Source organism: Schistocerca cancellata, chromosome 7, assembly GCF_023864275.1.
Source record: "Schistocerca cancellata isolate TAMUIC-IGC-003103 chromosome 7, iqSchCanc2.1, whole genome shotgun sequence".
Classification (NCBI taxonomy): domain Eukaryota; kingdom Metazoa; phylum Arthropoda; class Insecta; order Orthoptera; family Acrididae; genus Schistocerca; species Schistocerca cancellata.
Genome location: NC_064632.1, coordinates 145,500,400 through 145,572,488, shown reverse-complemented (window position 1 = coordinate 145,572,488; position 72,089 = coordinate 145,500,400).

Sequence of the window (72,089 nt, the reverse complement as noted above, 5' to 3'; positions counted from 1 at the left end):
ACGCATTACTCAAAATTCTACTTCTATCCACTACTAGTTAATCCAACAAGCTACTTCAATGCTACTTCAACAAAGTGTTTACACCACTACAACATTGTTCTAATTCGTCCTCTTCCTGACGCTCGCCGCATATGTCTTGTCACATGATAAATGTGGAGAAACGTTCCTTAAACATACACAGTAAAAAGAACAATGGCTATTTACACGTCAAAACATTTATACCAGTTGACACACCTGATAAGAGACTCGCAATTATACATTTATCATACTCATATATTCACACATAAACCAGTAAGACAATTTCATCTAAAATTACGTTATCACAAGAGTTAATCACGCAGATGACTCAGAGAAGGTTATTTTTTTTTTTACAGTTTATATTACATTTTCTTACCCATTTTTCTGCGATTTTGTTCATTCTTTAAGTTACCTTTCGCTTCCAAATCAGTTATTTCGCCTGCGGTGGTTATTCTTGATTCATTTCTCATGAATGACAAAATTGTGGTCTCCTCTATTCTGTAAAACAGTTTCATCTTAACATATTGCACTTACAACAGACACAAAAGATCCGAATACTCCTGTAGTTTAAATGACAAATGTTTTGCTTCATCCTTATTACCTTAAACCAAGCTTTCCTTCGGTCCCATAATCAAAATTATTTAATCTTCCTCTACCTTCAAGAGGGAAATTTTGCTCAGTACAAATCATATCGGCTGCAGGGCATCCCGCACCAGCGAAAACAGTAAGCTGTAATGCTCACAGCATCAGCAAAACACATAAACGTCGCTTTTCTAGGACAAGTATTAACGCAGAATAATTTATCAGGCTTTGGCTCAACATCAATCAAGACTACAGAAAGGATCCATATTTCTGTTCCATTCTCCATAAGCTGAAAAACTGCTCATATTTGACTACCACAATAATATTTCAGGGCCACGTAAATTACACAAGCCACACTTCTCCTTTCACCTTGAAGGGAATCAATATACTGACGAAATCCACAGACAGCACTTTACCTACTCAGCTATAAAGAACAAAAAAAAAGAACATATATCATCAATATTAACATATCAGCGTATATTAGGAAGCCATTGGTTGAACAATCGCATTATCGTATCCTGTTTTCAAGATTCCAAACTTACTCATTCCTTTCTCAGAGTTCTCCTATCTTAAAATATTTATACAACACGCATACTATAGTAAGAGATCCTCATTTATACTGACAGATATAGAATAGTAATAGATAGATAGTAGCACTGAAAGCAGAAAATCGGAAACAAGGCTACTAACAGCTGGGAACCTGGGGTTGCCAGACCCATAATACCCACAGATCGGATATTCCACTGAGTTTTGCATTAATTCAACACATATCTTGCTTCTCTCAGGAGTGACTCTTTTCAATTTACACAAAAAAAACGTAAACAGCACAACACTCGTTCACAAAGAAACCTTTTATCTTCACATTTGAACCAACCTAAATCCTAATTGCACAAGGAAAGAAAAAAAATAAAAACATCACTTCAATCAATCACATAGAAACATCTTTATCATTATTTTTACCAACATATTATTCAAAATACATACGTCAGAAATTTAAACTAATCAATTCTTTCTCCTCACCGTCCTCTCTACTTCTCACTGTCCTTTCTACTCATTTGCCATGTCGCTCATTTGTTCCGATTGGGCACCTTCTGCGCTGATCGTTTGTCATTGCCGGTTTTGTTCATTCCCATTTGCTGGATTATGTCTAGGGTTAGCTGGCCGAATTTCAACATCATGAGGTGCTCCGCCTATAGTCCTATTCCCACCGTGTTCACCGTAGTATCGATTCTGGTTGCCGTAACTGTTCCGTTCACGATTCTGTCCACGTCCTCGATCATTTCCGTTGTTCCACCTGTGTTCGCGACTGTTACCCCAGTTTCTATACGGCCGGTCGCGATTATTGTTCCGTTCGCGTCGCGAGGACCAGTCACGCCGTTGATTAGTACTACGGCCACGACTGCGATCGCGCTACTGTGCCCCGTAATAACTTTGTGCCTGATGAGGCGGGCATTCTGCTGTATTATATTCCAACTCTTGGAGAAGTGTTTTAAACGTTTCCACGTCCTCTTTGCATCGTCCCGCAAGAATGACGTGGCGCAAGTGCATCGGCAATTTGGTGATGCATATCCTAATTAGTTCCACAGGCCCGCATGGGTCGTACAGAAATTGATTTGCCTGCAGCATGTGGTCGAATAGGCATGCTGGACTGCCGAAACCAGACTGGTTCAAATTTGGCAGCATAATTATGCCATGTTTGACCCTGTCTTGTGCCGCTTCCGACCAATAGGCGGACAGAAAGGCTGCCGACCTCATGCGAATCGCCATTTCGCCTTCCAAATAGCCACACATATATTCTATCTTATGTGAACTTGCCCAGTCGGGGGAAGACAAAACTCAAATTGCTCGAGCCATGCACGTGGATGTATTCCTTTTTGCGAATTTCGGAATATCTCAAACTTTCTCACCGTAAGGAAATGTTTGAAATCAAATCCCCACATTTACTCCTGGCGAGGCCCTTGTATGTTTCTATTCATCTCATGTCTGCCCCTCGAAATACATTCTTCCCTGTCATCAAAATCTCCCTCGTGGCCGGAGTCCCTCTCTGCACTGTTCGTACGGCTATTTTTAGTGCTATTGGCGAGTTCGGAATCACACGCCATGCAGTTTTCCAGATGTGCCACGCGTTCTTGTAATTCGCCTGTTACAGCTTTGTGCTGCCTGTTCACTTCGAACTGTCCCTTCTGAAATCTAAGAAGCGAACGCACTTCTTCAGTCTCTGCGGCCGCTACCGGTGTAGTATTGTTCTCGCTTTCCGTCAGTTTCATCGTGCCTACAATGTCCACTAATGTCGCAATCTTATCATGTATTTGTCTCTTGTCCTCCACCCCAGTCTGCTTCAATTGTTCTACTTGCTGTTCCAGCGCGTGAATCGCTAGACTGTTGTCCGCTATTGTGTTGCTAACGGACGTGGGACAATGCGTTTCCGCCTCTTGGACCCTCGAGAGTACCTGCTGGTGTTCCCTTTGGCATTCTTCTCTCAGCGCTTGGAAATTCCTAAGTAGCTGTTCTTCGCTCTCTTTAGATTCGGCATCGCCACTCCGCTTGCCCTGTTCTAAGGCTTGCAGACAGTCATCGATTTGTTCAAATGTACGGCCTAATTCTTTCATAATATCACTTTTTATTTCACTTGCCAGATTGTTTATTCTTTGTGAGATATCATCGGACACTCTCTGCATCGACTTGTCGACTTTATTTGTCTTCTGGATAAGTTTTTTGTCTATTTGTTCGCCTAGCTCTCGGATCGATTTTTCTGATTTATGCGTCATTTGTCCGCCTAGCTCGCAGATCAATTTTCTGGATGATTCTTTTTGTTCTCGGAACGATTTTTCTGATTTCTGCGTCATTTGTTCACCTAGCTTGCGGATCGATTTTTCAGATTTCTGCATCATTTGTTCGCCTAGCTCGCAGATCGTTTTTCAGATTTCTCTGCGTTTTCTTTATTTTGTTGCAATAAGGCTTTCATGAGTTCTGCCAAATCAATTTGGTTAGTAGGAGGCAAATTTATTTCTGGCTCTGCTGTGAGCCCGTTCGTCCTGTTTTGCATTTCGTCTGAAGTATTTCCCATTGTATTTTCGTAACAGTCCGACGCATTAACATTCGAAATCAAATTATCCCCTTGGTCCATGTTGCTTAAGTTGTCGGACCGCTTACTTTTAGCTTGGTTACGTGACTGCATTAGTGCAATTTATACCAGGTACGTGACACACTAATCAAAATAAATGTGTCCCCCAAAAATTACGACAGTTACACGAAAGATACCCAACCTAGTACGCACTTTTTCACACGCAAAACTAATTTTTATCTTTGATCGAAACAGTGGAATTTACAAGCGAGAAAAAAAAACACACACACATATAAAACACACAAATATAGAAAACAAAACAAGACAAACAACACAACACTGATCAACAATGCCGTGAATCTTTTGAAAGTCTGCTCAGAACAACGCAGAAGTTGTTTGAGCGCGGCAGGGAAAAAAATTAAGATTATACAACAATTTAACGTTTCAGAGATTCCAGACTCTAACGGAATCACAGAACAGGGTCGCCATGTGTAATATTGTAACTTTATTTTTCTATGAAAGCGGTACTGCTCGGACAATAAAAGCGGGTTAAAAGCTGTGAGCTGTCTGGGGAAGTTAACCTTGCATTACTGCGCAACTGTTTCACCAGGTATCCAGCCTAGCTTACCAAATTCCCAACCGGACTAACATTAATTATAATCTTTTAATAGTCATATGACAACCGGTGATATATATATATAAAAGTGAATTTAAATAAAAAGAAATAAATCAGTTTATATTTGGAAATTTATTTTAACATTGATCATTGAAATTTCAGCATATTAAACGTGAGTTATAACTGAGCTGGTGCCTTATTTAGGACTGTGAAAATGTGGGTTTGCAATCTTACAGAACACATCAAATATGGAGGCAAGATCGGGAGACTGCATACAACACTGCATTCATAAAACAACACACAAAGAACGTTGAAACGTATGCAAGAGAAAGTTAACCACTACCAACAGGTTCAAATTTTCACCCAAAGAAGATACGTTCGTAGTACAATCCTGTCCGTCATGTAATTACCACACACTGGTATACTAAATTCATATTAACTCTGTGAAATCTTCGCGAAAAGGATAGCTGAGGGCTACTTTGATGATCACACCACTTGCTTCACGTGGTCAACTTGGTTTACACAAAGAGTGTAACTCCACAATAATTTTGATAATTAAAATAAATTAGATCAAAAAGCAATTTACAAAAGAAAAACCTCGAACTGGTTACTAACGTCTTACTGTTAACCTGACGGGTCAAACAGTTATATAAGCACGTGGTACTGGTCTCGCAAAGTACACCCCACGTGGGTTGAACATAAAGAAAAGTTGCTATATTGAAAAATATTGTCAAGACGAGACGTTATAATCACACAAACATTCGCATTTAAGATTGATCTTAGCTAGAGTTACTGATCAACACGTGGTTCCACTGTACCCACAAAGTAGTGACAAAGCAACTACCGGAAAATAATCTGAACTTCACACGAGAATTACACTGCGCTGCAATTTAAGATAACATTAGATATTTTAGAGCTAAACCTGAAATAAAGGTGATTAAATTTTCAGTTAGGCTGAATTTAAGAAATCCATTGTCCTACCGACTTAGCAGACACGCTATTAGCCGGAGATCTTACCACTTCAGACGCTCGCCACGGACCGACTGACCTGCGCTCCTACCGAGCGTGCTTCCCAAATACAAACTGAAGTGACCAGAGGGGCAGCTTCCTATACCAACATGACAACGGACGGACAGAACCATACTAAGGATGGATACCTCTTTGCTTTTAGAAAGCATAGCTACCTGTTCCGACGTTGGTCCTACTGTTCTCTAGCAGACAGCCTTGTCTGCTACCCTCAAGCATGCAACTAGAAATTCATTTGCTCATTCATCCTCTCACACAGAAGGGAAGGGGGATGACAGTATCTTATAATATACAGTATATAAAAGAAAGCGGATGTAGGTTCCGTATGAGACTGTGTGACATGAATTACATATAAACTGTGTTTTAAAGTGTAGTAGTGTGAGAGATCGTTCTTGTTTATGTGTAAAAGTAACACGTTCCACTACTCAGTCTCCTCCCAGATAGTCAGAAACGCCACAGTAAATTTAGAAGAGGAATTTATGCCGTAAGTGACAACAGATTTAAGAAATTAAACATGAAAGGAATCCAACAGAGACCTTTCAGTGAATACAATTTTACTTTTACCTTAGTTAGTGAGAGTGTTGCATGCATATGATTTGATTGCCCCTTTTTGTATTATTTCAGCGTGCCGGGAAAGACAGTGTCGAGAGAATAGCCACAACAGTCAGAACTATTGTGCCGAATACGACCAGTGTGGACTGTGAAAGCCGTTTTGCACCTTTACGGTCGCACTGTTCAGAAATACCTTCCCCTATTATGTGTAACGTGGGCGAATCCCGTCATGTACGATCGGCGAAGCAAATCCATCCTGACGCAGTTCCTAAATTCCTGTGGATCTTCGTGCCTTAACTCCTTCATTAACAGGGAGTATATGTTCTCACTTTCACATTTTCCTTCCAGTCAGGGTCCAACAGAATTCCTTCCCCCGCCATTACAGCGTCGTTCTGTCCTTTCCCTAGCGACTGAGGCGGACATAGTAACGGCAAATACTGCATTGATAATATCGTCCTCCATGTCTAAAATTTTGTGGAACGTAAAAAAAGAAAATAATTTACTTGTTCCAGCAAGAACATAAAAGGAACACTTTAGTCAGTAGTGCTCCATAATCAAAACGTAAGTTTATTCTAGCCGCATAAGACAAAAATAATTGCTTAATAAATACATAGGGTGATTTAAGAAGATATGCAAATATTTTAATATGTTATTCTAGAAGTAAAACATTTCATAAAACGTTGGGTCGCAAGTGTTCAGTTACGGAGTAACGGCTAATATAAGATTTTGCCTGAAATTTAGCAACTTCGGTAATAGGGAGCCATCGCAAAACTGTAAGATGTTAAACTAAAGCACGATTTCCATTTTTTCGTTGCTATTGATGTGGTGAATCTAATAAAACATGTCCCGGACGTTTATCTGCAGTAAATGGATATCCTGCTTTACTTTAACTCGTACAGTTTTGCGATGGCTTCATATTAGCGAAGTTTCTAAATTACAGGCAAAATCTTTTATTAGTTGTAACTCCGTAACTAAACATTAGCGGACCTATATGAACTTTTTCAACTTTTTTTTAGTTTACTTTTAGAATAACATATTAAAATATTTGCATACCCTCGTGAATCACCCTGTATAACGAGACCTGTTAGATGTTTCCATATGAGTAAATAGCAGTTTTACAAAACTATTAGATTTCACATTCAACGCAGATGAAGTAAACAAGCCCGCAGTTCCAAATATGTACGCACCTGGTGCGCTGTTACAGATTACGAGGCGTGTCTTATAAGTAAGTACCGTTTTGAAATCTAAAAAAAGATGTGCTAAGATATCTCAATAAGTTTATTTTTTCATGAAAGCCTGTAGCTTAATCTACTTTTCTACATAATTTCCGTCAATATTGAGGCACTTTTCATAACGCTGTACCAGTTTTTGAATACTCTCCTCATAGAAGTCTGCCGCCTGACTTGTTAACCACTGCATCACCAATGTTTTGACATTGTCATCGTCTTGAAGACGCTGACCGCCCAGGAGTTTCTTCAAGTGCAGGAACAGATGGTAGTCACTGGGAGCAAGATCGGGGCTGATCTACAGTTTCCCATCGAAAAGATGTGATGAGATCTTTGGTCTGATGCGCCACATGCGGCCGGCCATTGTCTTGCAGCAAAACGATGCCTTTGCTGAACTTCCATGGACTGTTGCTTTGATTCCTGGTGTGACGTAGGCGACCCATGTTTCATCGCCCTTAACAATTTGCCTTAAGAAATCATCACCGTCGTTGTGGTACTGCTCGAGTAAAGTCAATGCACTGTCTAAACGTTTGGTTTTGTCCACATCCGTCAACATTTTCGGTACCCAACATGCGCACAATTTTCGGTAACTCAAGTGCTCCGTCACAATGCCATACAAAACACTACGAGAACCATCAGGAAAGTCATCCTACAAGGATGAAATCGTAAAGCGCCTGTTTTCTCTCACCTTATTGTCCACTTCCTGCACCCTGCAGCAAACTTTCCCTAACGACGGAAGGACGCCCACTCCGTTGTTCATCATGCACATTTGTGCGGCCATCTTTAAACGCTCTCACCCACTTTCTTACCATTCCACTACTCATAATGTTTTCTCCGTAAACTGGACAGATCTAACGATGAATATCGAGCGCTTTTAGACCTTTAGCACTAAGAAATCTTATAACAGCCATTACTTCACAGTCGGCGGGACTCACGATTATCGGAGACATCTTACACACTTAGTTCACAATGTAAACAAGGAAGAATCAGACTGTAATGGCGTCAGTGCGTAGATTAAGCTACAGTCTTTTATGTACAAATAAAATTATTGAGATATCGTAGCACGTCTTCTTTTTTAATTTCAAAACGGTACTTACTTTAAAAAGATGTACATACATGTTATCTATGACATGTAATAGGGCTGGGTAAAACGTTGGCAGTTCCAGGCTTGTGTAAGTGGGGCGCTGGTGCAGACTTGATTACGATAGGCGTGTCGTATAAAACCGGCATAAAACTACAACCAACTGCATCCTCTGATTGCATTCGGCTGCTTCCATAGACTAGTTTCACTCAAGAGACTCAATCGATGCGTAAAACTAAGTACACCGAATGAGTCGATTGTTTCCCAACAAACGGGTAGCTCGGTTGTTTTCATTCAGCTGTCCCCATCACTACATGTATGGTTTGCCACAATGCACTGAAAAAAGAATATGTGAACCATTGGAAACAATGGTAATGAATGCCTAACGCCTTGAGGGTGGCCAACGGCCAGGCAGTAGCCGTTACCAGCCCGGGCAGCGCGGTAGAGCGGCGGCGCACCGCCTGCAATCTGGGCGAAGGCGTGGGGATCACGCGCGGGCAGTAAACAGCGCGCCGCCGCCGCGGCAGGCATTGTGCGCCCCGCTTAACGAGGCCCGGCGCCAGCCCCTGGGGGCGTGCGGGGGCGTGGGGGCGGGGGCGGGGGCGTGGGGGCGGGAGCTGCCGGCCGCGGCGGTCGTGTTCTGCGGCCTGCCGGCACCCAGCCGCCCAATCCCACTGTGCCTGCCTGCCGGAGCACCGTACTTACGGCTAAACCAGTGCGCCAGTAACTGCAGTTTGCGCAGCTAGCGCACGGCTCAAATCGGGCAGCAGCCGCATATGATATAGGAGGGGCACACTGCAGCAGCTACGAGGCAAGTTCCGAGAGTGACTGGAAAACTGTCATTTTCAGATTGCACTGAAAGGCGGTATTTAGCGACTTCAAAACCATACAGGAGCTGTATTTATCCATTCCGAGATGCATGGAAGCAGTTTTGAATGTAATGTGGTGCTGTGCTTTTGGCATTCCGTATTTTTGTCCACCCCCTGTGCATGCACATGGCCTCCGAACATGACTGTATCGGTGATACGTGCAGCTGTCGGTAGCCGATGTTTTCTGTCGGTTGCTGATACGATGAAAATACGTCGTGACAATCTCCCTGCGAGTCCCTAGTAGTTTCGCGTGGCTATTGATGGACAGCCAACAGCTTTTACCTCAGTGTACCACGGCTTTAGCAAGTGGGGAGAGATGCTAAGAGGAGCTAAATTTTTCTCCTGTTCCTCACTTCCTGGCTAAGCACCCCCAGGTAAAGTTGCTAAAATTGCTAAAATTGCTTCCCAAGTGACTGAAGCAGGTTTATTGTTCTCACTGAGGTGGTCACTCGCCGGCTCCTAGTACACATGGGTGGAATATGTTGACTGCAGAAGTTATGTTCAAATGTGTGTGAAATCTTCTGGGACTTAACTGCCAAGGTCATCAGTCCGTAAGCTTACACACTACTTAACCTAAATTATCACTAGGATAAACACACACACCCATGCCTGAAGGAGGTCTCTAACCTCCGCCGGGACCAGCCGCACAGGCCATGACTGCAGCGCCTGAGACCGCTCGGTTAAGGCCTGTCCAGACAGAAACCGGCCTGCCGCTGCGACGGACGGCGCAGCGGCGGGCCGGGCTCGTCAGCGGCCGGGGACGCCACACAGGCAACGCCGCAGCAACTCTTGATGCGTCAGCTGTGTTACACTGTGGAAGGGGCCGAACCCCATTATTAAGCTTGCATGCGTAGCGCGATTGTCTTGGCGTTAAACGATTTCAGTGCGGGACGCGTTGTCTTTGTGCGAGTTCGTTTATTTATGTATTTATTTATTTAATTGCAGAAATGAGTAACTCGCACTGGCGATACGAAATGGCACCAAAAAGAGGAGATGTAGGGTGCACGACATGATAGCAAGAGAGAAAGCTTAGGAGAATACCATCGTCTGTGTACTGATCTAAGAGTCTGACGAAGATAGGTTCCTCAAATATTTTCGTATGTCGCGAGACTGTTTCGAGGAAATGCATCGCCTGATAAAAAGGTAGCACTGAGAAGTACACAACGAACTGGAGAAAGCCAGTTGATACAAGGCACAGGCTAGCCATTTGTTTGAGGTACGTTTTACCGTTTGTGGCCTCTTTGTGCTTCAAACAGAAGTCATACAAATTATTCCATTTCAGTTTCGCTGTGTCATATGAAAGGTTCGGCGGAAGAAAGTTCTATCTCACAACGTAGTTACGAGTGGAGTGTTAAATTTATTTGCAGTATTTACGAATACAGCAAACGATAGTAACATCTAGTTCCGTATGTCCCGCTAGAGAGAACTTTCTACTTAATAGATTGTTTTGTTTCATTGTATTCATACAATTGTCATTGAATTTAAAGAAACATATCTTTGGTCGTTAACTTATCCATTCGTTCTATCGGCATAACAGATTTTAATCTTTTCCAGATACTTGTCTACAGGCGACAGTCACCAGACCATAGCTTTTTCTTTTCGGTTAGGACGTTCAACAGTCTCAGACATTGTGAAATAAGTGTGCCAGGCAATATTGACTGTTCTACAGCCCAAGTATTTATTTATATACTCCTACAACAGAGATGTGGAAGAAATCTGAAGAAGGATTTCTAGAACTTTGGGGGTTTCACCAGGTCACCAGCATTGTGAAGCCTAATGCAGGATTGGCTCAGGTGACTGTTAACATAGGAGGGGGGGGGGGGGTTATGTAGGGATTTTACTAAAGAGGATCAGGTAGTGATTGAGGGTGGGGCTGGTAATAGTATTGATAGGGATGGGGAGTATAACATAGATGGTGACCTGGAAAAGATAGCCACTCAGACTGGCAACACGAATGTGCATTTCGTGGAACTGTTTCAGCGCCACGATCGGCCTCATCTTAATACAGCCGTCAGGCGTAATACCATGAGACTTGGGGGTGCGCTGATGACAGAAAGCATGGGTCACATTTCAGTGGTGTCGGTGGAGTCTATCAGCAGGACGGGTTTCACTAGACATGGCCTACACCTCAACAGGTATGGGAGGTGGAGGTTGGTAAAGCTTATAGGTGACAGCATAGGTGGGGTTGGTGGGATGACTCATGGGAAAATTCCTGCAGTAGTGGGTGTTAGAGCTGCACCTTTTTTAGACTGAAGTCAGCTGATAGGTATTCCTGCTTAAGGGAAGTCTCTCTAACTAAGGAACCACTTTTGACAAAGCTTAGGTATCCGAGTAATGAGGGAATTAGTATATTTCATCAAAATGTACAAGGTATTAGAGATAAAGTTAGTGAACTGCTTATAGATGTTGACTCTGAAATTATTGGTATATCTGAACACTTCTTAAATAAGGAGATAATTCAGAGGCTTCCTTTCCCAGGATACAGGTTGTCTGGCAGCTTTTCGAAAAGCTCTTTGCGGTGTGGGGGAGTAGGCATGTATGTGAAAAACGGCATCCCATTTGAGTCAATTAATGTTTCAAAGTACTGCACTGAAAAGGTGTTTGAATGTTGTGCAGGTGTGGTTAAATTTAACGGAGCTAAACCTCTAACTGTTGTTATTTATAGATCCCCAGACTCCGATTTCACAACATTTTTGCTAAGGTTAGAGGAGGTTCTTGGTTCACTTTATAGGAAACACGAAGTATTAGTTATATGTGGTGACTTCAATATTAATTGTATAAGTGATTGTGCAAGGAAGAGGATGCTGGCAGACCTCCTTAATTGGCTCTGAGCACTATGGGACTTAACAGCTATGGTCATCAGTCCCCTAGAACTTAGAACTACGTAAACCTAACTAACCTAAGGACAGCACACAACACCCAGTCATCACGAGACAGAGAAAGACCTCCTTAATTCATATAATCTTATGTGAACCGTATTCTTTCCAACGAGAGTGCAAGGAAACAGTAGAACAACCATAGACAACATTTTTGTTCATTCCTCATTACTAGAAGGGCATTCTGCTGGCAAAAAGGTGAATGGCATTTCAGATCATGATGCACAAATTTTTACTCTAAAATATTTTTTTTCTGCAACACGTGTTAAATATAGTCATCAGCTGTTTAGGAAAGCTGATCCAGTTGCTGTGCAGACCTTTGTAAACCTTATCAAGGAACAAGAGTGGCAAGATGTTTATAGCGCTGATACAGTAGACGATAAATGTAATGCTATTCTCAAGACTTTTCTAGTGCTCTTTGAAAGTTGCTTTCCGTTAGAACGTTCAGAACTGGGTACTAGCACAAACAGGTAGCATGGGTGGCTGACTAGAGGGATAAGAATACCTTGTAGAACAAAATGGCAATTATATCAAAACGTTAGAAACAGTCAAAATCGAAATGCAGCAGCCCATTACAAACAGTAAGGTGCTTAAAAATGTTATTAGGAAGGCAAAAAATATGTGGTATGCAGATGGAATAGCTAAGTCTCAGAATAAAATTAAAACCATATGGTCAGTCGTAAAGGAAGTGGCTGGTCTGCAGAGACAGGTCGAGTATATAGAATCAGTGCGTAGTGGGAATGTCCGTGTTATTGATAAGTCGCATATATGTACAGTATTTAATAATCACTTTCTGAATATATCAGGTGAGCTAAATAGAAACCTAGTCCCAACAGGGAATCATATAGCGCCCTTAGAAAAAAGTGTTCCGAGACTGTTACCTGAAATGCTCCTCCATGATACTGACAAGAGGGAGATTGAGTTAATAATTAAATCACTAAAGACCAAGAACTCTCATGGATATGACGAGGTATCTAGCAGAATACTGAAGTACTGTTCTGTGTATGTTAGCCCAGTACTTAGCCATGTCTGTAACTTTTCCTTTAGGAGTGGTCGGTTTCCTGACCGATTAAAGTACTCGGTAGTGAACCCACTTTATAAAAAGGGAGACAGGGATAATGTTGACAATTATAGACCTATTTCTATGCCATCGGTGTTTGCTGAAGTTATCGAGAAGGTTGTATATACAAGGTTACTGGAGCATTTAAATTTACATAATTTGCTGTCAAATGTTCAGTTTGGTTTTAGAAATGGTTTAACAACTGAAAATGCTATATTCTCTTTTCTCTGCGAGGTTTCGGTCGGATTAAATATAAAGTTGCGAACGCTAGGTGTTGTAAGAGGTCCAAGCAGATGTAATTTCGCTGCCGGCGATATGCAAGGTATAAGAGAATCGCTGACCAGAGAGCAGTGTTGACTGCAGTACGAACTGTGTAGCGGTAGCAGTAAGTTGTGGCCAGTCTGCGCTAGTCTGGAGTCTCCTCTGGTCTGGTCTGGTGTAGCGTGTTGGGTGGCCGGTCGCGGTGCAGCGATGCCGAAGCCTGAGTATTATTGTATAAGGTAAAAAGCAGCCTCGCGCATATGTAGTAATATTATCTCAAGTCCCATGTAAATTTTTTAAAACTCTCGTAATAATAATCTTCCTCATAAAAAGTAACTTTTACCATCCATTCATTTCAATTTAAAGAATTTACTAATTTCTCCCATCCATGATCATCCCGATTATTGCAATAGAAAAATCAGTTGCTCCCTTTCATAAATGACTGATAGGTCGGCCAGCATTGCACAGAGCTGTGCAAAAAAATTTATTGTAACACCAGATATATCCGGCGACTTCATTGAGGTAAGAATTTTTCCTTTTTTTATTCGGAATGATCTTTCAGGGCCATGACGCAGCACTGCTGTCGTCCAAAATTTACCAGGTTAGATCTTTCAGGGCCATGATGCAGCACTGCTGTCGTCCAAAATTTACCTGGTTAAATTCACAGTGAATTATTAAACAGTCATAAGCGAGCGACAATTTAAATGAGAGGTTTGTTACATTGTTTTATTACCAGGTTACTGATTTTTTATATTGGGATGTTATTCTGAATGTGAACGACGGGATTATAATTTTTACTGTTGAGGGGTTTAGGAATTTTCCGTTTTGAGGTTACGCTAAATGTGAATGAATTTTGAGCTTAGATTAAATGAAAAAGAATTTTGTAGGGAGGTAACAAATCAGGAAGAATTTTGTGTTGAGGTTAATGTGAAAAGAATTTTGTAGGGAGGTTGCAAATGAGAAAGAATTTTGTTTTGAGGTTACACTAAAATTAAATTCTTATCCATAATATTTATTTTTATTTGGTGGGGAGGTTACACTATATTATTTATTTTTATTTTGTGGGGTGGTTACACTTGGCGACAACCGGCCAGGATCGTATTTCTTTGTGAATCTCTGAGAAGTAGTCATATATCTACTCTTATTTACTTAATGTTGTCTGCATCTGGCGCAACGCATTTACTAATTTGTCACGCTTTCTTTCACAGATCATCGGCAATTTATTGCTCTTTGTTGTAATTGTATTTGTTCCATTTTTTCTTTGACTTTGTTTCATTTTGTGCTTAATTTTGATTTGCGAAAAATGCCGCGAAAAACCGTTAACAGTACATCGCGATGTGCAAAGAGTGAAATAGCCGACTCGAATAATTTGACCGATGAAACTTGCGACACTCAGTGTAATATTGATAATCCTCCATTTACACATAATCAGTGCCTACCGACACTAGTAATGGTTTTGATCCTAATGATGAACAAACAAATTCAATTAAGTCCGGAGTAACTGTTACAATTGATGACGCGGCACGTTCCAATACTTTGAAAGTTGCCCAGTTAGACACACCCGGTTTGCAAAATTTGAATTGTGAACAGATAATTTTTTCTCAAAGAAGATGAGCAATGTAGTCAATATACGTCAGATTTATTTGATTCCGAGGTAGTGACCAACAGCGCACATCCAATTGGCGAACCTTTTCAAGAATCAGAAAATGACCAAATGGTTACACAAACCGTGACAATTGCAGGTACGCCATTAAACAGCACAGAGAATAGAGTAGGTAATATTGGCATGGATCAAGTTATGGCATTATTGTTACAACTTCATGAATCAAACAAACAACTTAGTGAAAATCTCAAACAACAACTTAATGAAAATAATGAAAATCTCAAACAACAACTTAATGAAAAACTAGACAATAATTCCAAACAGTCGAATGAAAAACAAGACAACGATTACAAACAACTTAATGAAAAACTAGATAACAATTCCAAACAGCTTAGTGAACAGATTACAGCCGTTGCCGTGCAATGTCGTGATACTAAGGAACAATTACGTGAGGAAATTAAGGCTTGTGCTAGGATCAGTGGTGAAGAAATTAAATCTGTGGCACAAGAATTAAGTAATACACATGCAGTCCCAACTAAATTACTTAGAGATGAAATTAGTGCAGTCGCTAAACAGTGCTCTGAAACCGCAACACAGTTACGCGACGAGTTTAAATTAATGTCAGCAGAACTTTCACGCACGCTGGACGCGAAAGTAGACACGAAATTTGACCAACAGAACAGCCAAGTTGACGAACGTTTTAATCACTACCTAAAAAACAGTGAAACGCGTTACCGTAAATTTTTACGGGAACAGAATAAAGTAAAGCAACAAGTGATGGAAACAATTACTTCACAGAGACAGGAAGATAAGCGTAAATTGTTTACGAAAGCAAAATCATACGTAGACAACAATATTGCTACAGTATCAGACGAAATCAAACAGTTGAACACCTAATTGCATGATCAAATCTCCTATCTTAAAACAAAAATTGACACACACACACATTAGACTTTCAGACAATGACCAGCAGACTTGAAAAGTTGGAACTAATACAGGATCCCGATGCCATCAAAGCAGACGTTAAAAAATTGAACAAAACCACACGTAAAATACAAAAACAAATTAATGCTTGTGATAATAAAAACGATGATCAGGTAAAAGCACTGACTGAAAAATATGATGAATTGGCCAGTTGTATTGATGTTATCGAAAGTAATAATGACACGAAATCAGACGATACGTCAACAGTTTCGTTTAATGAAACTCCCGAATTCCAAAATTTACAGCAGACGATCGGTGAGATAGGTTCGTCCAATAATACATTACGTAGAAAATTGTCATCTTTACAGCAAGAAGTGACAGAGATGAAAAATATTTCAGTCTGTAACACGTCAGAGCATACGCCAAATTCTGAACATTTCTCACACTCACACAGCCAGCGTAACTTACGTAATTTAGAGAGCGTACGTGTCTTAGATTCAGAACAGTCACAGACAAACAGATTGTTACACAAACCTGAACCTGCTCAGTCATGTAGAGACGATAATTTTGATAATAAGCACTTTCTGCTGATAAGAGAATTTAAGGTATTTAAGAAAGACAGAACACAGATTCACTCTTTCGACTGGATACGACAATTTGCTTTTGAATTTTCACCGGCATTGCCTGTAAAGCAGAAACTAAAATTTATTTGCAGCACGTAATAGACCTCAGGGGATTCATTACACTTCGATGAATATGTGCCGTAGCGTGCACAGGGCCCCGAGCCGTAGTAGTGCTATTTCATCTTTAGTTTTCTGCACTGCTGCCTTCTCTTCTACTATCATTTATATCTATCAAAACAGCTCTTCAACTATCGATCTATCTAGGATTAAGAATGAGTAAAGAAATCTGATATGACGAGTTTTACCGAAACTGACAATTTTCATTAGACACTCCAGAAATGGCAAGAACTATAAGCGTAATTTTAATAACACACAAAATTTTATTCATCAGTATGTACAAAATTTTCAGCAATCGTAGACACACTTTGGCAACAATAGAGGGTTTTCCCCACAACAGCAACAAAACCAGTCGGTTAGCATACCTAATCAACAATCCAGTCTGCAAGGTCAACCAGGCTTTAATGTTTCGCCGCCTACACGTATAGCGTCGGCTCCACCAAATAGTAACGCACATCAATACGGAAATCAGTACGTACAGAAAACACATCATTTCAATTCCTATCGCAACGCGCCGTATAGCAATGATTATTATGACAGACGTAAAAGAAATGAGCACAACTTTCAGCGTACATTTAATAACAGTCGGTCTTACCAGTAGCAAAATCAACCACAACAACCGATTATCATGAATGAACCAGACAGTAGGTATCAACCCGAACCTAATACGTCAGGACGAAGTAACAGAACAGTACAAATAGTCGAAATGCCACAGGATCCTCCCGCAAATAACAGCACGTCAGAAAGACTTTGACGAGATACAGTACAGGTTGCATCTTCCAGCAACGTAAGCACTACTTTTGACACGCAGAATCTTGTTCACGAAAATGTTATTAGTTTTGACGACATCCGATACACACCCATGCAAGAAAGACAGAATCACAACGTATGTAGACGACATTCTTATTGCAGAAGCTAACTGGTCTGAACACAATCTGATTCTTGAACAACTGTTACGATCTTTTCGTGCACAAGGACTCACAGTAAATCTTAACAAATTGCACTTTGGTAAAACTTCTATAAAATTTCTTGGACATGTAATTTCAGCAGAAGGCATTGCGCCTGACCCGGAAAAACTTCAAGCTTTACGTGACATTACTGTACCTACGACGAAGAAACAATTACGCAGCTTTTTGGGTTTAATTAACTTTTTCCGTAAATTTATTCATTACTCTGCTTTAGACACCCCTACATTATGCCAGTTGACGGGTAAAAACACTATTTAGTCCTGGGATAGCCAAGCACATTCTGAATTTGTCAATCCGAAACAAGCTTTGTTGAATGCACCACTTTTATCACATCCAGATCTTACTAGAAATTTTTCCATTGCCACCGACAGTTCTAACTCTGCTTTAGGCGTACATATTTTTCAGGAAATTGAAGAAGATGGTTCTACAGTAACTAAAAACATCGCCTTTGTCAGTCGCATTCAGTCACCTGCTGAACGCAACTATTCTGTCACAGAACTTGAAACATTATGTGTTGTATGGGCATTTAAGAGATTTCGGCATTTTCTTTATGGAAGACATAAGACCGTTTACACAGATCATAGAGCGATACAGTTTTTACTTTAAGCAAAATTTACACACGACAGGTTAAGCAGATGGAAACTTTATTTACAGGAATTTAATTTTACAATTGTTCACATTCCCGGCACACAAAATATTGTAGCAGACGCACTATTCCGTTCTCTCAGCAACAATCAGCAAGAGATCACAACCAACTTCTGCCAAGCAAATTTTAGCGTCATGTATATTCAACAAGCTGCATTTGAAAATTTCATTTCGGTGTCATTACCAGATATAGCAGAAGAGCAGAGTAAAGACAACGTATGGAAGGAAATTAAACACCTTTGGGGAGATAGGAATAATGTTACCATTAGAAACCATTATACTGTACGCAATAATATTCTGTTTCACCGCTCTCACCCTGACAGCAACAATTGGTTACTATGCATTCCTGACGAGCTTGTTAACAAATTAATTTGGTATACTCATTTAAGTTGCGCACATTATGGAGCCAGAAAAAATGTTTTCTTATACTGAGACAGAGCTGTTATTTGGCCAACATGGAGAAACGTATTCGACGAGTTTTAGCGTCATGTAAAATCTGCCAGAAAGCTAAGTCAGACACGACTTCACACATTCCTCCGTTACATCCCATTGTACCTGTTAAATTGAGACACATGGCCGCTGTAGACATTTTTGGTCCGATTCCCAGAACTAATAGAGGTTTTGGCTACATCTTTGTCGCTGTTGAGCTCACTTCAAAATTTGTAACCTTCACTCCGTTACGCAAAGCTCTTGCTAAATCGATTTCGAATGCGTTTGTAAAATATTTTTTATTTCATGTAGGGTATGTATTGAAAGTAATTTCCGACAACGGATCACAGTTTCGATCTGCTATATGGACACGTATGTTACGAACAAGAAACATTTCTCCGATTTATTTATCCAAGTATCACGCTTCTTCGAACCCTTGTGAACGACTAATGAAAGAAATTGGTAAACTATGTATAATATATTGCTATAAAAACATATTGATTGGGACACACACATACTGTCATTCCAGGATGTAATTAACTCGATACCAAATAAATCTACTATGCTATATCCGACTGTTATACTGAAAAATGTTGAATCACCGAACAAAATTAAAGAATTAGTATCCTTTCCTATATCTCGTCGACTACGCCATCATGAAATAATTGACATTGAGCTGAACAACATTAAACGTGCCGCAGAGCGCCGGAGAATACCGCAAAAACAGATTTGTACACTCCGTGACTTTCACGTTGGACAGAAGATATTAGTACGCACACATTATTTGTCCAACAGAGGAAAGAGTAGATGCAGTTAATTGGAACTTCTATATGCAGGCCCATACACAATTCGCAGCATTCCTCACCCCAATGTAGTACACGTAGAAACTCTGAGAACCAGAAAAAGTAAAGGCAATCACCATGTCTCCAATATTAAACCCTTTATTGAATGAACATACTTTATGATTTATCACACTGTAATGCCATTTCCTGATTTTTATATGACCAGTGATGCAATTATATTTATGTGACTACTTACTGATGATTATCATATTTTTTCTTGGCAAGTGCCCGGCAAGTTAAGGTTAGCAGGTCGCATTTCTTGTCGTTACACATCAGACCATGTGAAGGGAAGCAGCCTACTCACGCCGTATAGAATTCTCATCAGTCTTTCCATTGTGTGCCAGCCTAGTCCGCTGTAACTAGCACTGACGTCATAAATGTTGAACAATACTTTAAAAATAAAGTAAATAACCTGAAACGGTTCTACCGTGTCAGGAGTAATACTAAATCAATATGTGTTGAATATCAGTTCGATAACTTTAACCATTTTCAAAATTTGGACGTTTATCCGTAAAAATCTTTGGCGCAACAGAAAAGTGCTAGACACTTAAAAATTTATATTTAGATTCCTTTTTCATCATAATTTAGTAGAAACAGTCTTCTGGATCTCACAAATTAAGATTTTAGTTGACATTCAATATTTTCTGGTTTTTGTCTTAAAAATTAAGGAAGCAAGATTGATTAAGTAGGCTAATAAATACCGCTAGGATGTTTAAATGTAAGTAGAATGGAGATCCGCTATAATCATAAAGAAGTGAGAAGTTTCAACTGAATAACTATATAACTATAGCGATAGCGTATCTCCAAAGGGCAAGTTCAGAGCTCGTCTATTGCGTCTAGTGTAATTAAATTAATTCTCTCGCCCAAAATAATTGACTTAGCCACGTCAGACTTTTATTATGATTACTTACCTGTGTGCTGAATGCACATTTAAATTGAGAGCTTCATCAGCCATCAGCAAAGGAAGCGATGATTTACTCAATAACTTAAAGTGGTGCATTACTAGCCCAGCGGCTAGTTGGGAAAGCCGATTTGATCAGGCGTACCCTTAGCCGTCTGCACCGCGGCTTTGTATATGAAAACGCTGCATGAGGAAGTGAGGCCCCAGTTCTCTCCAGACGCTGAATAGCACAACATCTGTGTCGGGAGTCGCGTCGTGTCGGTATCATTGCTATAAACAGCCTCGGATGCCGTAATAAGTTACTCGGGATACGCGTAACCATAAAACCATTTTCGAGTGAAGTGTTAATTCTGGGATGACTTTAATGATCTATCTTCAGTTTGCGTATCTCCTATATTCACGTGCCGTCGCGGGACAGACATTCTACCATTATTTAGCGTGGCGTTTGATGAACATTATCATCAAATTATGGTGAGCATTCACGTAAACATTTAATTTGGACAGTTATAGTTGCATCAGTGCATTAGACTCTGAACAGCTGTGGTAGTTGGATTGTGTGGATTTTTTTTCTGTGACTTTCAGAATATAGCGAACGTTTTTACAGGATCGTTTTTGATTATGAATCCTAGACAATCTCCTAATTTCTCAGAGCTTTAAGCTGTAGCTATAAGTGTATTTCTCAGATGAAGTGGGCACTAGGAATTCTAATTACAGGCTTCACGTTTTGCTAATCACTTCCTGGTTGCCAAAATTGTAGTTAGAGAGCCAGTGTTGAGAACGCCAAAACAACATTATAAATAATGGGAACATTTTAAATAACAATTAATTTCCACCCGCCGCCCCACAATTGGTTAAACGGCAGGGAAATGCATTCTTTACTACATTACAATTCTACAGTTATATCATAAACAATAACTCCACCCACCGCCCCACATATGGTGAATTGGCCGGGAAATAAACTGAGTAAAAGTGAAAGTGATTTTAAATATTCAGATTCGGGAGTGATATGTGACATGCAACTGAGTAATAGAACAGTGATAGTCTTACGTGTGTATGTGGACGACGCAACTGGATTAACAACGCATCAGGATTGACGGAGCTGGCGCTGAGTCTAGCGGCGCTGCCGGCAGGGCATCGCGAGAAGCCAGTTTCGCCTCACCGCAGTCGTCCGCCGGAGCAACCGGAGCCGCGCCTGCAATTGCGGGCCACACAAACACACAGCAGCCATCTGAGTGCCGTCTGCAGTTCAACGCGCTGCGTCGCATCAGTAATCCTGGTACGCCATGCCGGCAACGCCATACGTCGTGCAGGAGGAACTAAGTTAAGTGAAAAGCTATTAAAAATTTTACTAACCTGCACCAAAAAACTGTCGGCGATGGAACAGCCAGAAGAAACCGAGGTTAAAGTTAAATCAGAACCTATGTCTGTTGAGGGAACTGTAAATCCAGACAACTGTTCAAGTGTGAATTTGCATGATAATAGTAATGTTAAAGTGAAATATGAAGTATTGTCTCCTGACAGTAGTGTGAGAAGGGGAAATGATTCAATAATAGAGACCCCTGTAGTAAAGCAGAAATCAGAAATGGTTAATTTATTGGATGATAGATTATCTGATGAGTTAAAAACGAAACAATCATCAGAGGCGGTAGAGTTTAAGAAGGAGAAGTTAGGTATGACAGATCAATCAGATGTTTAATTTAGTTTTGATGATTCTGGTATTGGAACTAGTTTTTCGTCACCTGAGTGTGATAAAAAGCCAGCTAGTGAGCAACTCAAAGATACTGGGGCTATTGATTTAAATGTAATATTACAAGTAATAGCTGCCAGTAATGCAAAAATGTCAGCCAGTTACGCTAGAATGACAGCTGAATTAAAGTCTGAAATAAGTGAACAAGTCAAAAGCAGTAATGCTAAATTAAAATCTGATATAACTGAGGTAAATAACAGGATTGTGGCCAGTGAAACCAATTTTAATAAACGGTTTGAGGCAAATTGGAATCCAATAAAGCTGAATTAGAAACTTCCTTCAAGGCTAGTGGCAATAAGTTGAAAGAGGATCTGGACAGTTTGAATAATAAAATTGATTACAACCATGAGGATATTAAGAAAAAGGTTGCTCAACAATTTTCTGAAATGTATAAAACAGTAAAATCCGAAGTTGCTGAGGTTCGCAGAGACTTCCAAATGGAAGATGCGGAGCTGGAGCACAAGTTAACAGTGAAACGTCCCCTTTAGAACAATTTATACACGACTGTGCTGATAAACCTCTTACACTATTTGCTTTTCAAACAGCTGAGCAAAACTGAACGTACTCAAACATTCACTAAAGTGACACACAATATTTTTAGCGCAACGCAATCTGACTATCAAAGATTCCTGCAAAAGAATGGCCCTGAGTAACATTAAACTATACCTTTCAGAAATCACTTACCTCACAAAAATCTTCATTACTCGAACTACTGCAAAACAGCGAGCACCACTACTGCCAGCTAAATAAAAGATTCAAACTACGGAAGGCACTAACTACTGATAGGGATAGTTAGCAAATGAAAGATATTAATAGAGAACAAACAATGTATTTACCTTAATATCATCACAAGTCATAATATATATAATTTCAAAACTCCGCCATCTCTCTCCTCACATCCACCACTGCTGGCGGCTCACCTCTAACTGCGCAACGCTACGCGCTGTTAACATCCAGCTGCCCCTCTACAATGGCAGACAACAATGCAAACTAGCCACAGACTGCACACAGCACAGCCAGTGATTTTCATACAGAGAGCGCTACGTGGCGGCGGCGTTACCAATATAAGAACCTAAACAGCCTACTTACATAAAGAAAACATAAACAGCCTACTTACAACAGAAAAGATCGAGGCGGAGTCTGAACTATGCTCAGATAGGTTTAAGCATGTTAATATAAAAGTAAACATATGTCAAGGAGAAGTAGATGCAATCAAAACTGATACTACTCATATTGTGCAAAGAGTAGATAATGTAGAAATGAGAGTAGAAAATATTAGTACTAACATTGCTAACATTGAGAGTAAAGTAGCTTCAGTAACTTATGGTAATGGTAGTATGCAACAAGTTGTAGCTGCAAACGCCGCTTTTATCGGGTGTCGGCAGTTCTTGCGGTACGATCCAGATAAAAATATCCACCCGCTAGGTTTCTGGAACGATTTTGAAGATGTGATTCCACCAACTTGGTCTGAACGAGAGAAAATCTCATTTATTAGAAGCCATTTAGCAGGCGATGCCATGCGTTGGTCAGCTGATGTTATGTTGAAGTGTAAAACATTTGCGGAATTTAAAACAGCTTTCATTAATGAGTACTGGTCTAGCAATAAGCAAAATGAAGTTTTGAGAGAATTTTGGAGTGGAAAACGCTTCAATGTAGGCAAGGAATCTATCAAAGAGTTTTCCAGGTCATGGATCTCACGTTTGTCACATTTGGCCGAAAAGCTGAAACCTGAAATGATAATACTAGGCCTTGAAGCCAAACTGCCATGGTATTGGCAAACTAGAATTATATCTGCCCCTAGAGACAATCTTGATCGTTTCATTGAATATTTGGAACGTGTAGAGCGTGTTGCTGCCAATGAGGAGCAAGCACGTAATAACAGAAATGCTAATAACACTAGTAGTAATTTTAAGAACGAGCAGAATGGCAATGTAAACATTAGAACAGTAGGTGTTCGCCATCCTAAGAGAGGTAGGAATTGGAGAAATAATTATCAGAACCAACAATGGCATCCAAGTGATAGTAATTTTGTTCCAAACAAAATTATGCAGGTAAACAACAGTGCGGAAAGCAATGCTGTGCCAGTTAACTATAATGGAAATAAAGGAAACAGTAGTAGGCCGAGGCAGGAAAACTAGTTCCCGTCTATGAGGACACTGGCGCTCACCAGGCGGTTACTTTTCATAAGCCAGTAGTTACAGTAATTGGTAAGACAAATCAGAATATTCAGACTGATTATGTGAATGAAGGGTAGCATCTAAGGATACAGCAGAAATATTAGATCACTCACAGTATTTGATAGATATCGTGTTACAGACGCTTTCTAAGTAGGAAGAGAAAGAGACGGCGCAGCAGTGTAACGGTAGGGAAGAGCTACAAAATACTGAATTGTCAGGTGAAGAAGCAGAAGAAATCCATGCTTATATTTACGATGAGGATGATGTGCTCATATACAAAGTGCCTGTGCAGGAAGTTGATACTGTACTAATAAATTTAGGACAGGAGGTAATTGAGAATGTAGAGAGTAGCCTGTTGGGGGTCGATGAACCCGGTAGCTGTGACCAGTTGTCACTTGGAAAGGAACCCGTCGATAATAGTGAAAGTGGTTTAGCTGGAACTAGTGTTATGCCTGGTCTGGAGGCGCAGAATCGCTCAGACTACACTAATTTGGGTCATGTTCAGCAAACTAAGTGCAATGAAGTTGTGCGGTGTTTCGATTTAAAATTAATAGACCGACTGGAAAAGGCAGCTGAAAATGTGATTCAGGAAACCCCTACACACTTTGACCTAAATGTAATGGAGACAGATGTCGATCACTTTAGTTGGAGACAAATCCAAAAGGAACTATTGGATGAATTTGAGGAACCACCTGTACAACCTAGAATAAGCCACCCTATAATAATAGTGAATATGTTGGGTATCAATGTACGTTGCCTCTTAGACAATGGAATTGAGGTGAGTGCGATATCTCAGTCCCTCTTTGATGCATTATCTGGTAAAGACAAGCTTACAGTAATGAGGGTATCAGGACTAAGAATAATTGGTGCTACTGGCAAGGTGTCAAAAACGGTAAAGCAGGAAGCTTTGCTGCCCTTTAACATTAATGGTAATTTAATTGATCATCCCTGCTTAATTGTAAACAATTTCAGTATTGAGGTTTTAATTGGCATAGATTTCTTGTCAAAATATCAGAGCGTTGTTGACTTTGAAAGTAGCCAGTTAAAAATGGTCTTGCCGATAACCGGAGTAATTACGGTACCTTTTATTGATAAACATGTAGTAACTAATGATGAAACTTGGGAGCTGCCTATACGAGTTCTGAAAAATAGGAAACATTGGGACGAAGGTGTTAATCTCAGTAAAAGTAAGCAAAACACAGAAGAAGCAATTATTTTGGACAAAATAGAAGCTAAATTGCAGAAAATCGATAAAATTTCAGCTAATCAGAAGGAAGAACTGAGACAGGTTTTAAAAAGTCGTCATAAGTTATATTCAAATCGACCTGGCGTGATCAAAGGTTATGAATGTCAATTAAAGGTGAAACCTGGCCAAGTGTTTTTCAGGAAGCCATACCAAATACATGTAGCTAGGAAGGAGGCGCTTCGAAAGGAGATACAGAGAATGCTAGAGTGGGGTGTGATTGAAAAAGCGGTCAGTGAGTACAATAATCCTCTTGTTGTTATACCAAAAAGAGACGGGAGTGTCAGATTGGTCTTGGACGCTCGTTGGTTGAATGAAATAGTGGTTAGGGAAAGTGATAGACCGCAGAACATGGACGAGTTATTGCAAAAGTTCCGGGGAGTAAAATTCTTAACTTCTATGGACATCACGTGTGGATATTGGAATTTGCCACTGGCGGAAAGTTCAAGGAAGTACACAGCTTTCTTGTACGAAAGAGTTTGTTACCAATACCGTGTGGTACATTTCGGACTTAATATCTCTGTTTGTGCCTTCGTACGTGTGATGTGCCATGTTTTAGGACCAGCCTTAAGTAATAAAATAACAGTCTACGTAGATGATCTGTTAATAGCAACTCCTACCTGGGAAGAACACATAGCATTATTAGAGGAAGCGTTAGAGGCTACTGAGAGAGATGGCATGAAACTAAAGATTGAAAAGACAGAATGCGTTAAAGAGGAAATCGGTTTCTTGAGATATATGATAAGTGGAAAAGGTATTCTGCCTGACCCAGGCAAGCTAGCAGTCATTGAAAAATTTGAGGTTCCCAGAAACAAGAAGCAGTTGAGATCGATGTTCGGTCTTTTCGGCTTCTATAGGTGTTTTGTTAGTGATCAGGCTTTTAATGCGCCCTGTCTTCACCTCCTGCTGAAAAAGAATACCCCTTGGGTTTGGACAGCGGAATGTCAACAGGCGTTCGAGGTGCTTAAACAATCTTTAATTAATAGTCCTATTTTACATCATCCTGAGTTTGAAAAACCATTCTATATGTCTGTTGATGCTAGTGGCTATGGTATAGCTGTGGAGGTATTCCAAGTAGAAATAGAGAACGAACAAGAAATGCACAAGACTATAGCTTTCGCAAGTCGATCGTTAGAGGCAGCAGAGAGAAATTATGGCATCTCAGAACTGGAAGCATTGGCAATTGTATTTGGGGTACAGAAGTTTGAGCAGTATCTATTAGGTCACAAGATAATTGTTTACAGTGACCATAAGGCGTTGACCTTTTTAAAGACCTGTAAGTTGAGGAATGCTCGTTTGGTAAGATGGTCATTGTATCTCCAGCAGTTTTACCTTGAGGTTAGATATATTGAAGGGAAAGACAATCTGGTAGCTGATGGGTTATCTAGAAGTGCGGAGCTCTGTGATGACGCGGGGATTACAGCAACAGACCTAAGTGAAAAATGGTTCAAATGGCTCTGAGCACTATGGGACTTAACTTATAAGGTCATCAGTCCCCTAGAACATAGAACTACTTAAACCTAACTAACCTAAGGACATCACACACATCCATGCCCGAGGCAGGATTAGAACCTGCGACCGCAGCGGTCGCGCGGTTCCAGACTGTAGCGCCTAGAACTGCTCGGCCACTCCAGCCGGCAGACCTAAGTGAAGTACGAATGTTTGCGTTGCACGAAGTAAAGGAAGAAAGTGCATTAAAGAGGGTGATTAAGAACTTGAGACGTGAGCAGAATGCAGATGACCAGCTGAAATCAGTGAAGAGCTATTTAGGAAATGCGAACTATCCTGAGGTTTCGCAATACTATTGTCTGCATAAAGGTATTCTGTTTAGGAAGAAAAAGGTAGGTGTTTCTGAGTGGAAGTTGTGCTTTCCCTCACAACATGTAGACTGACTAATCGACTATCTACACCTGAGGTATGGGCACTATGGTGCAAAGAAGTGCATTGCAAAATTAAAAGAGAAGATTGTTTTTGGCAACATGTACCGCCGTGTTGCAAAGCGTCTAGCATCTTGTGTAGTGTGCCAGAAAGTCCGTGCTGTTAACACCAGAATACAAGGGGATATGCATTCAGTAGAGCCATATGAAACGCTAGAATTACTGGCTTGTGATTTATTTGGCCCTCTTCCTGCTTCGAGAGGTGGTTGCGCCCATGTTTTTGTTGTTGTGGATGGATTCAGTAAATATGTTAAGCTATACCCAATTAAAAGAGCAAATTCAAAAACGTTGGTAGAAAAGTTGGAAAAAGATTTCTTCGTAAACGTTGGCGTTCCGAAGAATTTGCTGTCAGACAATGGGCCTCAATTTACTTCTGATAAATTTAAGGGATGTCTAGATAAGGCCGGAGTGAAACATCTAAAAATATCTGCTTATTTCCTCCAAGGAAATATGAGTGAACGTATAATGAGAGAATTGATTAGGCTCTGCAGGACTTATTGTGCTCGGAAACACTCAAGTTGGGCGGAGCACATGAAGTAATTTGAGAACGTAATTAACAACTTAAGGCATGATGCAACTGGTTTTGCGCCTTGCAAATTGATGTTTGGCCAAGAATCGCACAATGTGATTGCAGATATGGTAGAATTCCCTATTCTAACGCAAATATCCACAGACGAGAAGATGTTAAAGGCTAGGGCAAATATAAGAAAAAGAGCATTGGAAAGGAAGAAGTGTTATGACGCAAAAGCTGTACCCACCAGTTTTGAAATAGGTCTGTTAGACCTTGTCAAAACGAAGGAAAAATCAAAGAAAATAAACGCAGAAACAAAGAAATTCATATTCTTATACCAAGGACCATTCAGGATCATAGGAAAACCACATGCCAATGCATATAGGCTAGAGGACCCTAAGAGTAAAAAGATATTAGGTCTCAGGAACTTGATCGACCTAAAGAAGTTCATAGGTAGTGAATGAATTCTGTAGGGAGGAGGTTGTTCTGTAACCTCTACACAGTGTGGCAGCTGTGCAGTCCCAGCTGTGTGAGATCTTCTTTCCATTTCAGGTCTCACTCATTCTTCATCTTTCCTATCTAAAAAAATTTCGACTCCTTCTTTGCAATATTAAATTTTCCGTCATGGCTATCACGCCATGAGTTCTGTAACCATTCTATCCACCGATTAGTGAAAATAAATATACCTACTGTGACAAACCTAACACTGACATACACAACAGAGAAGTATGATGTACTTAAGATACAAAGGTATTTGAGTAACAAGTATGTATAAAACCCTGGTAATATTGTAAGTGCAAGGTTGTTGTTTTATTGGAAATGGTCCACCAACACTAATTTAAAAAGATATACAAGTTCGTGTACAAGCAGGATCTGAAGTGGCAGTGAAACCTATTGTATGCATTAGAGCTAACTAATTAATAGTAAAAGAGATTGCTTAGTGTTAAGATAAATATGCAGATAAGTTGTAAGAATGAACTCGCTTTGTGTAGCAAGGAATGGCAGTGTAATAGAATTGAACAGTGTTTGTGGTTGAGACGTGAAGGACACGTCCCTGAAGTATTTATAAGGTTGGAGCTGGCCATTATTTTCGTGTTGGGTGTGTGGTGACACACCTACAGGTATTGAGGTTATGAGTTGGAGGCGTGAATGCGACCATAGGTACCCTTATGTTAGATGAGACAGAGCAGCTCATGGTGTCCTATAGGTTTAAGGAATTTAGCATTACGCCCGTCCATAATTACTTAATACACTTTAGTGGTAGGTCGAGAGAGACTACCTGTGGTTTCAGTGTCCGATCGAGTAGAATTGGATTGCCACGTGAGCAAACTGATCAGCTACAATACACAATAGATATGAACTATATGTCCTAACTTGTGCTTTAAATTTTAATGGAGTGAGTATTACTTAAGTTCATACGCTAGCAACATAATTGAGTAACATAATGACAGACTTGAAACTTTATTTATAGCTCAGCATAAATACACTTCGATGAAGTAAGTACATAATTGCTGATGTGGAACTGACACAGCAGCAGAGGACCAATAAGTGGATTTAGTAGTCAAAACTCAGAACTGTACTATTACCACAAATTACTCACATGTACAAAGAAGCTGAGAATACAACAACTAATCAAATATACTCATACTATCTCTAAGAATAAGGTAATTGAAGATGAGTCAGCTAAGTAAATAAAATACAGAATTATCAGGAATGTACCGAGCATAAGTTCAGTGTTCCGGCCCAGAAATAATAAATTGAAATTGAATGGAATTGATGATTGTATGCCTTGAGCATAAAGTTTCTCTAGTACGTCACTAAAGGCGTTTTGAGCCATTTGTTTACCGATTTTACGACAATTAAGTAACCGCGAGAGTAAAATTGAAAAAGTTGTGTTAACTTTGTTCCAGCAAAACATAGAAAGATAAAATGTGTATATCCCCATTCCATTGTGACCCACCCTTGGATATTAAGTGAACAGAGTCTGAGGCACTCTTTTTGTTTGTTCTACAGGACAAACCAGATAATGGCAGCCTGGTAGCTGCGTGAAAGCGTGGAGTGACTTGGACACAACTCACAGTGGTCCCTCCCCTTTCCCCATGTAATTTAGAGTGAACGTGAAGGACGCACACCATAGCAACTTCCCCTCCTCTACCCTTGTGAATGGAAGTGTAGAACGCCAGCCAAAGCGGCTACAACTATGTGTGTAAAAATGAAATTGTCGTGATTGTGAAATTTTCTTTCAGGTTTAGAAAAGACTGCTAAGGTATAATAATCTGTTTTTGAATAACTGTGTTATTTTCTTTGAATTTGTGTATGTAAAAATGTATTTAATGGATTTAAGATTTTCATAATTTTACAAATTTTTATGTATTTGTTTGTCTAAGGCAATATGTATGCCAAAGTATTTCATTGATTTTGCTAAAATTTTGAGGGATAATATTGCTTAAGAGGCAGTGAACAAGCCAGCAATTTAAATAATTGAAGTAGGTAATCAGTTTTCTTTTAATATTTTTATATGTTTACATTTAAATTTTAATTTTCATAGGGAGTTAAGCTGAACTCTTGCTTCCCTTTTTGTAATTAATTTTTTTTGTCGTCATTAACATTAAAAAAAAATTAAGTAGAGGGTGATGAAGGGAAGCAGCATAATCATCAGCCTTTCCATTGTGTGCCAGCCTAGTCCGCTGTAAATAGCTCTGACGTCATAAATGTTGCGCAATACTTTAAAAGTCAAGTAAATAACCTGAATCGGTTCTACCATGTCAATACTAAATATGTGTTGAATATCAGTTCCATAACTTTAACCATTATCAAAATTTGGACGTTTTTCTATAAAAATTATTGGCGCAACAGAAAAGAGCTAGAGACTTAAAAATTTATATTTAGATTCCTTTTTCATCATAATTTAGTAGAAACAGTCTTCTGGATCTCACAAATTAAGATTTTAGTTGAAATTCAATATTTTCTGGTTTTTGTCCTAAAAATTAAGGAAGCAAGATTGATTAAGTAGGCTAATAAATAACGCTAGGATGTTTAAATTTAAGTAGAATGGAGATCCGCTATAATCATAAAGATGTCAGAAGTTTCAACTGAATAACTATATAACTATAGCGATAGCGTATCTCCAAAGAGCAAGTACAGAGCTCGTCTACTGCGTCTAGTGTAATTAAACTAATTCTCTCGCCCAAAATAATTGACTTAGCCACGTCAGACTTTTATTGTGATTACTTACCTGTATGCTGAATGCACATTTAAATTGAGAGCTTCATCATACCATCAGCAAAGGAAGCGATGATTTATTCAATAACTTAAAGTGGTGCATTACTAGCCCAGCGGCTAGTTGGGAAAGCCGATTTGATCAGGCGTACCCTTAGTCGTCTGCACCGCGGCTTTATATATGAAAACGCTGCACGAGGAAGTGAGGCCCCAGTTCTCACCAGACGCTGAATAGCACAACATCTGTGTCGGGACTGGCGTCGCGTCGGTATCAATGCTATAAACAGCCTCGGATGCCGTAATAAGTTACTCGGGATACGCGTAACCATAAAACCATTTTCGAGTGAAGTGTTAATTCTGGAATGAGTTTAATGATCTATCTTCAGTTTGCGTATCTCCTATATTCACGTGCCGTCGCGGGACAGACATTCTACCATTATTTAGCGTGGCGTTTGATGAACATTATCATCAAATTATGGTGAGCATTCACGTAAACATTTAATTTGGACAGTTATAGTTGCATCAGGGCATTAGATTCTGATCTGCTCTGGTAGTTGGATTGTGTGGATTTTTTTTTCTGTGACTTTCAGAATATAGCGAACGTTTTTACAGGATCGTTTTTGATTATGCATCCCAGACAATCTCTTAATTCCTCAGAGCTATAAGCTGTACCTATAAGTGTATTTCTCAGATGAAGTGGGCACTAGGAATTCTAATTACAGGCTTCACGTTTTGCTAATCACTTTCTAGTTGCCAAAATTGTAGTTAGAGAGCCAGTGTTGAGAACGGCAAAACAACAGCATAAATAAAAGGAACATTAATTAACAAGTATTAATTTCACCTGCCGCCCCACACATGCACATTTTTCCAGATAAACTTACATATTTTATGACCAATTATGCAATTCTATCTAGTGACATATTAATTTTATCAAATTCTTTCTCCATTAAAGTCTTCAACTGTTAAGTCCCATAGTGCTCAGAGCCAAAGTCTTCAACTCTCGTCTCTATCAACTACACTTCATACAAGCTGAACACAAATAATGTCATTTCTTGTCGTTATATATCAGACCGTGCACATTTTCCGTTTTTCGTGTATGTATGATTGTTTTCCTGTTTTGTTTGTATGCACTACGAAGTCTTTAAGATATAACAAACACCAGTTGACTTTGACATTTTGCCTTATGATATCTCAACAGCTTGACTATTTTACATTTTTTGCTACTAAATTATGATACTCTGTGTACATTTTTTTTGCACCTGAACACTCTCTATATTTTTGCCATAATACATTTTCTCAAAAGTGGTCCATATGTCCCTGAGCACTATGGGACTTAACAGCTGTGGTCATCAGTCCCCTAGAACTTAGAACTACGTAAACCCAACTAACCTAAGGACATCACACACATCCATGCCCGAGGCAGGATTTCAACCTGCGACCGTAGCAGTCACACGGTTCCGGACTGAGGATATTTAAGTATTTGTTGCAGTTCGTTTTGACAGTATGTCTTATATCGCATGGTATAATGACTGAATGTTTTGGAAAGGACAGCTAGAGTAAATAAAAATTGAGTACACGTTTCATTACCTGTTAATTCGAAGTTCACTACTTTTCAGCATAATATGTGTTTCTTCTTTCAGCTTAATAATCCATTTTGTATCTTTCCGAGAAGAAACTATTCATGAAATGAATGTGCTATAAGCAGTTAGTTATTAAACCTGTTCTAGTACTTGCATTTTTTTTTGCCGATTTGTGTGTGTCATTCATGAATGTCATCACATATACTCTACTTGTTTCATAATATTGCTACAGCTGACTCATGACAAATGACGTTACTAATACTTATTTGCAGCAATAAGTCAAAAACAAATATTTTCATGCCCCAGCAATTAATTATCAATCCCAACGCAATGTGTTGCTGGCACAAAAAATGTATTACCAGTCCCAAATAATGGTACCAGTTTAAGAGATATCTCTAGTTCTAAATATAATGCTAATTTCTCAGATGTTTTCTAACCACAGACCTTGAGTAATAGTTACAGTGTATTACTTTTTAAATATGTCATATGTAACTTGAATGATGAGTTCTGAGTATTACTGAATGATGTTTTGTAATAATGTATAAATGCTATGCCAATAATTTCTGTAAATAATATTTTTGTTATGTCACTTGAATGATGACTTCTGAATAATACTGAATAATGTTTTATAAAACGATATGAATGTTTTGTATCTGGCCAATGAGTGCCAACAATTATTTTAAATATGTTGTATGTCACTTGAATGATGAAAAATGTTTTGTAATATTGAATACTTACTATATGTTTAGTAACTGGCCAATGAATGGCACTGTTTCTTATATTTTAAATTTGTCTTATGTCATTTACATGCTATTATATATAAATACCAGTAGCCTCATGCTACACTCATTAACTCCTGTTTTGAATGATCTCTTCTGAATAATGCATAAAAATGGTTTATAACTGGCCAATGAGTGCCAATATTTAGTGTAATCAGATGACTTATGAATGATGTTCTGTAATACTCCATACATAGTACAGAAATGTTTAGTAACTAGGCAATGAGTGCCAACAATTACTCAAATCAGTTAATAGACTAGTGTAATTCTCAATGATGACTAGCATAAGACTTAATGTCCTTCACCTTCTGACCTAATTACCAGAAATTACTGCAATATCCGTTTGTCCTGTCCATCCTCATGATCATGGAGCACTATATTTGGATTTTGCACTAATTCTACGTTGGTGAAAAAGTATCAATTCTGCAGGAGTGTGGTATTGACACATCATGCTGTCCACCACCTTGAACAATGGAGATGTTATTATGGTCCCACTTTTTGGTGCACCTAATGTACTACCAAAATGATAACATTGAATATTAATTCAACATTTCAGTGTCTTGGCTACACTGATTAATACTTCTGGGAAGAAAACTTCAGATTGTCTCACTTGGTGTTGTGCTTCTGTAGAAAGATATGGACTTTCAGTGCAGCTACGTGCAACCTACTGTGCTACAACCATGATGCAATCCTTCCCTTTCCTTTCCTAGTTCATGTAAATGGTAGAGACATATACAGTGTGTGTGCACTTTATGCCATTTATTAATATGTTTTGTACTCATTGTGTATCCTAGTTCTTGTAAAATGGTAAATAATATATTTGTGTGTGTGCACTTTATGTCATTTGTTAATGTGTTTTGTACCCATTGCGTAAACATTTTGTCATTTCTTGATATGTTCTGTACTCAGTGCATGTGCACTCTATTTCATTTCATGTTCTGCACTTATATGTATATGTATATACTCTGTGACTGTAAACTTAGTTAATTAAGAAAAATTTGTTGCTCATGGCAAGTCCAATTGACTCACCATCGATGCCAAATTTTTGTACCCCCCCAGTGGAGGGTTATGTAAGAGGTCTGAGCAGATGTAATTTCGATGTATTGCTCATGGGCTGCCTGCGATATGCAAGGTATAGGAGAATCGCTGACCAGAGAGCAGTGTGGACTGCAGTACGAACTATGTAGCGGTAGCAATAAGTTGTGGCCAGTCTGCGCTAGTCTGGAGTCTTCTTTGGTCTGGTACGGTGTATCATGTTGACTGGCCGGTCGTGGTGCAGCGATGCTGGAGCCTGAGTATTATTGTATAAGGTAAAAAGCAGCCTCGTGCAGATGTAGTAATGTTATCTCAAGTCGCATGTATATGTTTTAAAACTCTCGTAATAATAATCTTCCTCATAAAAAGTAATTTTTTCCAACCATTCATTTCAATTTAAAGAATTTACTAATTTCTCCCATCCATGATCATCTCGATTATTGCAATAGAAAAATCAGTTGTTTCCTTTCATAAATGACAGATTGGTCGGCCAGCATTGCACAGAGCTGTGCCAAAAAAATTTTATTGTAAAACCAGATATATCCGGCGACTTCATTGAGGTAAGAATTTTTCCTTTTTTTATTCGGAATGATCTTTCAGGGCCATGACGCAGCACTGCTGTCGTCCAAAATTTACCAGGTTAGATCTTTCAGGGCCATGATGCAGCACTGCTGTCGTCCAAAATTTACCTGGTTAAATTCACAGTGAATTATTGAAAAGTCATAAGTGAGCGACAATTTAAATGAGAGGATTGTTACATTGTTTTATTACCAGGTTACTGAATTTATGTTTTTTGTGTTGGGATGTTATACTGAATGTGAACGAAATAATTATAATTTTTACTGTTGAGAGGTTTAAGAAGTTTTCTGTTATGAGGTTACACTAAATGTGATTGAATTTTGGGCTTGTATTAAATGAGAAAGAATTTTGTAGGGAGGTAACAAATCAGAAATAATTTTGTGTTGAGGTTAATGTGAAAAGAATTTTGTAGGGAGGTTGCAAATGAGAAAGAATTTTGTTTTGAGCTTACACTAAAATTAGAATCTTATCCATAATATTTATTTTTATTTTGTTGGGAGGTTACACTATATTATTTATTTTTATTTTGTGGGGAGGTTACAGTGTATTCTTTGATTTAATGAAGGCTTTTGACTGTGTTGACCACAAAATATTACTGCAGAAGTTGGACCATTATGGAATAAGGTGAGTAGCTTACAATTGGTTCGCCTCTTACTTTAAGAACAGAAATCAGAAGGGAATTCTCCGCAATATTGAGAGTGGTAGTGATGTTCAGTCCCAATGGGGCACTGTTAAGTGGGGCGCTCCCCAAGGGTCGCTGCTGGGGCCACTGCTGTTTCTTATTTATATAAATGATATGCCTTCTAGTATCACGGGTGATTGAAAAATATTTCAGTTTGCTGATGACACCAGCTTTATAGTGAAGGATCTTGTGTGTAATATTGAAACAATATCAAATAATGTAGTTCATGAAATAAGTTAGTGGCTTGTGGAAAAAATTTGATGCTAATTCACAGTAAGACTCAGTTTTTACAGTTTCTAACTCACAATTCAACAAGAACTGATAATTTGATCAGACAGAATGGGCATATTATAAGCGAGAGGGAACAGTTCAAGTTCCTAGGCGTTCGGATAGATAGTAAGCTGTTGTGGAAAGCCCATGTTCAGGATCTTGTTCAGAAACTAATTGCTGCTTTATTTACCATTAGAACAGTATCTCAAATAAGTGACACTTCAACACGAAGCGTAGTCTACATCGCATGTTTTCATACGCTTATGTCGTATGGTATTAATTTTTGGGGTAATTCTTCTGATTCAAAAAGGGTATTTTTGGCTCAAAAACTGGCTGTTCGAGCTATATGTCGTGTAAGTTCGAGAACCTCTTGTCGACCCCTATTCAATAGTCTGGGAATTCTGACATTGTCCTCACAGAATATATTTTATTTAATGTCGTTTGTTGATAGCAATATTAACCTATTCCCAAGAGTTAGCAGCTTTCACTTAGTTAATACTAGGTAGAAATCCAATCTGCATGTGGAATGCACTTCCTTGACTCTTGTGCAGAAAGGAGTGCAGTATTCTGCTGCATCCATTTTCAATAAGCTACCACAAGAACTCAAAAATCTTAGCAGTAGCCCAAACTCTTTTAAGTCTAAACTGAAGAGTTTCCTCACGGCTCACTCCTTCTTTTCTGTCGAGGAGCAGTGTTACATTGTTGATTTCCTTTATTTAAATTTACGATTTGTTACCTGAATATGTTTCTTCTATATTTCATTTTATCTGTATCTAATGTGTTATAATTTCATGTATTGACTCTTTCTATGACCATGGAGACTTCTCCTTAATTTGGTCCCACGTAACAATAAATAAATAAAAACCAAACCGCTGAGGTCATCGGTCCGTCGGCTTACACACCACTTATCTAACTTAACTAAATTACGTTAAGGACAACACACGCAACTATGCCCGAGGGAGGACTCGAAACTCCGACGGGGTGAGTCGTGCAAGTTGTCTGGTTTTCAGAGTATACAGAAATATATATCTTCCTGCAAGAAATCATCGCAATGGACGTTAAAATGAGAATCTTATGGTATTTGTCTGTGCACTCAAATTTTCTGAACGCTAAGGGTCAATATACATATTTATTTTAATCATCAAAAGTTTCAGTTTCCTTGGATTATTGCCCTTCTATTCACAACATAACTTTTCGGGCGCAAATGGTAATACATAAGGTTTACTGTCTAAGGATGCCGAGGTAAAGACACATGGCCCGTCGAATTCAGCTTGCATGTTATATATCAGCTCTTGTATTCAGTCATTGTGTATTATAACAAATGTGAACATAATTTGTGATTATTACTATTTTAATTTCATTCCACGTAGTCTGTGTTCAAGTCATTCTCCCATGTGTACAATACCTCCAGATGCCCTGCCGTAACAACTACATTCTTATATTTAACAAATCCATTTAAGGTGCATCTAAGATCGTGAGGTAATAAGCTGCTTTAAGCTGAGACGAGAGTTTTACAATATAGAATTTTCAGCTATACAGATAAGTTTGTGATGGTGCTGGACTTTGAGACACGTACCAAAGAAGGCAGAGACATCGCGATTGCTTATGATGTCACATTAGCCAAATTCTTCAAATTTACTATGTGCTGTTGCATACTGAGAGCTAAAAACGTTTTCATCACTGGAATTTCATCTATAAGATGCAATTCACTATAGTATTGTATTGGTTTACTCTTGTAGAACTAATCTCTAATTCTTTACTTGCTTGCCTGAAAGAATAGACATTACTGACGCTCTACAGCTGTACGAATTACTTCGAAATTTATCGGCGGATAACGAATACCTTGGCATTGGCTGTATTAGGTAGAGATGCACTACCTATTAATGACATATGAAAATTTTAATGCACCGGGTCTCGAACTCGTATTTCCCTCTTATCGCGAGCGGTAGCCTTAAGCAATTCGACTATCCGTGCGCGCTCCATGGACCAACATACTTCTTCATATGTCGTATTCCATAGCTTGGTAGCCTGAGACGAACGTTTCCGCGATGTTGTGCCTCGAATAACAGTAGTCAGGAGTGGCTACAGCAAGAGCTAAACCAATCGACTGTATTATTGGTGGCAAATTTGTTATAGACGAAAAAAACTGCATAGACTTTGAAAATTATCAGGATTTTTTCAAAATAAAGACCAATGTAAACTTTACACCGTGAAACAGAAGTTGTAATAAATACAGGAAAAGATAAGAGCGAATGATACATATAGAAGACTTCAAAACTTAAATGACAGATTATTATGGTGGGCCAAGCAACTTTTATTGAATGTTGCACAAACACATGACATTCCTTATCAACATAGTCACAATGTTTCTGCAACCAATCGTCGGAACCTGATTCTTTAGTTCCTCCCAGCGTCTTAGCTGATCGAAGAGCCTGCGGATGTACTACCGGTCCGTAGTGTTCAACGCTGGACACTATGAATCGTCAGTATACCCGCGGGCTGCTCGAACAGTGGTCAGAACGATCTGCGAATCGTTCATTTCCTCGACAGCAGAAATGAGGGAGGCCATGGAGCCATTCGACAATCTCTTTGTGAAAGCCCTCATCATAGGAAAATCTGCACTTACTCGGAATCACTTCCTCAATTGCCTGGGCATTGTCGTCTGTGGTCTGTGGACTTTGGTAAGATTGTTCACGCCATTTAACTAGGGATGGACCCGACATTGCTTTTGGTTGTAGTTGTTTCAGAATTTGTCGGTGAATCTGTGTAAAATTTAGATGTTTAGCCCACAAGAATCGTACTGTCCCACGTACTTCAAATCTGGATTACATTTTCAGCTGCTGCGGCATTTCATCCCCACACTGTGGCGCGACTGTCATTCGTACTGAAGCAGAACTGTGTCTGCAAAGAAATGGAAACATATACTCTCCACTGACAAAGCGCCACGCTTGTAGCGTAGGTGCCGTACCATCGGACGACATGTGTAACTTCTTTAAATCCCGTCATTTGTGTTTTGGTGGCGGGGCTATGAATGCGCGTCTGGAGTTGTCCTACGATAGCTCAGTCGCTAGAACACTTGCCCGCTAAAGGCAAAGGTCAGACGCTGGAGTCCCCGTCCAGCACACAGCCTGGAAGTTTCAAATCAGCGCATGCAAAGTGAAAATTCATTCTGGAATCAAAGTCCTACGATGTGGCTAAGTCACTTCTCTTTCATCGAAGAGTGTTAGACCCGCTAGGTATGCAGGAATATTTCTGTAACGTTTGGAATCCGGAAAATGAGATACTGGCAGAAGTAATGCTGTCAGGGAAGGTTACGATTCATGCTTGGTTACCTCTTTAGGTAACCGCGAAAGGGGAAGGTCCCATATTCGAGTTCCACTCCGGCACATTAGTTTGCATCTGCCAACAAATTTCAAATCAGCAAACATGCCTCTAGAGAGTGATAATATAATCTGGAACTGTTGACATGTAACGGAACGACTCATTGGAGCTCATACACACAACTTATAGAAAATGTATAACACAGTTCTACCGCCAGTCACTCCAAAGTCGCGCCAAAGTCATATTTCGCTCTCCCTGTTCCACTCGCGGATCGCGCGAGGGGAAAAGCGACTGTCTGTAAGCCTCAGTACGAGCTCTTATTTCCCTTATCTTTGAATGATGATCATTACGTGATCTGAACTATGGTGGTAATAATATATGCTCTACATCCTCGGTGAAGATTTGATTTCGGAATTTAGCGAGCAGCCCCTTCTGTTAAGCGCATCAACTACCGGCAAGTGTGGCCCACTTCAAACTTTCTATGAGATTTCTAACGCACTCGCGATGGCTGAATGTATCAGTCACGAATCTTGCCGCTCTTCTTTGGACCTTCTCAATCTCTTGAATCAGACCCATCTGGTAAGGATCCCATACAGACGAACAATACTCTAAGACTGGACGAACTAACGTATTGTAAGCTATTTCCTTTGTTGAAAGACTGCATCGCTTCAGGATTCTACCAATAAACCGCAATCTAGAGTTCGCCTTACCCGGTTTTTGTGTAATCTGATCATTCCATTTGAGATCATTTCGAATAGTCACTCCCAGATACTTGACTGATGTTATCGCTTCCAACGACTGATCATTTATTTAGTACTCATACATTAATGGGGATTTTCACCTTGTTATACGCAGTAGGTTACACTTACTAATATTGAGAGATAACTGCCAGTCATTGCACTACGCATTTATTTTCTGCAAATCCTCAATCATTTGTTCACAACTTTCGTGTGATGCTACTTTCCTGTAGACAACAGAATCATCGGCAAACAGTCTAAGGCCGCTGTCAATACCATCAACCAGATCGTTTATGTAAATCGTAAAAAGCAGAGGACCTATTACGCAGCCCTGGGGCACACCTGAAGTTGCTCTTGTTTCCGTTGAAGTTACCCCGTTCAGGACGACATATTGGTCCCTTTCTGCTAGAAAACTTTTTATCCAACCGCATATGTCATAGGATAGACCGTAAGCGCGCACTTTTTGTAGCAAGCGACAGTGCGGAACTGAGTCGAACGCCTTTCGAAAGTCGAGAGATATGGCATCAGCCTGGGAGCCGGTATCTAGAGCCTGTTGTATATCATGGGCAAAGAGGGTCAGCTGTGTCTCGCATGACCGCTGTTTCCTAAAACCGTGCTGGTTTCTGCAGATGGGCTTCTCACCAGTTGTACTCATAATTTACGGTTGCTACTGTTTCTTGCCGCTTAAAGTTTTGCAGCATTATTAATTATTTCGCGTGAACGGACTCGTTGTCGATACCCTACCGGTTTGTGATTTATGTTTTGTCTTTTCTTTAAAGAGAGGGGAGCAGCAGTAGTCATTCTCACGCATTTTAGAACCGAAGAGCTAAAAGGTCACGTTGTCCACTGTCGTTTTATTCTGTGCACAAGCTCCTTGTAGTTGTTTAGAAATTTGCCCTGCTATGCGTTATTTATCGCACATTCTCCCACCATTTTGTTCCGTTGTTTGTTAATTCTTTAGTCTTTTGTTTCAAATTTTAGAATGAAGAATATTCCATGACCAAGCAGCTTCGGTTCGCAAAGGCTACGGTACCTGCTAATGAATAAGTAAGTGAGGTTTCCTGTCATGGTCAGGGTGGAGACAAGCTACCTACGTAAATGTTAGAGATCTTTTACGTAAAATCCGTTTCGCAATGTTTTAACAAGATTTCGCAATGTTTTAACAAGATCAATTATAAAATGAGATCAGATTTTAATCACGAGGTTGCATGCAGCCATGGCACACATCACTGTTGTTGACTGGTACTACGATACGGCTGCAAGTTTGTTCCCTGTTCTGTATTGGACACAGTTCCCGTACAGTGTGTATGACGTTCGGCAGTGTTTGCTTATGAAAAGTGTTTTTACGTAACGTTCCATCGATTTGTAACATACCAAACCTACCTGTGGCCACTTCGGTGTACGAGCGAGCATGAGCTGCAACGATGGCGATGTATTTGTATCCAAACTTGTGATTAGACTTTCTACTAATTTTATGAATCGATCTGAAGATGGCTGATTTCTCATTCGAAACTAGTAATTAATTATCGTTAAAATATTGCTACCTGGACTATTAATGTGTTTTAGCCTGTATAAAAAATCTTTAGGGTTTAAAACGAGTAAGTACGAATTCCTGTAAAAGTCTGTCTTTGTAGAGTTTCGGAAACACGTATTTTATTTGGACTGAGAAAACTAATCTAACACTCTCTGAACTTGTCTTAATGTTTGAGGTGCGAAGGGCGGATTGTCTGATTATTAAGAGGAATAATAAACAGTTTTACATATTACAGAATGCATCCCCACTGAACTGCGGTTTATTGGAATAGCCATCTACACCGAGCATTTCCAAAATTTGTCAAAAAAGGAAAAGAGGGAGAATGGAACGCTTAATAAAGGACAATATTACTTTATGAGGACTCCGTTGGTAGGGTGTGGGAAGTGACGGCTAAATGCCTGGCGGTTCCTCACGTGAGTAACAACCAGTGGAGCACTAGCGAATTAATTGGAAACCTCTGCAATGTAACAACGACTATCGTTTCTCGCTACATCTGCAATTTAGGAACGTCAAGAGCTAGTGTATACAAATTTCTCATTTGGCAAAAGTTACCTTTAAGTTAGGACTGTCCAAGAAGGACACAGCTTCTGAAATAAATAGTTTTCCATCTTACGAAAAATTTTTCAATGGTTGAGAGAAGGATGGTAGCTATCCAGAAACCGGGAAGATTGTTGTCCTGTTAAAACGCATTTCTATCCCGTTTCCGAATGTGTCTGTCATGCTATCCAGTTTGGTATTAAAGCAGCTGTAAAGTCTACTTCAACCAGCTATGCTTGGATAAAATGAATCGCACAGAAATATATATTATCAACTGTCAGGAATTCTGTCACCCCCCCCCCCCCCCCCCCGCTAAGTAGTTTCTATCAAAATACCTGATTCACGTTCTATCTGTCAAAGGTAAGTGTAGCTCAAAACATACCACAAATTAGTTTATTTGCTAGTCATACTGCACAATAAGATATTAAAATAGCATCCCACAGAATTATTATTAATGTAAGCTACACTTTGCTCAGTTGAATGTGCAGCAAAATAAACGTCGAGACAGTATTATACATTTTTCATTAAAATATGCCATACAAGCAACTAAGATGTATACAGTCCTTCACAGTCGGTTTTTTTAATATTGATTCTCTTGCCCTAGAAATAGAGTGGTCTGTTCGAATAACGACCATTCAGAGCAACATCGATTTTTCAGCCGAGTACGAGAAAATTTGATAGTGAGGCAGAGACAATCAGTGGTCTTGTGAAATACGACTTAGGAGCGGACAGAGTTCCAAGGTACTCTCCTGCACTCGGGGTGGGAAACTGCCCCAGGCGGAAGAATCTGCAATGATGAACGGCATGATGATACAGAACACCTCTGCATTAAAGACACACAGTGTGTGTCGAGAGGTCTTGAGGCCTGTGGACCGAAAAAGTGTCATGATGATCTCTCCACTGGCAACAAATGCCGGACTATTCACCTATTCGGATCTCCGGAAGGTGACTGCCAAGTGGAAGGTGATCATGAGACAATGACCGAATAATCGGCGAAAGGGTATGGTTCTCGAGTCGGTGGAACATCAGAAGTTTAAACATGGGAAGGAAGATAGAAAACTGGGAAAAGGAAATGCTAAGGCGCAATCTAGATATGGGTTGGGTCTGTGATGTGAAATGGAAAGATGACAAAGATTGCTGGGAAGACGACTATAGAGTAATATCAAGAGCAGGCAATATCAGCAGCAGCAGAAAATGGTATAACAGAAGTAGGATTCGTTATGAACAGGATGGTAGGGCAGAGAGTAAGTTACTGTGAACAGTTCAGTGATAGGGCTGTCCTCATCAGAATCGACACCAAACCAACATGGACAAAACTTATTCAAGTACACATAGCGACATCGCAAGTCGAAGGTGAAGAGATACAGTATATGAGGACATTGAACGGATAGTAACAAAGTCCATAAAGAGAGATGAAAAACCAAAAGTCAATAAGAATTCAGTTGTCAAGAAAGCAGCAGAAGAAACGGTTACTAGAGAATATGGGTTTGGTGTAAGAATCACGGCAGGAAGAGGTAGGAGAGGCTGCTATATTGGAAAATTCCAGTGACATTAATTATGGTCGGGTAGAGAGTTTAAAATCGGATATGGGATTGTTATGTATACCTAGGAGCAGATGTACACTCAGAACATAATTTAGCAATGATGAAGAGTTGGCTGAAGTTAAACAAACCAGTAAGGAAGAATCGGTATTCAAAGACCTGGAATGCGGAAGTCTAATGAATGAAGAGAGACCGTTGAAGTACATTGCTGCTGGGAAATAAACGATAGTGAATATCTCAGTAGGGAGTTCAGTCGATGAGGAATGAACCAATCACACAAGTTGGAAAGGAAAACCTACGTACAAGGAAAATAATTTTGAAGAAACCATGAATAACACAAGGAACACTTCAAATTGTAGACGCTAGAAGGAAATACAAACACATGCAGGGAAATGAAGAAATACAAAAATACCAATCACTTAGGAACTAAATAAATAGGAAGTGCAGAGAAGGTAAAGCGAAATGGGTAAACGAAATATGTGAAGATATTGAGAAGAAAATGATCCTCAGATGGACTGACTCAGCATATAGATAAATCAAAATCAATTTCGTTAAAATTAAAAGCAAGGTCGGTAACATTAACTGTGCTATGGGAATTCCAGTGTTAAATACAAGAGAGAGAGCGAATAGTTCTCCTTGAAGGGGAGGACATACCTGATGACATTTTAGAAGAAGAAACAGGAGTCGACAGGGAAGAATGGGGCATTGAGTACTAGAAAGAGAATTTAAAGGATCTTTGGAGAACTGAAGATCAAATTAGGCAGGAGTCATAGATAGCATTCCATCAAAATTTTTAAAACTTTGGGGGAAGTGGCAACAGAACGACTATTCACGTTAGTATGTAGAATGTATGAATTTCGGAACAAAATCATGCAAAAACCAGGAAGTGCGAGAATTATCCGACAACCAGCATAACGGCACCCAAGCTGCTGACAAGAGCAGCATACAACAGAGTGGAAAAGAAAATTTATCATCTTTCAGATGACGATCAGTTGGGCTTTAGGAAAGGTAAAAGCATCAGATAGACATTTCTGACGTTGCGGCGGATAAGAGAAGGAAAACTGAAGAAAAATCAAGAAACGTCATAAGATTGGTCGACACTGTAAAATGACGCTAGGCGTTAGAAATTCCGAGAAAAATAGGATGAAATTATAGGCATAGAACCGAAATGTACAAAATGTACCAGAACCAAGAGGGAACAATAAGCTCTGAGGACAAAGAACGATGTGCTACGATTAAAAAGGCTCTAAGACAGGGCTATATCTTCCTGTTCTACCGTTAAAACTGCACATCGAAAAGACAACGACAGAAATAGAGAAAGATTCAAGAGTAGTATCAAATATCAAGGTGAGAGGATATCAATGATAAGATCCGATGATGACGGTAGGATCGTCAGTTAGGGTAAAGAAGCCTTACAGAATCTGTTGAATGGAATGATCAGTCTAATCAGAACAGATTATTGACTGACGGTCAGTCAGAGAAAGACGAAAGTAATAAGAAGTAGCAGAAATGAGAATAGCGAGGAACTGAACATTAGAATTGGTAATCACGAGAAACAAGAAGTTAAGGAATTCTGCTACCCAGGCAGCAAAATAACTCACGACGGACGGAGCAAGGAGGATGTGAAAAGCAGACTACCACTGGCAAAGAGGACAGTTCTGGCCAAGAGAAGTTTACAAATATCAAATACAGGCCTCAATTTTAGAAAGAAATTCCTGCAAATGTACATTTGGACGACAGCACTGTATGGTAGTGAAACATGTTCTTTGGAAAAACAGGAACGGAAGAGAACCGAAGCCTTTGAGTGTGGAACTACAGAAGAATACAGAAAATTAAATAGACTGATAAGTTAAAGATTAAGGATGAGGTGGCCCTCCTCAGAAGAAGCGAGGAAAGGATATATGAGAAACTCTGTCAAGAAGAAGAGACTGAGTGACAGCACGTCTGTTAAGACATCAGGGCATAACTTCCATCGTACCAGAAGGAGAGGGTAAAAACTGTAGAGGAAGACAGAGATTGGAATACAACCAGCAAATAACTGAAGTATAAGAGCGAATAGAAGCTTTCGAAATGTGGTGCTACAGAAGAATGCTGAAGATTAGACGGGTAGATCACATAACGTGTGAGGAGGCATTGAATAGAATTGGGAGAAGAGGAGCTTGTGGCACAACTTGACTAGAAGAAGAGATCGGTTGGTGGGACATGTTCTGAGACATCGAGGGAACACCAATTTAGCATTGGAGGGCAGCGTAAAATCGTAGAGGGAGACCAAGAGATGAATACACTAAGCAGATTCAGAAGGATGTGGGCTGCAATAGGTACTGGGAGATGAAGAAGCTTGCACAGGATAGAGTAGCATGGAGAGCTGCATCAAACCAGTCTCAGGACTGAAGACCACAACAACAACAACAACAACAAAAAGAGCTGCCCTGAGATGAAAAGCTTGGTACATGAGCCCCAATTATAATATGTGAAACCTACTGCATGTGAATGTGTATCTGGTCATGCGTTGACTGAGAAGAGTCGATAATTTCTTCGACATTCAATGCGTACCTGACGTGAGGGGAGTGGGAAACGTGAAGTTCAGGGAAATGTGAAGCTTCGTATAATGATGACTCAAGATATCATACGACTGTGAGAAATAATGGCATTAGATATTCAGTATCTGGTGCTTCCCAACTAGTCCACTTACGTCAGCAGACGATTAATACAAGTTATTTCATTAGACATTAAACCACTGGTATTTACAAACTACGTCTTAAATATTAAAAGTTTTTCGTGGAATAATTTATTAAATTGTAATGCAACTCGGTTTGCACTGTTTGTAAAAGGCTGTTGCCAAATTGTCAGCGAAATGTTTTGCCCGTAGTAACTGTCGATTATTTACATCACCTAACGTCCTACAGCTGATATTATTTTCCTGTTTTACTGTTAATTACAGATGAGATATATTTCCAACGTGTTAACGTGTTCACCATTTTACTTACTTCAATTCTTATTCTTCTTTTCGTTGTAAAGTGCATAATCACAAATAAATATTGGCGTGCAAGTTTCGTAATAACTGCATCGTCTTTTCGTGTCACCACAGAGTTTCGTCAAACGCCATATAGCTGTAAGAGAAGACATAGCTCGAGATATAGCATCGCTAATGCTGCAATAAAATCTGAAACTGCTGCTAAACCAAGACAAAATGGACGAACTTGGTAATGGCGTAGCTCCGAAGTTTATATAGCGAAGACCAGATTAAAATTCAGGATGAAGAAGTTCTACTCTGGGAGTCCACCGTTCAACAGTTTGTGACGTGCTGGAAGTCTCATCGATCATGGGCGGATGGTAATATAGTAGTTTTATGTATAAATATGGCTAAAACTATTGATACAGATCCATGTTTATTTTATCAATGGTGAATATTCATTTTATTCCGCACTCCAACTATGCGTTATATGCGCGAATGACCCATATAACTGGTCAGATTAGGCCTTTACCGTGATCACAAATAAAATGCTCAGAATCTTACCCTCTCCTTATCACAACCCTGAAGAACAGATCACACTTCGGCACATCACAGTTATAATGAAAATTTCTCATTAATTAAACTTGTGCCTCCTACACAGTTCAATTCCGCGAGCACAGTCCGTTAATGATGACGCACGTGCAACTAAGTCAAGCGGCAGCAGACCTATCCAATCGACACACGTTGCGGTACACCAAGAACATAAGAATGAAAGCGTTAATTTATTTGGAAGTACAAATGCTGAATAATGCAAAGATGGGGACGTCCAGATCATTATGGAAAGAGACTCAGTTCCTTTCACTCTGTGGCATATAAATCTCGACAGTATTGTCCCAAAGTGTTTCCATTACTGAATGAATTTCCTATATTACAGTTGCTGGACAGGAATTAAATCATATCTGCTTAAAATGAACCAAACATATAGTGAAATACCGCTTTCGATTATTAATGATTGAGAAAATGCCAGTAACTAAGTGCTATGATGATTTTAAACCTTAAGTAAAGTTACTGGAGAGAATTCTAAAGCTTCTCGTTGTGCATTAGTGTCACTGAGAATGTTGAGAACAGGCAAGCCACATAGTATTTTAGCAAATATTTGATCCAATCACTAAAGCAAGAGGAAAATTTACTATAGTTGCTCATGTTTAGTAAGCACACGTCTACATACACACAACGTTTATAATATTCATCTTCTTTATGGTTAAGTACAATCATAATTGTCGAAGCACGTATATATATATCTGAATACTGCTGCTTTCTTTGAGTATGTTAAGTAGAAAATTTATAGAATATTACTCAAGAAATTTTTCAAAAACTACATCATGTTATTAAATGTTAGTGTATTGTGTTAGCAGCTCACCCATGCCACAAGATCTGGCAGCTTTTTGAAACAATTATTTATACCCGTCCATCAGACGAGTCATACGTGTGTGGAGTAAATGAATATATCGATTTTGAAAATATGATTTGAATTAGAAAGTTTCTGAACATTACGTCCATAAAACCTGAATTAACCTAGAAAATTTCGTAAGTTACGTATGATTGTATAGAGTGTAGCGTAACGACAATATGTTGTTTGTGTGTTTTGTTTGGTCTCCCAAATTTGCACTCTTTTTAGCCATCAAGAACACATGTTTACATAGAATATGTAACTGCATGGAGAAAATACGTAAATACATATTAACAGAAGCGAAAGCTCATGCTGGCAGTTTTCTTCCACGGCAAACGTTTAACCAATAAAATGATAGTCAGACTGCACATAATTATGCTGCCATTTCACATTATTTGTTAAATTAAATAAGAGATAAAGATAAACGAAAGTTTGAGTCCTGCAAATATTTCCCTATACTCTTAAGAAAATTGAAAATCATCTGAAATAGCTGAATTTCTTAGAAACATAAAGATAAAACGCTGACTGAGGACGGAGGTAACCAATACTCATAAGAGTTTACTAAAATTCTGTTTGTTCATTGCCAAAATCGGAACACAAAAATAAAATGTGGTTTACACAAGCTTCTGACTCGAAATCACACTCACATGCAAGGGAATGGTAACAGTTTATTAAACAAAGACGTATAGGAAACGAGGAATGATTCAAGCAGAGTCGAATGATTGTAAAAATTGAGGTTGTAACGCCACATTACATCCACTTTTCCTTTGTTGTGACACATTCCACGTATCAATCACTTGCTATTTTGGTGAGCCTTGGCTTCACGTAAGAAGTCTATATACGGTCATTTCAAATCGATAACTGTTCCTGTAGTTGCTGCTTGCTTCGCTAACATCTCAAATTCCTCATTATAGCGGATGACAGCGTGGAACTGTATCCACAGGAGATTGATTTTCTGCCCCTCAGTGTATGGCGAATACAGTCCAGTACCAAATCCAAAATATAAAGATTGGTTGTTGTATTTCCACTCGATGTTGAATACTTTTAAAAACGCTTCGGGAGTCGACACGATAAATATTTCCAAGAATAAAGTTGAAGACACGAACTTAATCGCTACCAAAATGGCCACAGTCTCCACCATAAAAATTGAAGCATTTTATGCATTTTGTATGTTTTACTGAGATCGAGATGAGGACACAGATAACCACATCCAATACACTGTTCTCGTGGAATTTTGGATCCAATAGTACGTTGTTGTTGTGGTACACAGTCCGCAGACTTTGTCGATGCAGCTTTCCATGTTAGTCTGTCTTGTCCGAACCTCCTAATCTCAGAATAACTACTGCAACCTACATCCTTCTGAATCTGCTTCTTGTAGTCATCTCTCGGTCTCCCTCTACGATTTTTACTTACCACACTTCTCTTCAAAACTGAATTGGTGATCCCTTGATGTCTTATAATATGTCCTACAAACTGATCGCTTCTTTTGGTCAGTTTATGACACGAATTTCCTGTCTCCCGAATTCTATTCAGTACTCATTACTAGTTACGTGATTTACCCATCTAATGTTGAATGTTCTTCTGTAGCATCACATTTCAGAATCTTCTCTTCTTGTCTAAAGAGTTTATAGTCCGTGTTTCACTTCTATACATTGCTCCATTCCAGAAAAATACGTTCAGAAAAGATTTCCTAACACTTAAACCTACATACAGTGTTAATAAATTTCTCTTCTTCTGAAATACCATTGCCAGCCTACATTTTATATCATCCCTACTTCGACCATCGTCGGTTGTTTTGCTGCCAAAAAAACGAAATTCATCTATTACTTCAAGTGTCTCGTTGTCCACCCCCGGTAGCTGAGCGGTGAGAGCGTCTGCTCTGTTCCTCAAACGGACTTTCCATATAGTCAGAGAACTTCCACAATATATAACCGCAAAGCTCTATTAGGCTGTGACACCCCATAGCCTGCAAGCACCGATTAATGCCCGTCTGCAGTATGTGAGAAACATTTTCCTCGAAGCAAGCTATCTTCGTGGCGAAATCAGAAGCAACACATGTATCACAGCGCGCGACATCATACTTGAAAGGAAGTTAAATGAGGGCAGAAACAAAATTGAAACGAAATTCCCAAATTGTGACTGGAAAGCTGTATAGCGGAACATCAACTATGCCGGGCTATCTACAGACGCTATTTCCCCATGGTACAAAACAGTTAACAACGTCATCAGCACCTACGAGAGACTATATGGGATCGGTTTAAACCAGACAAACCTTTGTGGAAAATGCAATCTGGTTGATATACTCATCCACAGATTCACCTGTGGTGTCAATGTGCATAACTGGAATTGGATCAGGCAACAAATCGCCTTTCTCACCAGATCCTCTACGGGATATATAACGCCATCGCTCCTCCTGAGACCAGACATGACATACTTTCCGAAATTAAAAACCAACACCATTAGCTGGTTACTAGGAAAATATGTTAGTTATGTCATCCACAAACTTGGGTCGGACAACGAGATAGAATTCCCGGTTTACATGAAATGTGAATATGCAAAAACCAGCACGTATCGCAACCACAAGAAGCACTACGGCAACACGCTGAAGATCATGTTTGAAAGAATGGGTGTTGGTTAAATATGTGGAACCACTACAACACCTTGAACGAGAACTAACAGAAGAAAATTAACAGTCACTTGGTTTCTTATTATTATTTACTATTACCTTGCTTTCGGAACTTCTACGTTACACAAAAAGTTTTTTTTTTCTTTTTCAAAACATTTTGTTCAAAATTACTCGTTTTCGACTTCCAAAGTATTTGTGTGATTCAAGAAGAATTGTTATGTCTTTATCAGTGTTCAGTTTCTACTCAGGGAAGAGGTTTCTTTGTCTTTCTTACATCGGAGAATGGGATTTTTGTGTTAAGATATCTGCACTCTTAGTGCTATGATCCAACAGAGAACATGAAAAAAGGTGTGGGAGGGGTTTGGGCCTCGACGCACTGGCAGTGCCGTGAAGAGACCCAACTGCTAGTGCGGCGTGTACCACGCCCTGGCCATCCTAAAAATAAAAATAAAAATTAGAATTAAAAAATAAAAAATAAATAAATAAAAAATATAACTTATTAAAAAATTGGATTGCAGGAAAAAAAGGATGGATAGAGCGTCTGCAAAAAAAAAGATGGTAGAGCACTTGCCCGCGAAAGGCTAAGGTCCCGAGTTCGAGCCTCAGACCAGCACACAGTTAAAAAGGAAAAGTGGTCAGGGCGACGGACTGTCAATCCTAAGGGCCCGGGTTCGATTCCCGGCTGGGTTGGAGATTTTATCAGCTCAGGGGCTGGGTGTTGTGTTGTCATAATCATCATCATTTCATCCCCATCGACGCGCAAGTCGCCGAAGTGGCGTGAAATCAAAAGACTCGCACCAGGCGTGCGGTCTACCCGACGGGAGGTCCTCGTCACACCTTTATTAGTGTCTCGTTTCCTAATCTGATTCCCTTAGCATCATACGATTTAATTCTATTTCATTTCATTATCTATGTTTTCTTTTCTTGATTTTCATCTTATATCCTTCTTTCAAGACAATGTTTATTCCGTTCCACTGCTCTTCCCAATCTTTTGTTGTGTCTAACAGAATTACGATCTCATGGGAAAACCTCAAAATGTTTGTTCCATTTCCCCGAACTTTAATCTCTACTTCAAATTTTTCTTTGGTTTCCTTTACTGCCTGTTCAATGTACTGATTGATTAATATCGGGGATGGGCTAAAACCCTGTCTCACCACTGCTTCACTTTCGTGATCCTCGATTAACTGCCATCTGATTTCTGTACATGCTGTAAACTGCCTTTCGCTCCCTGTTCTTTACCCCTCCTAACTCCAGAATTTCAAATAGAGTATTCCACTCAGCCGGCCGGAGTGGCCGAGCAGTTCTAGTCGCTACAGTCTGGAACCACGCGACCGCTACGGTCGCAGGTTCGAATCCTGCCTCGGGCATGGATGTGTGTGATGTCCTTAGGTTAGTTAGGTATAAGTAGTTCTAAGTTCTAGGGGACTGATGACCTCAGAAGTTAAGTCTCATAGTGCTCAGAGCAAGTATTCCAGTCACTACTATCAAAAGCCTCTCCAAGTCTACAAATGCCATAAACGTGGGTTTGCCGTTCCTTAACCTATATTTTCAAATGTGTCGCAGGGTCAATATTGCCTCGCGTCTTCCTACATGTCCAGAGAATCCGATCTGGTCCTCCCCGAGATGGCTTCTACTAGGTTTCCATTCTTGAGTGAAGAATTCGTGTTATTATTTGCAACCATGACTGATAGTTATCGTGGAAGAATTTTCATATGACTGGCTCTTCCAAGGCTCTCTGTGGCTCTGAGGGAATGTCTTCTTCTGGGGTCTTTTTCGACCAAGATATTTCAGAGCTCTGTCAAATTTTCCTTATAGTGTCATATCGTCCATATTATCATCATCTGCTTCCATTTCCCTTGCTGTAATAATTCTTTCAAGAACATCTCCCTGTATAGGCCATCTGCATACTCCTTCCAACTTTCAGCTTTCCCTTCTTTACTTAGGATCGGTTTTTCCATCTGAGCTCTTGATATTCATGCAGCTACTCCTCTTTCTTCCAAAGGCCTATTTAATTTTCCTCAAGGCCGTATCTACATATTCCCTAGTGAAATGTGTTTCTCAATCCTTACATTTGTCCTCTAGCCATTCCTGCTTAGCCATTCTGCACTTCCCGCCAATCTCATCGATCTCATTTTTCAGATGTCAATATTCTCTTTCGCCTCCTTCACTTGCTGCACCTTTATATTTTCTCCTTTCATCACTGAAATTAAAATCTCTTGTGTTACCCAAGGATTTCTTCTTGGCATTGATTTTTATCTATTTTATCCTCCATTGCCTCCACTGCTTCCTCTTGTAATTCTACCCATACGTCTTCTACTTCATTATTTTCTCCTGTTCTAGTCAATCTTTGGCTAAGGCTTTAAGTGAAACTCTCGGCAACATCTAGTTGCTTCAATGTACCCAGGACCCATCTCCTTAATTTCCTACGGTTTCCCAGTTTTAATCTACAATTCATAACCAATAAACTATGGTCAGGGTTCTAATCTACCCCTGGAAATGTTATAAAATTTAATATTTGGTTCCTACAGATATGTATTAACATTACTTAATCTGAACTATTCTGGTGTTTCCAGGTCTCACCTGCATAAACAACCTTCTTTTTTGATTCTTAAACCAACAGTTAGCGATTTTCCCATTATGCTCTGTGCAAACTTTACCAGAAGGCTTTCTATTTCATTCCTTACTCCCAGTCAATATTCACCTACTATTTTTCCTTCTTTTCCTTTTCCCACTAATGAATTCCAGTACCCCATCGTTACTAAATTTTCGTCTGAATCACTTTCATCATGTGAGGAGCTACTTGGCATATAATCTTGTACTACTGTGGTTTGTGTGGGCTACGTGTCTATCTTGTCTACAATAATGTATGAATTATGGTGTTCATAGTAGATTACCCACATTCCTATTTCCTTGTTCATCATTAATCCTTCTCCTTTGCTTCCCCTATTTGATTGTATGCTTACAAGCCTTTATTCACCCTATCAGAACTCCTGCTCCTCCTTCCACCGAATTTCACTAATCCTCACCATATCTGACTTTAACTGATCCATTTCCTATTTTAAATTTTCCAACCTACCTGACCGGAAAACAGAGCTGTCATTCCACACTCAGATCCGTAGACTGCCACTTTTGTTTCTCCTGATGAAGACAGCTTCCTGAGTAACCTCCACCTGGAGATCCCGATATGGTAATATTTTACCTACGGAATATTTTACCCAAGGGGAGGTCACTCACATTTGACCACACAGTTGAGCTAGAAGGCTGGCACTGTAGTGTTTGGTACTGGGCCAATGTAACATCTCGTACTGATAATTGAACAAGAGAACGGCCTACCATTGTAGCTTCTGCATTGTATTTGATTGGAGAGTCTGGGAGGACCCAAACAGAGCCGTCAATGGCCTGATGTCCGTAACTAGAGAAGATCAGTGGGCATACAGGTACTGATGGAAGTGCGTGACCCCATAAACGATAGCCAACTCCTCCTTTACAAGTTGGCTGTAGCTATGTAAGGCCTTGGTCAATGTCTTTGACGCAAACGCAATTGGCCTGTCATTGGGGCCCATTCGGTGTCACAATACTGCACTAATGGCACAAGATGAGCCATCTGCTGCTAGAATGACAAGCTTACAGGGGTTGATGTAGAACAAATGCCGATCCCTTGGTGGTGCGTCTTTCAACTGCTGCGAAGCGGTCTGACATCCGGCGTACAATACGAATGGAATGCCCTTGAGCCATAACCGATTTAGAGGTGCCGCGTTCGGGATAAAACAAATGTAATAAGTTATCTTCTCCGTTATAGCCTGGCATTTTTACGCATTGGTTGACACAGGAAAGTCGCGAATGGTCGCTAAGTACGATGGTGACGAGTGGATGCCGTGCGCATTATTAATGTACCAGAGATACTCAATTTCAGTGAGAAAGACGGAACACCTAGAACACTTGCACGTCAGCTCCACTTTGGACAGCACTTGAAACAACGCATCTAAATTAATTAAGTGTTCTGCTGGCATAACACGAGAGACCACTATGTTATCTAAATAGTTAGAACGAGAATTACTTGCGACATCAGTTGCTCAATGTACCTTTGGAAAAGAGCAGGGGCGGAAGTGTTACCGGTGGTAACCTCTAAAACTGGAATAATCTCTCTTCTGTGTTGATCACAGAAGTCTACTTTCTTCTTCAAATAATGCAGTTGCAGGTAGGCCTCCTGAGTATCAATTTCTGTGATGAAATGACCCTGACCTAATTTGTCGATCAAATCCTCCGGGTTTGGTAAAGGAAATAAACCAACAACATTTTGTGGATTGACAGTTAATTTAAAGTATGTACAGAGTCGCAACCCGTCCAACAGTATGGTGCGGCCTACCAGGGGCGACACCCATTGGCTGGCCAACACTAGTTTCATGACATCACTGTCCTCCAACCGCTGCAACTTTACGGCAACCCGATCCCGTAGTGCACAAGGGACGTTAAGGCACGAAAACAATTGATCTGTAACTTGGGCCTCAAACCCTTGGGCCTTGCCTTGACCACCATTGAGCAGAGAACTGTACTTGTCACATAGAGCATTAATATTGGCTAGAAACCCAAAGACACAGCATTGTCGGAAGGGTTCTCCACAGCAGACTGAAAGAGCAATTCTGCAGCGTCGTGCGTTGAAAAGCATCTACCTTTACTTTGTAACTACAGTGGAAAATGTACCGGCAGCTAAAGAGTACTGTTACTGAACAGAAAGGACAAACTTATCTAAGAGATCAGAATGAGGATTTCACCCTGCAGGGGAGTGTGCGCTGATATGAAACTTCCTGGCAGATTAAAACTGAGTGCCGGACCGAGATTCAACTTTGCCTTTGGCGGGCAAGTGCTCTACCATCGGAGCTACCCAAGCACGACTCACCAACTGTCCTCACAGCTTCAATTCTGCCAGTGCCTCGTCTACTACCTCCCAAACTTCACAGAAGCTCTTCTGCAGAAGACAGTGTCACTTCCAATGTTCGTGTGGGTTAAATTACTGTGACATTACGATGAGAGATGTGAATATTCGGAACGTGTCTGATTCCCATATTTGTGCTGCTGTACTAACGTGTCCAAATGCAGACCTCAGTACAGTACTGCTAATTATTGAGTCACAGGACATTATAGATGTAACTGAGTATGATTTTCAAACACTGCAATATCTGTTGGCAGTAGTGAGACAGTTCAGGGGCTAACCCTCGCGTCCCTTTCAAGTCAGACGCCATCGTGGGCGAAACAGTCACCACGTGAGGCCGTGGTGCAGCCAGCACCATCATGGAAGTCCTGCCCAAGATGCTTTCAAACATATGATTGTGCACAGTGCGCATGCCATAAATGTGTTTCACAAGTGGCAACAATGCCTCGCACAGTCGGTAAGATTAAGTGTAGATGGCGTTATTCAGCTTTCACATTCCACGACAGACAGTCTGATGAGCGCTATGTGGTGTCTGCTGCGCAGTGGTCTGCTCATCCTGTTGTTGTTTCGTCAGATTGCCAGGACTTGAACTCTGAACTTATCAGTCGGCAGTCTGAAATAGAAATATTAACTCCATAACACCCTCAGAAAATATTATGTCATCTGAAGAAGGAATGGGGAGAAATGAAAGGGAAAGGATTATTAATATCAGCTGCATCAGGATTTTGTGCAGCATAAGCAGTGAAAACTGAAAATGTGTGCCACACCAGGATTCGAACCCGCAATCTCCAGTTCATTTGGCACTTGCGTCAACCACTACCCCATTTGGATACAGTGCTAATCGCAACTGCGCGGACTGTCTCGGCTTGGCCCTCGACCGACCCCCACTCCCATCCAGGACCACCTATCCACAATCCTTTTCCATGTCCACCATGCATACTGCTTGGAGATTCTCGCAGAAAGGTCGGACGTAAGTGTGCATCCGCGTTGAATGTGGTGGATTAATTGCCTATCGAGGCGAATGAGTGACATGAATGTGTGGTGTCTGTCCTTTTGGACATGTGCAAAATAAGAAAAGAGTGTGACATTCTTTACCTCACATGTCCTTGTACCGGATACTCTCTACATGTAATTGTTGTCAAGATTTTTTCAGGAAGTCTGAATCGTCATGTGTTCTCTTGAAGATTGTTTGACATTTCATTTCTCACAGAACGTCACTAGACTGCGTAAGTACCATGCTCAATGAGAGTCTTAGAGGGGAATGTTACGCTCTGTGAAACATTAATGAATTCCGGTTTGTAAATGTAATTCGCATACGTAATTATACTTACGAAAATTTCACGAATTTCTTTACACCATTCAGACGGTTTTTCTCTTGTTTCGAGATGTCGAAGCGAGGAATCTGTACACCTTTCCTCTTGTCGAACTGCACAAAATAAAAATGTTATATTAGTGATAACAGACTAACCATAAAGTAATATATTTGTCAAAGAGACAATCATTGTAAACTAGAGACACTCTGCGTTGAACTGACTAGTAGAACAAAAATACATTAGCCTTCTTTGTTAATGACGAGGTGCTAGTAATAGATTCAGAGGGTGACTTGCAAGGATGTGTAACATACAAGTATGCCTAATAATATAATGTCGTGATGAATCTGTAAGAGGGAAGCATCAAGCCTAAAGAAGGGAAGGTTTTGTATCCCACCTGGAAGGCGGCGCGTGGGTCTCTTACTGAAAATGGCCGAATGAAGAAAGCGTGTAGGAGCAGGTGAGGAATAACACGTCGGTACTGCAAGTAAGTAAATAGGGTTTACTGGTGCATGAATATATACAGAGGCATACATAACTTTGTACAGATGAGCACGGAGGTGTGAAGCATTAGACCCGTCGTAAGTAGTGCGAAGCTGACGCGAAGTGTTCCGGCCGTTTGCTCTATATGAAGTGGGCGAAGGTGGAGCGGCGCTCCTAGAGCTGCACCGCGTCGGCTAGAGGGCGCTGTGGTCGGCAAAGACCTTCCGCTCTCGTAGTGCCAACCTACGCTGTGGCATCGGAACTATCGATACCATAGAACAGGGGCGGGCAAACGTTGCACGCGGCTCATGAGCGCACAGCGCTGCACGTGTGCTGCTCGCGTGCAATCGTCGACTGGCGCAGTGGCGACAGCCGGCTGGTTGCGGCAGTGTAGTACCAGGCTGAGCTGCGGACGTTGATGCGTAGCGACCACTACGTAGTCAACGTTGTATTTCAAGAACCGGAAAATGCAGAGTGAAACAAGGAAACGGAGAAGTGGAGATCTGCTATCTTTTAAAAAGAAATGGGAGAATCATTTTTTCTTTGTGCAAAAAGGTGAAAATTCAAAATGTTTAATATGTGGCAGTATTCTCGCTGGTCAGCGGAAGTTTAGTATTGAAGGCCAGTATAACAAATTTCACAAGGACGAGTACAATTTACTGTCGGATTCTGAGCGGATGGGGAAATTGACTGAGCTTAAGAAGAGCGATCTGACGATACTAGATCATTCTGTCGTAGTTGCTGTGGTCACGAGAGATCTGCGATTTCCTTTCGTCATGTCTCTCATGTAACTGATTTAACATTTTATGGAGCACCGTTTTCAATTTTTCAGGACGACAACAATAATAGCCCAGCGGTACGAGCTTAATATAGCGAGAGCTGGAAAACCATTTGCTGAATTAGTAAGTGTCGGTTAAGAGCAAATATCAGTGATGAAAATTTAAGTAACTGTTTGCGTTTGTCTGTATGTAGAAATTTAGTTCCACTCCACCTGTGATAATTAAATAAAACGTATCGTAGGTAATAGGTACTCTTTCAAAACACGATATCTTTAAAGCACTACTACTACTAATCTTATTCCTAGATTCAATAAAGCAATCTAGGAAACAAAACGCATTGCAGAGAAAGGAGCGAACAGAGGGTATGGTGGGGAGGGGAGATAATCGGTTGGCCAGCTTGCCCCTGTGTGCACGCAGAACACATGGTAACTTCACGCGTGCAAGTGCACCGCACACGTGCAGGATTCCTGCCCGCCCCTGCCATAGAAGGAAAATGCTTTCGCTGAATATCGACTTGTACTTTCGCTCTAGTAGTACAACAGTTACAACAAAAGTATTTGTTTAGTCGAATTGCGGATGAGAGAAGTGCATTAACTGTAGTGAAACTGTATTTCTGGTATAATAATATATTAATTTTTCTTTATTGTGTAATTTGTAATAGCAGAAACAAGGAACCGTGTAAGTCACACAATAAATTGTTGACTGGAAACGATATTGAAATACTGGTGGAGAAATCACGATTAGGTGACAAGGTTTTGGACGTCCATTCCTCATCACGAACGTGAAAGTAGGTGGCTTGCCTCTCTGCACAGTAGGATAGGTGAAAATCTGTGACACACTGGATGACATAGTACTATGCTGGTGCGGGCACAAGTGCATCGATGCAGCTCGCATTGTTGAACATGGTGCTCCACACCAGAGCCCCTACGTGTTCCTATGTTGACTGAACGACATCATCAATTACCATTGCAGTGTGCACGGGATCATCGAAATTTGGCCGCTAACCAATGGTAAGGTGTCGCTCGGTCTAAAGAATCACGTTTCTCGGTGCACCAGGGCGTTGGTCGTATCAGGATACGCTATCATCCACGGGAATGTCTGCTCGAACCATGCACTGTACCACGGACTAAGTGCAGTGGAGACAGACACCAAAGCGGACATTCACTTGTGCTTCCACGGGACCAGCGGTAGAATCGAAGGCACCGTGACCGCTGTGGTTTACGTAAGCATTGTCTCGGCCCACATGCATGCATCCATGCTTGATGTCTTCCCTGATGACGATGGCGTCTTACAGTAAGGTACCTGACTGTGACAAGGCCGCAATCGTGATATAGTGGTTTGTGTAGAATGACAGCGAACGCACTTTGACCTATTGCCCGGCTGGGTCACCTAATTTGACCCAAATGGATCATGTAATAGGTGTTATTGGGCGTCAGCCCCGAGCCCAAATATCATCAGTCCGTAATTTACAGTAATGATGTGACATCTTGAACCATGTGATTCCGGAATAGTCCCAAGGATTAATCGAATCAATGCCAAGCACAACTGTTACTGTAATACGTTCAAAAACTGAACGAACTCACTATTAAGCGGTGGGTTACAATGTTTAGGCTTATTAGTGTGCATTTCAGCTTCAAATCACGAAAATTGTATCCTAATTGTTTTCATGTGATCATCAGGTTATGTGAAAACATTAGATAGTCAACAGGCTCCACAGCCATGATAAACTACGTTAAATACAGCGGAAATTCGTCAATTGTTTTATTATGTAACGTACTCAAATCATTTGATGTTACAAGAACTCTAAACAGATTATAATTAAATTTATTTCAATTGAGACTGGAATACAAAACTAACAACATTTAAAGGGACGATTACTGTGCTTACTTAAGGCATTGTCCATAGTCTGATAAATCCATTTGTATCACTGTGACTGGCATATACGATATTTATATTTGTTACTCATTAAAATTTTGTGTTGAACTGTAATCAAAGGTTAATTAAGAAATTCATTTTATATTAACTTCAGAATTTGGGACTTAAACATCATTCACCTACAAGTTGTCCCTTGTGGGGTGTAAACAAATCGAAAACAATATCATTCACCTACAAGTTGTCCCTTGTGGGGTGTAAACAAATCGAAAACAATCTAAAACAGCGTCTGCAAGAGAAAAATATATACAGACTGCTTAAATAGCAAAGTAAAAATTATACAAAACGTTGTTTAAATATTCGGGTTAGAATATTTCCGTTAAGACGTGAGATATCACACAGAAGTACAGCTAAATGCGTGAATGCAGTAGTAGGCGTTTTAGGAAATACAGGTGAGAAGACTTTAAAATCAGAATGCAAATCAACATAGCTAAAGCTGCAAAGTTTGTTTTGGAAATGAGACAGGTAGTATAAGGCAACAAGGAAACGATAGAAATATCAGACATAGAATTTCTGTAAAACACTAAAGGATCGTGGTTAGGTGATGAATTAACTGGAACGAAGATGGAACGCCGTTATAAGAGGAGGAAAATAATCAAGGAATCAGAGGAAAAGCCAGCAGTAACAAATCATTAAGGACGTCGCGCTCGATTTTAGGAGGTTAACAATCAGTTGTGCTTGTTAACGAACAGTCCTCTGACATACCATCTAAAGGTTAGTAATTATAGCCACGGAGAAATTTCTGGAATGGTCTTAAGGTGAGTGATATGATATTGTTCAGGTAGTGACGACACAGTGCTGATTGAAATATTGGTCGACTGAAACAGTCGTCTCGTAAATAGTGACTATAGTTAAAAGTGTCGTATATCACATTTTTTTGGTATAAAAATGCACTCTTTTTTCGAAAGCAATAACTTTGCTGATTGTGACTGTGGAGTCCATACTATTTCTTTTAAATAAACTCTTTTAAACCATACTTGTCCTTTGATGCTGTACCAAATGTGTACCTTATGAGCCATGACTGATCTATCACTGTGAAACTACAATATAATCAAGCTCTATTTACCCGAGTTCTTCACCCTATAAACAAATAACGTCCCAATTCATAGATTAAATTTGGTTGTTACAACCAATGGAATATGGTGACTGCACAGAAGCTTTAATTTTCAAGGGGGCTATGATCAGATGAAGCAACGCCGCAAATAACTTTAGTAAATTTAGAAGAAGTGAAGTTCTGGAGCGGAAATTTGCAGAGACGGTGTATTAGGCGAATAATCGGGGGTCGTCACCCCGTCGCTCTTGCGTCACGTCTTCGACGTTTCGTTGATCCGCTTGATGGATTTCCTGTCATTTCGGTTGCAAGTCTGATAGACGGCGAGGTTAGGAGGGCGAATATGATGGGGAAAGCTCCGTCCGATCAGGCCCTGGGAGAGCCGAAGCTAAAAGCTCCGGTGGTTTCGGCGAGAAGCGAGGAGCTGGGGCCTGACACAACAAGCGTCCACCACCTCGGGGGCTTTGCTGGCAGCCCTGAGCCGGTGGGTGGGTTGTAGGGGTAGGGGGTGTTGGGGGTGTCGGGGGGGGGAGGGGGGGAACCGAGAGGCGACTGCCACTGCTGCGAAACTCAATTTCGGAAACATGGTCCTCCTGGGACGGCTTCCGACCTGGGCTTTGTCCGCCCTGTAACGAAATTCGTGCCAGCGGGTAGCAGGCATTGTAACAACCCCCGTCGGCAGTACCCCACCCCTTGCGAGCTGCGGGTACTGCCCGCTGCTGCCACCGACGCCGCAGCTGCGATGGTCACTAGTCGGGAACAGTCAAGGTCACTCACTGAATTAAAGGAGCCATGCCACTATGAGGCACCTACATATATTACAATTGCAGCTATTCCTGTACCATGGGCGGCTTACAGAGCAGCAAGAAGCCACAATTATGTTGTACTACCTTCACTGTAAATAAGAGAAAGAAAATAATTAACCGTTTCGAATTTAAAATATCGTATTCATGCGACTTAAGCGGGGACGTTCAAGAAAAACTCTCAGTTTAAAAATGCACCCAGTTCACGTTTTTGAAGATATGGCGACGAAAATTTGTACCAGGCTACATATAAAATCAACACATTTACTCTTCAGTTCCTTAGGTTGCATTTATTTATTTTTATCGTGGAATTCAAAATTTTATTTTAAGAAAATATTGTAGGTACGTATTCCTCAGAAACTATTCAAGACAGTTATACAAAATTTTCTCTCTTTAACATCTTTACTTATATTAAGCTTCTCTCCCGTGATTTTTTATATTTATCGGTAGAAGAATTTTAATAATTTGTTCATCATTACTCACTAAGCATAATGTAAACGTCATGCAAAATCAGCAAGCACTTCTTCTATATCTCAGGTTGCACTCAGACTTTCAAAAATCTTCTCTTGCGAGAACATTTATTTTGTTAATAGGATGAAGTGCACAAAATTTCAGAGCAATAGCTGTGATAGAGTCTGAAAAAGAGGTACATAAACTTAAAAAAAAAAAAAACATAATTTTCAGGAAATGCAATTAGGTATTCAACCTAACGTTTCTTCTTATGTCACCAGATTTTAACTCCGAGACCTCTTTCACTTCAAAGATTCTCTCCTGGTTTCTTGTTACCTGCTTTGTTCGCTTTACCAGATCTTCAACTGACTTAACAGCTGCAGAGAGGCGCTGTAAATCAATTTTTCTCAAGAGGTCTTAACGCCCATTCTCTCCAGTACCTTCATCTTCCCTACATTTGAATGATTAAATTGAATAATTGTATATAAGTTGCAATTCTGGAAACTGTAGCAGATGAATATTTGGCAAAACGTCATAGATCTAAAAAACTAAAGATTATATGTCACAGTCTTCTAGAAGCATCCTGTGCAAGTTTCTTTGAAAGATATCTATGTAATCGACGTTCATCAAGCTAGTTGCCTCAAAAAGCGGCCGTCGCTTTGAAGTCGTGTCACATATTTAGTTATTATTCAAGCATTTCGGATGCGATTTCATCACTGAAGCTTTGGGAACATATTGTCCATGAGTTCTACCGATAAATAAAAAATAATCTAAAAATTGACGTTTTCAGACAATTTCAAGAATTTCCCTCCTCCCCTTAAACGGTTTTACGTTAAAAACACATGGTACGTCATCCACAAATTTATAAATTGAAATCTCCAACTATGTATCTTTGCCTGTATGCGAAGGTTAATCCCAAGAACTAAGGTAGAGATTTTGGTACAGTTTTCAGTAACACACAGAGTGATCCACGAGGAAGGTCTGTGTAAATAATTTTAAATCATAATAATGAGGAGTATGTAATATACAGAGCAATCGGCTGCCCCTACCGATGTAGTTTTATGCAACACTCAGTGTTACATCGAAACCTCCGAGCACGATAATTTCATACTGTTTCGCTAGCTACGCGAAAGCTATTAGTCCTACAGAAAAAAATGAATGGGACCTTTTGGTACCGAATGTAATGTGAGATTTTTCGCTTGGATACGTTTTCGCTAGAGGCCGCAGTTTTCGAGGTATTCAATAAAATCGTAAAAAAATTACCTTCAAATACACTCTCACCGGTCATTTATGAGCTTTGTTCGCTGGCCATGTTATGCCACCCGCTTAGTCGAGCACTTAAAAATAGTACAAATGATATTTTTATAAAGTTTTGCTAACAGTTTTATGAATATTAACAGTATAAAATAAATAATCACATCGCTGTATTAGTCAGGCTTTGTGACAATGAAGTCCGCCTCCTTAGCTGGGGTGTCGGAGCGTATGGATACGGTTCAGCATGCCCGAGATCGATTATCCGCCGTGTCGGAGATTTTCCCCCATGCGGGGACTGAGTGTTATGTTGTCCTCATCATCATTTCATCATCATCGACAGGTAGGTCGCCCAATGTTGTGTCAACTGAAAAGACTTGCAATTCGGCAGCTGAACTTCCCTAGGTGGGGACTCCTGCTATACGATGCCTACTCATGCTATACGATCAAATCATTTCACTTATGTGGCCATACGAAGTCGAGGGTATAATTTTGTTACTGAAAGCCCAGACCACCATGCAACGGAGAAGACATTATACAACAACCAGGGCTAATTCACATGGAAAACCAAAAGAATGAGTCCATCTTCAACGGAGGTACTAACTATAAATGAGGGTAGCGGGTTTATGTAGAATGACAAAAACTTTCGAGATGTAATTCTATTTTTTATCAGAAAACAGGAAGAAAGGCTCTAAAGAGTAAACAGTACTTTCTTATTGACCATTCAAATGCTATAGCAAGCGATTTCGTGAAATACACACTATTCATGCAGTCTTTGGAATTTCAAATCATGAAACAAAAGTTTATCCGATGGCCTTTCTATTCTTGCCAAATAACAGCGATGAGAAACAAATCCATCTCTGCTGCAATGGTGTCGGTAATGTACCGGGATAGGATTTTAAAAATGTCACCGTTGATTTCGAATCAGCGTGTAACCTGCCCCTTTCTAATCGGCCTACTGGATTGCGGTGTAACTGATAGTGATCGCATATGCCTAACGAAATTTTGTAGTAAGTTAGGATATCGTTACCGAAGGGAAATAGCAGCGGTTAGTTGGAGGAAAGTGTACAACAGACTCTTCTCAAGGAAGAATCTATTGTAAACTTAAGCTAAATACTGTTGATAATTTAGAAATGTGTGGAATATAGTGCAATCGCTCACGAACCGCACAGGGGGAAAATGGTACCACGAAATATTTACTACAGAAATCATTGATAAAGCAAATAAAACACTGATTAGCTAATAAAGAAAGGGATAATGAAACTGTTGCCAGCCGGCTCGGGCAATGAATCTCCAGAATCTTAAGAAAGGTAATGGCAAAAAAATTCAGGCATCACCGGCAAGGCAACAGAAGGTTGTCTAGCTTTTCCACAGCACAACTGTTCACGAGAACGTAAATGATCCGGAGGCTATGAGTTTGCAGTTACTTATTCTGAAATATTGAATTTTTAAAGTAATGTTAGATGGAGTTACTGGTTAAGTAACTCTGTAGTGTAAAAATGATTTTCAGTTACCTCAGTGTAAGGTAAGGGTAAATTAGGAAAAACGGCCACCATTTTACTTTTGATTATTGACAGACTGAATTGAATTTACTTTAAGCTAACAAGCAGCGGATATTACACCTACTTTTAAAATAACAGTAAAATGCATACCACGCTAAATGCAGAGTGTATGAAATTGCGCACTCTTAACTGGTGATGTACTTTTAGTTATTAGTTTTTCCGGCTAAATTTTATATTAAATATATTAAATGAAGCTAATAATAATATTTGCAAATTAGTTTATCCCTGTTATGGGATACAAGAATGAACAGTTACTGAGGCAGAAAATTTAGAATGAAACTGGTCATTAGCTAACGCACAAAAGTGGCAGTGAATAGTTAATCAATTTTCATATTCTTACGATACTTGGTGATTGCATGGAAATGAAAAGGGACACTGCCTGGTAACAATGTCTGAGGACAATGACAACACAGGTCCTACAAGTCTTAACTATGGCAAATTATTAATCATACTTTGAAAAAGAAACATAAATGGGTAAAGCCTCTACATTCGTATATATTTCAGATAACAGTCTTACGATGTGATAGCGGTGCGGACGACGAAGAATGTAGCCGACGACAATGATAATCTGTCGATGTTGCTGCCGCTGCAGTTTGAGAATCCCGAGTCGTCTCGAGAGCCACGGATAATTACGAGACAGGCAACAGTTACAACTGCTGCTTCCTCCACCTGTCCACTCCTACCGTGCTCTCAATAGTTGCAGGTTAACGAATCAGGCGCGTCTACACTGGTGCGATCATAGCAGCACATCGCGTTGTAGGGTGCAACCCACATACACTTCCGCACTCTTCCGTGACCCGCCGTACTTTGCTTTCTCTCTGCTCGCAACGCGACAGAGTGTCTCCACACTCAAAGATATACAACGGCACAGCTACTGCCATTTCGTCATTGCTATCCATACGTACATACTGGAAGAATTGACCGGTTGGTAGAGCATATTCTGAGGCATCCATGGATCACCAATTTAGCATTGGAGGGCAGCGTGGAGGGTAATAATCGTAGAGGGACACCAAGAGATGAATACACTAAAAAGATTCAGAAGGATGTATGTTGCAGTAGGCACTGGGAGATGCAGAAGCTTGCACAGGATAGAGTAGAATGGAGAGCTGCATCAAACCAGTCTCTGGACTGAAGACCACAACAACATCCATACATTTAATAAAGTTCCCTTCTGTCACCCACAATTTACAGTATTTTCATTATCATTACAATCTATTAAAACAGTCAGAAATAAACACACTATTACATCGGTAAGTTATTAAATACATTTTCTGTAATACAGCTTACAGCTTACAGCTTTTGAATCTGAAGTACAGTACACGTTATCCACATGTACGTATTAAACGCCGAAAATTTTTGGATGGTATAGAAAATATTTTATCTGCATTTTCCGTGTTATAATCTCAAACTTCAGTGCTAGAAGTCATGCTGACAGCCTTTGAAGTGCATTTCTGTCATCTCCATATGAAGATATCTCCATAAAGCGAAGCGCAAATTTTACGACTTACCTAATATTGCAGAGAAAATGAAGCAGTAAGGCTGCAGATTCCCAAGTGGGCTACTCTGGCATTCCTCCGAGCTGAAGGTGTTTGACATGACTGGCTCGAGATACGGCGGCATTCTGTAAAGTGACGCCACCGAATTCTTTATGTGAAAGCTCTTAAAGATTTCTAAATAGAACAAAAGTTATTGAGTTTCTATATCTTTATTCCTCGTATCTACACGTACCTTTCTCAAAGTAGTCACCCTGTAGACGTACACATTTCTCCCATCGAGAGACGAGTTTGTTAAGACTGTCACCGTAGGCCGGCATCTGTGGCCGAGCTGTTCTAGGTGCTTCAGTCCGGAACAGCGCTGCTGCTACGGTCGCGGGTTCGAATCCGGCCTCGGGCATGGATGTGTGTGATGTCCTTACGTTAGTTAGGTTTAAGTAGTTCTACATTCTAGGGGACTGATGACCTCAGAAGTTAAGTCCCATAGTGCTTAGAGCCATGTGAACATTTGTCACTGTAGAATGTCTGTTGATTACGTCTGCTTGTACCACATCATGATTACCAAAGTTAAACCCTCGAAGGCGTTACTTATGTTTTAGAAAGTGAGGAAAGTCTGATGTGGCCGAGTCGGGACTGTACACAGGATTATCTGTGACAGGGAACATGGGATGTGGGATTGTTGCAGACGTCACAGCAGTTGTGTGTGGTCTGGCATTGTTACGATAAGGTAGACGGTGTTCGATATGTGAAGGAACCCTCTGAATTCGACACTCGATTGCAGCACGCTGCTTCTTACGCAACAACATAGTTACGAAGTACACCGCCATGTTATGTTGTACAATTCGGTGCCATCTAGCGGCAAGCGTGAAGAGTAAAGATGTATAATTTTAGTAAAGTTTGTTTTATTTAAAAATCTTTCAGAGTTCCTTAATAAAACATTCGGAGGAATAACTTTCCAGCAGACCCTCTTTTCTCCTATTCTCAGTTTCATGCCTAATTTATTTAATTGGCTTTTGGAGTAATGGTAATCGTGGGAGCCACGTGCTGATCTGCTGCAGAGGGGCCGGTATCAGGCAGGGAAAGTAGTAAAGTGAACAGGCGCAGCAACTACAGAGCGCAGCGAAACTTAACCACAATCTAGGTATTTATATGTATCTACAGTGTATATTACAAACTAGTCTCCGATTTCTTTCTTTCTTTATGTGAAAGGTAATCTGAGATACTCGTTCGTGGTTTTCAATACGGTTTTCAGTAATAGACAGACTGATTCTCTCCGAAGCTTTGTGTATACAGTTTATCGTCGCTACGCTAAAGAAGTCGTCCGGCTGTAAATACTTTGTGTTAACCGCCTTAAGCTGGAGCTGGTCTCTTGTACGTAGTTAGAAATGTGGTACAACGATGGTGGAAATCAGGACAGGGTTATAAAACTGGTAGCAGAGCGATCACCTCTGTCGAGATTGCACCATTATTATATACTACGCGAACTAGTGGTATATATATATATATATATATATATATATATATATATATATATATATATATATATATATATATATACCAGCAGTTCGTGTAGTAGATTTTAAAATAATTCTTATATTGTACAGCAGTAACCAGTGACAACTAGATTTTGGTCCACTTTTCATAATTATATGGGCAAAATTGTTCATAGTCTTTAATTAACAATATACATCTTTCAATGGCTTACATGTTTGTACGTTTCACGTCCTAAAGATACGATACGTCATATGATTAGCGTGTTATTCAAACCACTTACATGCTTGTACGTTCAACCTGTTGCTGATGTAAGTTCTTTCATAGATCTGACATCGTCTCTTCTCAGCTGGCGAATTTTACACAACCCTTGTGGCCAATAACTCCAAACTTTCCGTTTCAATACATATCCACACATGTTACTTGTACTTTCAGCAAGATAATGCTCCTCTCCATGGTTCCGGTTTACGGAATATCCTACAGAAAAGAGGGTACTTTGTGATGTTCTTCTCATATTACCCCAGTACTGTTGCTCATTTCAACGGTAATCGTGGATACCACTTGTGCTTGCATTGCAGCGAATGTCCGTCCACTCTCTGAATTGCGAGCAGTGATTAAATGGTCATTCTGTACAATGTGCAATGCACATGGGTAGGATGTTGCACGGTCATTAGTTGTTCCCTAATTCATTCCATTCACGTGTAAATATAGGGGGAATTACAGCATAAATACCTCCCTATACGACGTAATCAGTTATCTTGTAAAGCCTATACGAGAAATACGAAACCAGTAATATACTTTTTTTGCTCTCTACCTCCCAAACAAGTCATATGATGTTGCCCAATGGACTACCACAAAGGAATCATCACCCTCGAACCATCGATTGCTATTTATGCTTTGACCGTCGTTACTAGACTTTCTTATACACTCCTGGAAATTGAAATAAGAACACCGTGAATTCATTGCCCCAGGAAGGGGAAACTTTATTGACACATTCCTGGGGTCAGATACATCACATGATCACACTGACAGAACCACAGGCACATAGACACAGGCAACAGAGCATGCACAATGTCGGCACTAGTACAGTGTATATCCACCTTTCGCAGCAATGCAGGCTGCTATTCTCCCATGGAGACGATCGTAGAGATGCTGGATGTAGTCCTGTGGAACGGCTTGCCATGCCATTTCCACCTGGCGCCTCAGTTGGACCAGCTTTCGTGCTGGACGTGCAGACCGCGTGAGACGACGCTTCATCCAGTCCCAAACATGCTCAATGGGGGACAGATCCGGAGATCTTGCTGGCGAGGGTAGTTGACTTACACCTTGTAGAGCACGTTGGGTGGCACGGGATACATGCGGACGTGCATTGTCCTGTTGGAACAGGAAGTTCCCTTGCCGGTCTAGGAATGGTAGAACGATGGGTTCGATGACGGTTTGGATGTACCGTGCACTATTCAGTGTCCCCTCGACGATCACCAGTGGTGTACGGCCAGTGTAGGAGATCGCTCCCCACACCATGATGCCGGGTGTTGGCCCTGTGTGCCTCGGTCGTATGCAGTCCTGATTGTGGCGCTCACCTGCACGGCGCCAAACACGCATACGACCATCATTGGCACCAAGGCAGAAGCGACTCTCATCGCTGAAGACGACACGTCTCCATTCGTCCCTCCATTCACGCCGGTCGCGACACCACTGGAGGCGGGCTGCACGATGTTGGGGCGTGAGCGGAAGACGGCCTAACGGTGTTCGGGACCGTAGCCCAGCTTCATGGAGACGGTTGCGAATGGTCCTCGCCGATACCCCAGGAGCAACAGTGTCCCTAATTTGCTGGGAAGTGGCAGTGCGGTCCCCTGCGGCATTGCGTAGGATCCTACGGTCTTGGCGTGCATCCGTGCGTCGCTGCGGTCCGGTCCCAGGTCGACGGGCACGTGCACCTTCCGCCGACCACTGGCGACAGCATCGATGTACTGTGGAGACCTCACGCCCCACGTGTTGAGCAATTCGGCGGTACGTCCACCCGGCCTCCCGCATGCCCACTATACGCCCTCGCTCAAAGTCCGTCAACTGCATATACGGTTCACGTCCACGCTGTCGCGGCATGCTACCAGTGTTAAAGACTGCGATGGAGCTCCGTATGCCACGGCAAACTGGCTGACACTGACGGCGGCGGTGCACAAATGCTGCGCAGCTAGCGCCATTCGACGGCCAACACCGCGGTTCCTGGTGTGTCCGCTGTGCCGTGCGTGTGATCATTGCTTGTACAGCCCTCTCGCAGTGCCCGGAGCAAGTATGGTGGGTCTGACACACCGGTGTCAATGTGTTCTTTTTTCCATTTCCAGGAGTGTAGAATACATTGGTATTACACACTCAGAAAAGTATCCGTTTCGATCTCCTCGACGTATTTCGACACGGAAATTTGATAAGGGCCCCGAATAACGTGAACCTTCTCTAGTCCAACAGGTGATCATTTACATGAATGTTCGGGAAAAACAAAACCACTTAAACGGCCGTAAACACAACGTTAATATTCACAGAACATGACAAAAGTATATTCTGCCAAGATAATTAACATTTGAACCATGTTGGTCCGCGGTTCAAGACCAACATCGTCGTCGCTGGGCAACATCACCTACCGGTTAAATGTGCCTGTGGGTCTCGTTGTCGCTATAAATCGAAGTAATGAGTGAGTGAGACTTGAGCAGATGCAGGATGCCTCGCAGAGGTATGCGCAAAACGTACAGTCAAATCAGTGGGCTTGAAGATGGGAGCATTATTGGCATGAGAGTATGTGATGCATCCATCCGGGAAATTGCTAATCGTGTGGGACGCAGTGTTTCGGCAGTGCAACTGGTGTATGCAGAAAGCTTGACGGAAGGCCGTATAACGTAACGAGATAGGTCAGGTCGCACCACCTTGATTACCAACCGAGAAGATCGACACCACTTACGAACGGAATTGTAGGAAAGAGCTGCGTCTTCCTTGACTCTAGTGGGACAGTGGAAGACAATGTACTCTTTCAGGGGTGACAGTCCGTCATCGTGTATTACGGCACGAGCTACGAGCGTGTCGTCACACTTCTCCGCCTGCCATTGACGAATGTGCAGAAACATCATAGACAGAAATGGTGTATGGAACGATGTTACTGGGGACAGAAATGGCGTCAGATAATGCCTTTCGGTTAATCGAGGTTCTTTTTTTTGAAAATGATGGCCAGATACTCACCCAAGACATACAGCGCCATATCAAGACCTTATGGTGTGAGATGGTATTGAGTTCAACCACAAATCAAAGATGCTGCATGTGCAGGGCACTGTTACCAATAAGACCTACATGAACGACGTTCTGAGACTCGTAGCCATGCCCTATCTGGGCAACACCCCAGATGCCATATTTTAGCAAGACAATGCATGAGCACTTGTTGTTGCATTAACACGTGTCATATTGGTGTCACAGGAGGTTAGTCTTTTGCCTTGGCTCGCCAGATCATTACACTTTCGCCAGTCTAAAGTGTATGGGATTTGACGAAACGACCGGTGCAGCGCTATGCCACAGTGGCACTCACTAAGATAAACTCTGGAACCAGATGAATGCAGCATGGAAGACTATACCACAGGATACCATTCGCGTCGATGCAATCGCTTGTGGAACAAGTTATCAGGGCCCCTGGCGGACATTGTGCCTACCAGGCAACAGCACACATGCTCAATCGAAGTGACTGAAATCCTAATCATTTCAGTAGGACACTCTAATGTACATGTCCTGCAAATATGAACGTCCTAGCTATAGTCGTTCAAGGTGTACTGTTTTGTA